The 61,833-nt window shown below is 36.9% G+C and overlaps 1 protein-coding gene across 1 annotated transcript; it reads left to right on the forward strand.

The window, feature by feature from the left end:
- The first annotated feature begins 30,373 nt into the window (after positions 1-30,373).
- LOC134853692 (L-asparaginase 1-like) lies at positions 30,374-52,517 on the forward strand. Its single transcript, XM_063869690.1, has 11 exons — positions 30,374-30,461; positions 31,418-31,749; positions 32,664-32,789; positions 38,493-38,622; positions 39,694-39,838; positions 40,107-40,237; positions 40,867-41,112; positions 41,664-41,869; positions 48,896-49,124; positions 50,403-50,605; positions 52,281-52,517. The coding sequence occupies exons 2-11, from the start codon at positions 31,477-31,479 to the stop codon at positions 52,515-52,517; spliced, it is 1,926 nt and encodes a 641-aa protein (XP_063725760.1). The 5' UTR covers positions 30,374-30,461; positions 31,418-31,476.
- Positions 52,518-61,833: the final 9,316 nt, after the last annotated feature.

The raw sequence follows: 61,833 nt of genomic DNA on the forward strand, positions 1-61,833 counted from the left end.
TGGATGTAAAATCTGGATTTTAACGATCATAATGGAGTAATATTTTAGCTCTAGAAAGTTCGATAGGTCGAAACATATCAACTTTTGGTCCAAAAATCCAATAACAAATTTTCAATTTTTCAAAAAACTGTCGGTCAATTAAGTCGATGAAGTCGAAACATATCAAGTATGATCGAGAAGTTCGAAATATATCTATGCTGGCTTACAAAAACAAAATTTACCAAATGGTCGACCGAGAAAGACGATAAAATCAAAACAAATTGAATTATGGTCAAAAAAATCAAAAGTATCTGAACTGGGTCGAACAACGTGGAACAATTTGTTGGGTCAAGAAAAATCAAATTTTGGTCGATAAAGTCGAGGCTTCATTCGAAAATCTCGAACCGGAGAATATAATCTTGACCTTTTCGTAGGTAGTAGCATCTTATTTTTAAACCATCGCCAGCGGAGCACGCATCTTGCAGGCTCTATCTGTGACAATACAACCCTGTGCAGACTATTAATTTTAGGTCGCTGAAATAAATTTAGCGCGTTGCGCGGTTAATAAGTCTGAGCTGAGAATCTGGATTTTAACCGATCATAATGGATCTGAGATGCATCAACTGAGTTTTGGAAAAGTTTTTGCCCTTATCTATGCGTCCAAAAGTCAATCTGTGGAGTCAAAACATCAATCGAGAACGTCGAACATTTTTTTTGGTCGAGAAATTTTTTGAGTCAAAAAGTCAAAAAAATTGGTCCCGAAAATCAAAACATACCGAAATTCAGTCGAAAAGCCAATATTTGGTCGAGAAAGTCGAGTCATACCGATTTGGCTTGAAAAAAACTCAGACATAAATCGAGCAAATCGAGCCAGGGAAAATAATTTCGACCAGTTTGCAGAAGATAGCTATTTAATTAGATACCATCGCTACCGAATCACGCATCTTGCATGCTCTATTCGTGACAATAAAACCCTGTCCAGACTATTAGTTTTTTGGCGTTGCGCGTTTAAAAAAGTCCTCGTTGGAAATCTGGATTTTAATCGATCATAATGGATCTGAGATGGATCAACTGAATTTCGAAAAAAACTTCTCAACTATGAAGTGTCGAAAAAAAACATTTAAAAAAATTCTCGCGCGAAAAAATTAAGAAAGTCGAAAAGTCCATTTTTGGTCCAGAAAGTTTCAATGGATGAAATTTTAATTTTTTATATACGGAAATAATTTTTTTGACTTTAAAAGGCGCGATATTGAAATGAGATTTTTTGGAGTGATACTTTTTTGCATGATTTGGCCAAGTAATTTTTGCTCGATACCGTACACTAAACACATCATACTAATGCGTTGCTGAAAGTATCAGAAAACTAGAATTTTTTTCAATCTTTAAATTCAATCATCAGACTCCAAAAATTCAACTTCTTCCTTTTTTCTTGCTACAGAAATGGAGAAACTCACAAACATGAAACTGAAAATCGTTTTTCGTCAATCCACTACCGGCTCTCAACGGGACAAGTCCCTATGAAATCCACCCGTTCGACCACGTGAAATAATTCTGTTTCTTCCATCTGTTCGACGTGACAAGTGACGACCGGAACGCTCATCTGTTCGACGAGACAAGTGACGACCGGAACGCTCATCTGTTCGATGTGACGCAACAACTCCGGGTCCCATGAGCGACACTAAGCGTCCGCTCCTTCCCATTCCCAGAAGTCCCCGCTTTTCCGATAGTCCCAATCGAGTCATGCTCAACAAAATGACAAAAACCATAGCCAGAGAAACGAATTTCATTTTTTAAATTTGCAGTTTTTTTTTCTCACGGAAAGTCAAATTTTAAGTTCGATACAACTGTATGGTTGAGCATTGAAAAATTTAATGAAATAATTTGGATGAAGATTTGTTAATATTTATATGGATGTTTTCAAACGATCTAAAGTCAAAATAAAAGGTTTTGTAGATTTTACATGAAGGCCAAGAAAAATGTAAAATTCTTAGCTTTTACTGTCTGACCTAAGATAAAGGTCTATATTTCTTATTATTCATCTACAAATACTTTCTTATGCCAATTGTTTCATAGAACTTTACATAAATCACACATTGAGAGCTCTTTTATTACGAATTTGGTCTTTTGAAACATCTAATTAAGGAAATTGAGCTACGCTTGGAAAAAATAACCTAATTATGAGCATCAGTCGATAGATAAATGGTTTGATGCTTGGCATAAAGTTAACTTTGTAATTTTGATTGACAGAATGCACAACATTATTAAAATTGCCAAAAAAAAGCTGTTTGATGAAATGTTTGTTATTCTGTTTCAAGCTAAACCATTCCAGAAAAATTTTGATGTTTAAAATCTCAGATAGACAATGTTTATTGCGTCCTTGGGAATTTTGTTTCAAACTGTTATTTAAGAAAAAAAATACTTCAAAAATCATCTGCGAAAATTGTACTCTCAGTGTTTTCTTCTTTGTCTTGTAAATATATTTTACTGCCTTGAGATATGCCGTCACTAGATATTTTTTCACTTTAAATTTGCATTTCACGAAAAGTTTTGAAATATATCGTGAAAATGAGAAAAAAAAGTGAATCACATTACGAGGCCAAACTGTGCATTTTGAAAGTCGTAAGCAGATTCCACAACAAGGACGCTCCCTTTGTTTTTCTTTTTTTCTTTCCCCGGGTTGAGCTCCATACACCAGAGCTCCATACAATTGAGCTCCATACAATTCCATGCATCAAGTATGTGGAAAAACGCTTGTCATACAATTTTCATACAATTCGAAAACTTAAAACAATCACCATTAAAAAAACTTTGCCAAAAACTAAAAGTTTGTTGCTTTTGTTATATCAATTGTGAAAGACGATGCATTGTAAATGCAAAGATGGTCCAACTTTTGGTGCTTTGAGTAACCAAAGTCTTTCTCGCTTGTGTTCGGCTGCAAACACATCCGAAAATTTTTCAGAAATAAATTTAGAAAGAAAGTAAAACTTTTTCATTTATGGAAAAATGTTTATCATAGAGATTTCATACAATTTTTTGTACGTATGGCCTTGTATGGAATTATATGAAAAGAAGTTTCTTATTTATGGTAATGGTATGATAAGAAGTTTCGGTCATCCCGGGTCATTTCCTTTAATCGTGCCGACAAAAACTTAACATGTATAAAGACTTGTCTCTGGAATCCAGGAACATACAGACGCAAAGTTGTGCGCCTATCCAGTGCACAGTTTGGCCTCCTAATGCAATTAGAAATTAAACTCTTGACATTTTGGCCAAGTTAAAAAAACTGATGAAAATCGATTGATATCTAATGAATTTAACGATGTACATGTTAATTTGTTCAACCAAACAAGAGAACTGTCTAATAAAATAGCCTTTTGGTTGAATTTTAGAGGAAAATTCTTGTTCAACCTTGAGTCTCCTTCATCACGTAACTATACCAATTTCCCCGCCCACAAAAGCATTCCTGATGAAAAACAAACAAATGTGTTTGAAGTACAATGATGATGTAATAGGACGAACTCTCTCTTGATTTCTAGCTTCAAATAAATCACTTCCGGCCAATTTCTATGCAATGTGAAGAAAAAGAGGAATAAAACCGGATTATAATTGCACACGCTTGATAAGGCTATTTAAAAGCTGCTCTATGATTTACAGGAGCCTTAATTTTTAGTTGGCGAGTCTGGGAATCTAATTGAACAAAAAGTGGTTAAAATTTCAGTTTGAATAGACAAATTTACAAGAAAACAATGAAAATTTTCAAAAAAAGTTTTTTTTCTAAAGATCAATTGCCACGTGCCATTTGAAAAGCTGAATAAAACTTGGATATTAAATTACGATTTTCTCAAACTGGACTCAGTCTAAAAAAATTTTTTGAGTCTGAAAAATTTCTATATTGTGCAATTTCTCTTACCTTTGATAGGTAAAACTTATCATTGTCCTATATGAAGATCAAGTTTCTACTTAAAAACAAATTTAAAAAATAAAATTTTGAGATTGAACCCCTTTCAAACTTTGTCGGTTTCAAAACCGACAAAGTTTGAAAGTTTGAAACAAATGAGGCTCACTTTGATGACTCAGTTTTGTCAGCTATTCAGTCGAAAATTGGTTTGCTTCTAACATATCTTCACATATCTGCAAATTTTTTCATCAGTTTCGTCTTCAAAGTTTTTGTCCATGGCGTTAGTAATCCCAAAATTACGAAAAATGAGAACAGATGAAAAAATTAAACGTTAGCTCATGGCTTCAAAACCCTTCAGATAACATAGGATTTTTTTGCCGACCATGGCACGTTAAAAAATCGAAATTGGCCTGGTAAAAAAAATCCGAGAACAAATCTTCCCCCAATTTTTTCGAAAATGCTCGATTTTTCTAGAGCATATCGTTGTTTGTTTTTTTTTTTTTGGGGGGGGGCTCATTCTCACCTCAAAATTAGTATATGGAAAATTTGAGGTTCAGTTAACTGAAAATAGATAACGGAACTTAGTGCCAAAAAGGAGGGAGCACTTTGTGGGTTGGGAACCGTTCTTCTAATTATAGTTTTGGCTCTAGGTAATAACCTGCAATTCCGATAACTTTTGGGAATCCGACAGCTTTTAGAACACTTCAGCAAACAATTCTTAATCTCAGCCTGGACAAAAAAGTTGACTTATGAATGGACTAAAACCCAAGCACAAATCTTCCCCCACTTTTTTCGAAAATGCTCAATTGTTCTAAAGCATATCGTTTTGAAAAGATGCCGTTTAAAAGAATGTCCCCTCTCCACCTCCCTTTGCTTAACCAACCAATTTGCCTCATTTATTTTTGGCATGTTTTCTATTCCGAAGTAGTTGGTCACCTACGCGCCAGGAGCAAAAAATTACATTTATACTATTACAATTATACTAAATTTTGTCACAGGCTTTCAAATAAAACTGTCTCAGGTCAACTTTAATGCTTTCATTCAGTATAAAAATGCAAACACACAAGCAATTTGTAGCAATTGCTTATGATGAGAGCTGTTTGATTAAAAAAACTAATAGCAAAGTCTAACAAAACTGCTCGTATCAGAACAAAGCTTTGAAGGTTTCGACTGTCTTCTAAGGTCTATGAAGCACGGAGCAGTAATAGCAAGAAAAAATTAAATGTAATAAAAATAAAAGTAACTTTTTTCGGGATTTGTTGTGAAAACTATACCCCCACACGCAATATAAAGTACGAAGTTATAAATTTTGGTCGTAATAACACATCAATTATGGCAATTGTTCTTTCAACCAATTTGGAAATAATTTTAATTTCTAGGCTTGTCCTAATTTGCTATCAGATAGCTCGTAAAAAGTTCAAATCACCTTTTCACTCGAATTTAAAATGAGAATGAATAGTTTAAAAATTTTGTTTTTCGTAAGTTTTGGACACGACCAGTAGAACTGTGCTCGAGATCACATAAAAGTTACTCTTTTGTTTTGAACTGATTTTAAACCCAATTTTTGTTTAATAACTATTCAATTTTTTCACCATATGAAAAATTTGAGATTTTTCTTTAATTTGGTAAGAAACGTTTTTTTTGACTTTTTGACTTTTTGATTTTACAAAACGGAAGGCGCTCCAGAGGAGCGTAGCGACCAGCAAAACCGGGTTAGCTATTGCCCCCTAAACCAAACGGCCATGCCTTAAAAATTCGAAGGACATGATATAAAATGTTTCACGGTACACTGAATCACATGAAAGAAGCTTTGATATCGATATCCTCTAAGCAAATTCAAATGACATCATGCATCTGCAACTAACAAGATATCCATTTTTGCAAAAAAAAAATTAAATTTTATATCTAATTTTTGAACCGAATTTTATAGTTATTAGCTTGGTTTTCTGACCACTTATATCTCATATTTCATTATTTTTAGAAACCTTTTCAAGCAAACCAAGAATTGCGCTTGAAATCGTTAGGACATTACTAGTTCCCAGTTAAAATTAGTCCGAAAAAAATTCAGGCTCAACCGGAATCGCTCTAAGTTTTAAATTTTGTATTTTATTGCTAAAATGTTAATTGAACGTATAAGCTAGTCCCCTAAAAGTTGCCAAACCTTGAAAAATTTATCGCTAATCCTTAAAGTTAACAGCAAAAGTTTGAGCCTGTAAATGAATCAGTTTTTCAATACGCAAAACCCTTGCAATTGAACAAAGTGATGAGACATTTAGAGCTTAAAGCTGTAATAAACCCTGTTTTTCGAAAGGAAAGTGCTTATTCTCACTCTCATTAATGGCTTCCAATAGTCATTGTATATATTGCCATAAATATTTTCTCACCCCGGAAAGCTATCAACAACATTTGCTGAAGAAGCACGCATTGCCAGTTTGGGATGACATCGAGACGACCTCTTCCGCTATCCCACCGGAAAGCGCGTTCAGAGGGAAATTGCCTCGATATGATCTCAAAGTTGGTGAAAAAAATGGATTTGCTTCAAGTCATGATGAAAAACAAGGAGGAAATAAATGCAAATACTGGAAAGGGTCAAAGCGGGTCCGAGCAAAGTGCAATTCCATGTGGAAGTTGGAATGATCAAATTCCCATTGTGCAAGACAGGGACTCTGGAAACTTCGAAAGGACCATGCTATTTCTAAACACTAAGGCCTTGGCAGTGTACTTCGAGGGAATGGCTGGGGATCAATAATTGGAATTGATTGAACATACGGTCAACCAAGTCAATTTGTACTCTTTTCATGGTGATGGATGGATTATCAACCGAATTTAAAAAAAAACCAAAAATCAGTTTCGGGGCCTTCTCGCCAATAAGAGAAGGATAGTTCCTCGAGCTACCTGATGCACTCAGCGTTGCTTCTACTCTGCTCTCAAATATCAACACTAATGTCGATGACCGTTGCTTTCTCTACTGATTTGTTGTCGCAAAACACTACGTGAATGATTCGGCCCTTTACCCTTCATCTAGACGGTGGCTGGAGAAAAACAAAGTTTCAATCTACAATCCCGACAAAGAAGTAATTGTGAAAATTATTGGGGAATACAAAGTGCCGATGGACCTGATAGATCTGTTTAAATTTTAAAGATGGAACAATTGTCAAACCAACGTTTTTCGGTATGCAAAGTCTTCTTGCCTTTTAAAAAATGCTAAAATCCCCTCATTAGTTTTCTTCACCCATTCAAACCTAATTTATATTTCACTCCAAACCTAAGTTTTTTTCTGTTCAGGTTAAACGATGGCGAATTGTTGCCCATAAGAGTATCGAGCAGATTCATTTTTGAGTTGATTGTGGACTTGTTGTTGCTGACAGATGGATCAAGTTATCTCTATGTATTGATAACTGAGCTCTAGAAACTGGTCAAGTACGTGCGGCCCAAAGTGCACCGATACCAATCTGAGGTTTGCCGCAGATGTTTCCACACATGCGCATCATTCGAAACTCTGAGAAGACATCAAGAACTGTGCCACCAAGATGAAGATGTCATCATAACAAGGCCCAAGCTGGAAAAAGATGACCACAAGTTCAAAAACTTAACAGCTCGTTGGTACGTTCCCATAGTAATCTACATCGATTTGGAGTTACTGCTCTTACCAGTTTATAAACCGCAACCTGATCCGCAAAAACCTAGCACGCATACAATTGAAGTAAATCAACCATGCGGCTGCGCCTTAGCTTTGATCGAATTTGGGAAAAAAGATATGTCAAAATTCGAGCTTAAAAGAAGAGCGAATGTGATAGAAGAGCTAGTTAGCTCCCTTGAATCACAAGCGAGACAAACTTACGTAGAAAAAATGAATTATTACATTTTCACCGGTATAACAGATCGGGAAGATTTTACGATTTGTTGGAGATGCGAGAAAAATTTTCCCGACAATGATTAGGTTGTACCTGATCATTGTCATTACATCAGCAAGTTCCTGGGTTGGGCACATTATGAGTAAAACGTCAGTAGAAAAACAACAAATTACGCTCCATTGGAAGCTCATAATTTAGTTACACTTTGAAATCAAAGCTCTGGCAAAAAGCGATTCAAAAAACACTTTTTCTGTAAAACCCGCATCTGAAGAAAAAAATATCCTCAACAATCTCAGTATGAATAAAAACGTACACGGACAAAAACGGAAAAATCAAAAAACGAAATATTGAGAGTCATCAATTCCTATAGCTTCATGCCAGCGCCGTTGCCATAACTTTTTGATGATTTGCCTAACGAAAAAAATTTCTGCAGAGAACTATTTTGAAAAACTTTGGCCACTCCCCTGAAAAAGTCAGTATTGTGAAACAGAAAAGGCATTTCCCCCAAAAAATAATTCAACTCATTCAAAGAATTCCGTGAATTTCGACTTCCCCCGGGAGCAATATGGAAAAATAGTCTAACAGGAGGGGATGTGAGAGTTTCAAGAAGCGAGTACAATCACGCCCCAACAATTTTCACCGAACTGAAGTGTGGTTCACCTGGTGATTACCAAGACTTCTACCTGACTACAGATATGCTATTACTTGCTTCCGTTTTCGAAGCTTTTCGTGAAGTTTGCTCTCAAACTTACGGACTGGAGTTTCGTCAAGGCAAGTAACCTTTCCAGGGACATCTTTCTAAAAGATTGTAAGCCCGACCTGAAACTTTTATCTGATGGTGAACATTTGGACCTTGTGCAGCGAATAATTTGAGGAGGCATGTCGTTGGTCTTTGCGCGCCGATTGTACAAAGCAAACAATGAAGACATCGACTTTTTTTTGCCCTTAGAACCATCAAGCCACATCCTCAAGACTGAAGCAAACAATTTGTACGGGGTGAAAATGAAACAATGCCCTTAGCTGAAAAAAGTTGAAAAAAGACTGGAAGACGCTCTGCTCACCAGCGAAACCTCAGAATGGGGCTAAATAAATGAAGTCAATCAGACCATACCCGAAGAGCTTCATGAGTTCTTTGCTGATTACCCTCTTGCCCCCTCTCGTGAAGAAGTGGACATTGGTGCAATGTGCAACGAGCAAGTCGACATGTTGGGAAAATCGGAAATCACCACACTGCCAAAAGTTACAAAGCTTCTCCAGACCTTGCATCTTAAACAAGGTCTTGTTTTGCATTACCTTACCCTTAAGTTGTACCACGAGCGGGAATGAAAATAACACTTTTCAGAAAATTTCTTCAGTTCCGCCAAAGTCACTGGATGCACTCATTGCAGACCTCAACAACCGCATACAAAAAACCGCGGTGAATCAAGGCCAGGAAAATTTTGCAAGTTAATTGTTATTTCAGCTTTCGGTCAGATAATGGAATCTAAATTTGGGAGAAAGAAGCTGGAGATTGTAAGGAATGACAGAGAAAAAAACAGCTCTGAGCACAATGAAGAGCGTTCAAATCATTGACGATCAATTAGCCACAATCAGCTTTTTGTGAACAAAATTATTATGGCACAAACCTATGATATTTGCTGCGACCATCCTAGAACTCGCCAAGAGATTCATGTTTCAATTTTTTATCAAAAAATTAAACCTAATCTAAACTTGGAACTACTATACTCCGACATGGATACTTTTATTTATGCCGAAAAAACTGTCGACTTTTATGAAGCTGATTTCAACGTTTCAAATTACCGTGAGGACCATTTCTTGTTCGACAACACCAAGTTGGGTTGAAGTTCAAAGAGGAGACTGGTGGGAAAACCGAAACTATATTCGGTCGTCTTAAATGGTAGGTAAAAAATTGCAACCTAATTCACCCTTCCACCCTATTCCTACCTTTTTGCAGAAAAAAAAACTTACCACCACCACCAACCTCCCTCCCTCCCCCCTTATCTTGTTTCAATAAACTATGGGCATTTAGTTGAATCAGGTAACATTTTACAATATTGCCTTAAGTTGATTTAACTGAAAACATATTTCTTCTCTTTTCCTTTTTTAACATAATTTAGAGCCTTCTGCTCTTTGGTAAAATGAAAGAACCTTTGCTTTGAATAAATTGAGTTGCTGAAGTGAAATTAAACTATCACCTGCCTTGCAGAAAAGAAAAAAAATTGCTTCTGTTTAAAAAGGCACTAAAAAGTTGAGTGCCAAAGGAAAAACAGAGTACACAGTGAGAACTGGTCCACCAAACCTTCAGGAACACGTGATTCACTGGAAAAACAAGGAGAGTGTACAACTATAATTTAGTTTCGAAAGGTCACACAATTATGACAGTGAAACAAAAACAAATTTGCATTATCACCATTCTACTCGAAACGTTTTTTCCATTTCGACGAGGTTTTGTCAGTTGCCTTGGGCCATAAAATGCCGGAGAAAATGCATTTCAAAAAGTTGTTTACATGGAGACCGAATGAAGCAACTCATACAACGAAGCTGAAAACAATTCGCCAGAATTTCAACTTCCGGATTGGAGAGTTTTACAGCGGCGCTACTCAAAAACAGAGCTACAAGAAGAAACGCTTCTAGTAGCCGAGTCCATGAACATCCCTCTGTAAATAACCCTTTTTTTACATCTGAAGTTTCAGAAGAAAAACCAACTTAAAAACAGCGCAAAGAAAACCGAAAAATTAAAAATTTATTTCTAAAACATATATTTTGAGATGATTTTTTTGCTCGTCCTTTTTATACTTCGGCTTAATCTTGTTTTGGTTTTTACCAATTTACCACTAATTAAATGTAGGTCTTGGGATCAATCACTGTTTTGACATAAATAGCTTCAGGCAAATCGCAAAACTAGTTGACGCAAATCAAGTGTTTGTTCAAACAAATAATTGAAATCTTTTGGTTCAGTTTTAATAACAAGTTTTTAATAGCATGACAAATCTTCGACGAAAAGAAAGTGAGCCAGGAAATGATATCCACATGAAACTAAGAAGAAAAAAAAGCTCAGGATTTAGGACGATTAACTTCAATTATGGCGGGAAAAGGGATCGCTTTAAAAAGAATTAGAAGGAGTTATTGTATCGGGTCCTGGTGGTTAAGATCAGCTTAAGAAGGTCCTATGGAGGGAGTTTTTTACGATAGGATTGGGAACCTACGTTCAATCACAAAACCTTAGGATAGGGGTCCTCCAAAAAATGGGGTCCTCCTTTACGCGAAGACCCCTTCCCCCTTAGGAAGGACCTCACTTAGGATGCGGGACACGATACAAAACTACTCCAACCACGCAACCGAAATACTATTTTCCATGACTTTTTTCGTGACAATCAAGCCTGTACAACTCTGAACTTTTGGCCTTTGATATAACATTGGCCCATTGTTTAAGAAAGTCGGGATAGTAATTTCTTAGGAAAAGATATCTTTGAGTTTCATTCGCGGGATCTTTTTGCTTTTTGTTGATACTGGAGTTTGCGATTTTAAATTTTTTAAGAAACATCTAGTTTCTCCTGGCATCTTTTGACGAAAATCTGTTTATTTGAGATCCTACACTAAATACTTCAAACTAATTGCTTATCGATAAAAAAAATTAGAAAACTAGAACATTTTTAAACTTTCAATTCAATCACCGGATTCAAAAAATCCAACTTTTCGTTTCTTGCTATGGAAATGAGTAGAATCAGAAATATGAAACTGAAAGTCATTTTTCGTCAACCAATCGAATTGCGGTTATCAACGGGACAAGTTCCTTTCGAATCCACCCGCTCGTCCACCTATCGCGTATCTACCCCCCGTTCGTCCACCTATCGCGTATCTGCCCCCCGTTCGTCGTGACACACTGATTTCGGGTCGCCGGAGGGAAAGCGAGTCTTCCCTTTCGCCGCTCCGCCCTCTTTGAATCTCCCATGATCCTAGTGTCGATAGCACCAGGCAGGAGAAAATAACACAAACCAAAGCCAAAGAATAAATTTTCATTGTGTTTTTCAAGATTTATGTTTTTTTTTTATCTTATGAAGAGTCAAAATTGAAGTTTAATGCAACCGATGAAGATTCTGACAGAATGATTTTAGTTAAAGTTTGTTGATATTTATATGGAAAATGCTCAAAGGAACCAAGTCAATCAAAAATATCTACTAGATTTACAGGAAGACCCAGAAAAACTGAAGGCTTTTGTTGTTTTTATCTTACTGTCTGTTTTAAATTAAAGTTCTTGATTTTCCTAAAAAGTTTTGCATCACAAGGTTTGCAGAAAAGCTTGTTTTAACTAATTTATGTCTGCTCCAATTGATAGATAAATATGCTTTATTGTCTGACACAAAAAAAAATCTTTTCTCATTTAAAACGAAAAAACAAGCATAGAAGAATTGTCATCATTTGCTTCGCTTTTGTTTGCCTTGAATGTTTTTATAAGAATTTTAGTTCAAAGCTTTCACGAAACTCGACTAATGCTTGAAATCAGGGAAGAAAAGGGATCTCGTGTTTTTTTTGTCTGCGTCTTTTTTCTGCTTCAATTATCTGTCGCAATTGCTCCCTAATTTTGAGAAAAATTGGGTTTAATAGATTGATGTGGCAAAATAAATTTACCCATAAAATCGATCATACAATACTCTGATTAGATAATCCGCAACACACTAAAGCAGTTTTTTTCTTGGAAGTCAAATGAATTTGTAAAATGTAGGGTCAAGTTTTGCTTTTAAAAAACAATCCGGAAAATGAATTATTATTTTAAGATGTGCATCCATCCCAATGTTTAAAAGCCTCCGAGAATAAGCATCAAGCTGATCAAGCGGATCAAACTTTTCAGTTGAGTCCTTAACCTATATAATCACTTCATCATAAATACACAATCTTACAAGATCTAGAAATAGCAAACAACAGTATGCCAAACCAAACTATTTAAAATGAAATAGTTGGGAAAAATTGATTTCAGTAATAATCACACTAAGTTACCAAAAAAGGCCTTACAAACTTCCTAGTTACAATCCACTCTAGAGTTACCTGATGAATGGTATGATATTACAAATCTATTTGGATTGACTAGATATGTTTGATGTCGTGATAAAAGAAATCGAACACACCAGCTGGCTAGCTCATTCAAATTTGAGCTCAAATTAGGAAATTAATATCATTCGGGCATAAACTCATTGAAGTATTGAAGTACTCCTTTGTTGATCTCATACGATTTTCAAAGTTTAAAACTTATATCTTGAATTAAAATTTCATAAAGTTAAAGTTTCAAAGTCAAAACACTTCTAGAAAACTAAAATTATAGTAAGATCGGAAATCTTAACGACTTGAGCATGGCTCCCATAAATGAGCAATTGATCTACAAACTCCTGGCAAGGTAAGCCATTTTATTCACGCTGCCGTCCAAAAGATGGACACTTTTCGACATTTTCAGAAAAGTGCACCCCAATTGACCCCAACAGGTTTTCACAGAGATAACTAAAACTGGGCAAAAAAGAAACGCTCGCGTTCTGATTTTTTAAGGTAGTTGCGGACCAATGATGGTATTTTTTCCGCATATTGGTCTCCTATTCGAAACATAATGATTACAATTGACTACCCGGGCCCAGTTGTGTAATTTGTGCTTCGACCGCGGCGGGTCAGCACAGGTCAGTATTAGCATGAAAATCCCTCGCCGAGAGGGTCCGTTAGTCTAACCCCAAATGGAGACAAAAGTCAAAATATAAAGCAGAGTCGGCTTAATTTAAAACAGTCGTACACGAAAAAACATCGACAAAAATAATTGTTTTTTTTCGGATTTTCAGCTTGCAAAACGGTGAAACAGATGTGAGAGAATTTATTTCTCTCCAATGTATATGAAAATTAAAAGCAGTTATCTAGAATCGCGTATATTTTGGTCATACACAAGTTCACCTCAGGAAGGTTTGCAAATGATGCCCGAGTCGAGAGTTTTCACCTAATTTGAAGCAAGATTTGAGCGGTTTGAGCGGTTTTTTTAGACAATTACGCTCAAAATCTTGCTTCAAAATGAGCGGTTTGAGCGGTTTTTGAACGGTTTATCTAAAAAAACCGCTCAAAAACCGCGTAAGATTTGAACGGTTTTGAGCGGTTTATCTAAAAAAACCGCTCAAAAACCGCGCAAGATTTAATAAAAAAATTCGACCACGTAGGGATTCGAACCCGCAACCTTCTGATTCGAAGTCGGACGCCTTATCCATAAGTCTATGCTGACTTGCTGTAAACTTAATATTCGCTGTATTTGTTCTACTGAATATAAGAACAATGAACTGCTTTTAGACGTTTCGTTCTACCATAAAAGCACCGGATTTGCTGCCAAGCATTTATTTGCTGCCTGGTTATTTGATTTATTTCTACATCCACATGCTTTTACGCTGAAAAACATGTTTTTTTTGTCTTTTTCCAGTATTTAGGAGAGCTCGTACAATCTTTTGCTCACACCCATAAAGCTTTAACCCTAGAAGCTAGAGGAAGGAGTTTTAAGCTTTAACCCTAGCTTTAGCCCTTCAGCGCGAGAGCTCTAGATGAGATTTAAACCATCTCAAACCGCCAGCTCAAAAATAAACCATCCAAACGGGAAGGCTTCACTAAAGTCAACGCCGAATGAGCGGCAGCTGGAACTGAAACTTAATAGACTATAATCAAGCCGCTGATTGGTTGTCCGTAATATAGTTGTTGTTACAGCTTTTTTTGTGGTTTAGCTCGCTGGTTTTTTGATCTGAATAAAATTGCAATTGATTTCGCGGGTCTTACGCGTTAAACGGCCCAAAATTAGGAAAATAGTAAGAAATATTATTTCAAATTGAAAACACGTAACCAACATACAATTACTCCAGTTATTACATATTGTACGAGCCAATCAGGATTAATCTCAGTATCAATCGAAATGGCTGACTTAGTTGCTCGAATTTGATTGGTTAAAATTAGCCAATCAGCATCGGTTTCAGTTTTAGTTTTCATTTTGCTTCAATTTTGATTTTTGGGCCGTTTAACGCATAAGACCCGATTTCGCAAATAAAATTGCACAAAAATGTCGCAAATCTCGCAAATTGAATTCCACAAAAAATCGCAATTTAAATTGCACAAAAGTAATTATGTTGAAACTTGAAGCAAGTTTGAATTCATCATTTTTTGTCTAAAGTCAATCCAATTTGGGAAAAACACTTCAAATTTCATTCGTTTTCAAAATGTTAAAACTTTCAAGTTTTATTCGTTTGGTCCCGGCCATTTAAATCAGCGGGTCTTAAGCAATAAATGGCCCAAAATCAGTTTTCTACATCGTAAGCTGGAAATTATGCGATCAAATTTGATTGGGTAATTTTAGCCAACCAAATTCAAGTTATACGGTCAGGCATTCCGATCAACTTTTCTAGCAGATAAAAATGTTCGCCGAAATTGCCGAAAAGGTGGAACTTTAAGCTAAATTATCAAACTTATTTTGAGTCACTTGCGAAACCTTGCCCAGACAAGCAAAATTCAGTAAAATGGCTCGACAAAACAAAATTCGGATCTACTTAACAATCTCCACCACTTTCAAGAAAGGGGGAGATTGTTAAGTAGATCAAACTGGTCGATTTTTCAACCAATCAGAATGCAGCAAAATTAGAATTCTCAAAAGAAAGCTCAGTGCTATTTTACTGTTTTTATTTATATGGGTGGAGATTCTTAAGTAGGTACTATAGGGGGGGATTGTTAAGTAGATCCCAAAATTCAGCTAATCATAACAATCTGCTTGAAATTTCAATTGAAATGGCAGAAAATCTAGATGGAACTTGAATGGCTAATTAGCCAATCAAATTCATTCACAATAATTTCAGTTCAACAGATGTAGAAATATTGAGTTTGGGCCGTTTAGTGCATAAGACCCAAATCAGCAGTAAAAAACGATTTGATTTTTTTTCCATTTTCTTGTCGATTATGCCTAATTCATTAACTTTCTACGCGTTTTTATACTTCTTTCATCACAACACGCGCAATAATTTTAAAGAAAAATGAGTCTGTTTTTTTGCTGGGAATATGGCCAGTGCTACTTGCACAGCAATCGTCTATCCTTGTTTGCTTATATCTTCTGCTAAAGAAACGAATTTGTTTTTTTTTCTTTTTCTTTATTTTGTCTTTTTTTCTTTTTTTTTGTTTCTTCCTTTGTTTCTTTCATCACGCAAACTTTAGTTTACACGGAAACTTATAAAGAGAAACAGTATGATTTTGACAATTCTATCTTAGAAATAGATGCAATTTTTAGTCCCCTCCCCCCCCAAAGCTTGGCTGATTTTGAAGAAGAATTGAAAAAGCATGGCGAATTGAGTGCATGTGCATTTGTACGTGTTTCCTTTCTTTTTTACCGCTTCTGGGTAAATAAGACGACCGGCATTTAGGACGATAAGACGACATTAAGAGTTATTAAAAGTAAAATGGGCAGTTCGTGTTTAAGCGGTTAAAATTTCTCGGAAATACAATGTGGAGAATTGCGTGGAGCGTCGTCTTTAAGTCCCATTAAAAACGGTTGTCGTCCTAACGGCTGTCGTCTTATTTGCCGGTCATCCCTTTTACCAGCTTGGCGTGAACAAACTTAATGCAGCTTAGCCGATCGAATCTTTCAGGGAATCTAAATCAGTTTCAGGGAGTCTAAACCGTTTCCTTTCCATTTTTTCTTACGTTAAAATTCCCTTGGCCGAACTATTAAACGGCCGAACATTTTTAAACACTCAACGTCAAATCAAGTGTTATAATCCCCTAAATTATGAAAGTATGAAATGAAAATTTTTATTATACAATTGGGACGCTGTAACTGGGAATTCCACTATTTTATTATGAGACTGGTAAAAACGAACCATTTTTTTCCTAATTGAGCCTCAAACTGACTTTTTTCTCCAATTTAGCCATTTTCTGAGCATGAATTTTTTGAAAAGGACGCTAAATAGCTAAATGCGTTTTTAATTGTCGTTAAGTTCGCGTTTTTTGCCAGTTTCTAGCTTGATTTAACGCTCGGGACATCAACCCGACATTTTAAAGGAAAATTAGTCAAGCTTTGAAAGAAAATTTTTCATTTTTATCTTTCATCATTTAGGGGGCATAACTGAAAAGACCCAGCTAGTATGACTTTCGGTTTTTTGGTCCTTCGGCGATGGTAGTTCTCCGATTTTTGTTTTTGATACCCCTTTTTTGTCAACAGACAGGCCTGAAGTAGAAATTCTTTCCGTACGGTTAAAGTGTCACTTTTGTGCTGCAAAGTCAAAGATCAATATTTCATTAACTATTTTTAGCATCGTGCTCATTCATTACTAAAATAATCTCATTTCAAACATACGGTTTTTTTCGCATTTTGTAGATTCTTTCCGGGAAGTCTTCTCCTCTATGCACGCTTCCACTCTACTTAACTGCAGCAGAGTTTCTCCCCTTGATACCGTGTAATAGCGGGGGACACTAAGACACGTTATGATCCACAATCCCGAAAGGGTTATGTTGGTGGTCAGACTAAATCGGCCGATCAAAGGATTACGCAACTTCCCCTTTGATTTGGGCTCTTTTCGGCTCTTTTCTCGCGCTTCTAGCTAGTTCAGCAAATCGTGGGCACAATGTAACTTCTCAATCGCAAAGGAAATAAAACAATTTGCAGTGCCCTTAATGAGCTAACTACTATTTAGCAACTTCTATTTTGAAGCCCGCGTCCCGTTCCGTTCAACCATTCGTCAATTTTTGGTTGACTCGGTTCAAAACTCGACTACTCAAGCAGAGCTGCTGGCTCGCACAACTAATTCAACCCGGTACTAATTTCGGGTTCCAGCGCAACTCGCTCACACAACTAGTTCAACCCGGTACTAAACTCGAGTTCCAATCAAATCGCTCGCTAGCAATAATTGTTCTCTACTCTGATCGAGAACCAACTACCCTTAGTAGTAGCTAACACTGTTTTCTTCTCTGACGACAACCAACTACCCTTAGTAGTAGCTAACACTGTTCTGACTCTTAGAGGATCTCCGGTACCCTCCAGTTCCTTATCTTTCTTTACACTTAGTTTTAGTTAAGTCACGCCATTCCCTATCAGTCCTGACATCCGCTTAAATCACTCGACCGCACATGTTTTAAGGCTATATCCCTCCCCTGTCACTTCTGCCACGTGCCAATTTCGGTTTCTTTTATCAATCTTTTCACGCTTATTAGATACCCGGTATGCGGTAGCTGTCACTATTTGACCCAGCAAACAATTGTCATACGATTCTAATCAACTAATTCTTGAACTCCGTGAACTTCAGCTCACGAGTTCAACTAACCTCTAAACCATGCTATGTTTACCCAGTGATCCTCCCAAGGTCTTTATTTTAATTATCACGTTAACGTTCCGACCTCCCAAGGGTAGGGAGAGACCCTTTTTTATGGGTAATTAAATAATTTCAAGCATCTAAACTTTCTATCTGTACTTTGGGCATAAAATCGGAAGTGGGGGTCTTAGGGGTCTGGGGTTCCAAACTCAAGCTTCCCTCAATTAGGCCTACAACATACTAGAATTTGAGTCTATTCCAACCGCTAGCTACCGAGTTCTCATAGGGCCATTTACACTTCCGGGAACCGTTATCACTTGGGGCAGGGGGATCTGAGGGTTATGGATTTTTGCATGTCCGGGTCAAATCATCTCTAGTATCCGTCCTATGAGTTTCATAAACCTAGCCACTGTAGTTCCCATTTGGGTGGGGGTTTGCAGTTTTTACTCCCTCCGCATTTTCTGCCATAGGAGGGACTATATCTTCGAAGATTGAACTAATTTGAACTTTAACCTTTGTTTGCTGTACTACTTAACTTGATGACGAACCAACCTTACGCTCAGGTTACTATAACATGTAAAACAGTAGAATCACCAATTCTACAGTCTTCCCTTCTAGTCTATTATTCACGTGAATAATGCTAATAACAATGATTAAGTCACCGTTTTTCTACTAAGACAAAATAACCAATCTAACACCTCAACCTCGACTCTTTGTCTTATATCTAATCCCTCTTTTAAAATCAATTCTAATCTTTCGCTTTTTCTGCTATACTATACCGCCTTGCACTACTCTTCATTTATAGTTCCGTATAGACCCGGTACCAGCGAACCACGGGCTTCAGTTTCCGTAGACTCTTACATAATCAATTTTTCAATGTTAGCACCAAGGGTTGCTTCCTTGAGTGAAGCAAATAAGAGTCGAAAAAAGATTTATAAGGCGTTGTGAAATGCCTCCACCATTATATTTAAACAGTAAAGTATTCCACCATAAATTTCACTCAGGTTCTATCCGTGCGACTGGTGGAGATATTTCTAAAGCAACTATATATATCGCGGATGAGATTAGTAAGTTAAAGAGGGAGAAAGAGTTTCAAGTTTTACTGACTGCAACCTGGCAACTTCACAATTCCGATCGCTCACCTCAAGCCTTCTTCTGTCATTTCCATCTGTCCACGAGGTGCCTGTAGTCCTGCTGCGGCACCGTCCAGTTTCCTCCTCCGTCTTCATCCGTCACCTGACCGTCGGTTGGTCGCCAGCACTGCTTGGGGACCTCGCTTTCAGATTTAACCCAGACCCGGTCAACTTCATCTTCGCCGAACGACTCCGCACATTTCCATCGATCAATTAAATTGTGGAAAAAGGCGGGCTTTGCATCTCTAGGCCACACTTCCCTTCCATCTTCCACCGTCAAGCCACTTTCGGTCATCGTTTAATCGGAATCGCTTGGATGACCTGAAGGAACTTTCTGATCTGCTACTCGCAAGCAGATTTTGACGTTCGTCCCATACTTTCGTAGACATTCTGTGTTCGCACCACGTTTCCGTCATCTCTTGGCAGGTTTCAGCCCAAGTAGTTTTTGTTTGGTCCAAGTTGTTGTCATCTGGCCTTTGCACCGTTGCAATCATCATCTGTCCTCCCGCAAAGGCAATGTCTCCACTTCTCAGAAAACCATCCTCGTCAAAACTCAAGTCATCATCGTCAGTCCCGTCTGAAGAGCTCTTCGTGTTGTTCTCATTCCCGCCCGGAGCAACCGTTACTTCTCTTCTCTCCCGTCCAACCATTGCGAGTACGCTTTGCGTGCCGTTTGCGTGTGACAGCAAGAATGTAATTGGGCAACTCAAATATGGAAAGAAACGGGGAAATAATCCAATTCCACGCATTGACTCCCCCACTTCAATCGTTTTTGCACTCATAACCTCGCCTAGTGCCACAGCATTGTCTTCACTATGCTCATCGACCGATTTCACATTGTGTTCCATCTCCGTCAGACAGACGCGTTCGATTGAGTTGTCGTCGGGTTCGCAATTCTCCAGATCACCTTCTCTCAAAGAGTCATGACTCATTCCCTTACACTGGTTCTCTTGACCCCTACTTTCGGAAACTTCAATGTCGACTCGCTCGGTGACGTCGTCAACCATCGCCGATTCGCCAGTTCCGATCTCAGTCATTTCTGTGCCAGATCCCGCACCCTCGTGATAAAACAGCACCGTGTCACAGGATTCTGTAGTCGCAGCTGCATTCACACATTCTCTGCCTGAATCCATTCCATGTCGGACCCGAAATCTTGGTCTCCCAGGACATCTGAATCTAACCTGAATTGAGCTACTGCACTTCGTTCCAGTTTTGGGAACTTCGTTCCTCATGTCGAAAACGAAATCTTCGTTCTGTTCATACCAAACGAGTCCAAGTGTTAGGTCAACATCCAGTCCATCGACCACCAAGACTTTGGTCCTTCTGTTAAACAGTCCCAGCTGCAGCACGATCGACGCTCTGCCAACTCCTTCCAAACTGACTCCTGTTTTTGTCTCGAGAATTTCCTCGGCCTGTCTCAGGGGCACCTCTGATCCAATCGACCGGTAGGCTTTGTAGCTTAACAGGGTCCATTTGGTGTCTGGATCCAGTTCCACTTTAGCAGCCCTGTTGTTGACGTAGCCAATCGTGAATGCTCTGATTGGCATCCAATGCCTGTCGTCCGTCTCCACGGGAGTTGATTCACTCTTTTCCTTCCTCGCTTTCTTGGGGGCCACAACTCGTGACTCCTTCACTTGCCGTCCCACCATCGGCTTGTCATCTCCATCTTTCCGATCTACTAACCGTTCTGAGGTTCCTCTGCGAGTTCAATTTTCTGTGGCCTTGGCCACGACTCCCATTCGAATGAAACCGCCGAACTTGGGTCGGAACTCGTGAAAAATTTCTTTGACTTCTCATCATAGAAACTTCCTAAACATTCATTCATCCATCGAGTACTCAGAACCATGTCCATCTCGTGGTTCTCCAAGAGTACTACTGGGAATGTCCTCTTCAGTCTCCCTAACTTGATTTCCACCAAAATTAATCCCAACACATCGACATCTCGGACATTTCCGTCACATCTTCCAATCACTCTTCCTTTGAACTGCAGTATAGCTTGCCGTGGCTGCAACGTCTGGTAAACGTCCAGTCGCATCAAACTGCCCGCAACCTTGTCGTCAAGTTCGGTATCCATATACACACCATTGGCGAACGCATTCACAAACCTCCTGCGAGTTTCAACGGATCTGGTTCTCCGCCCTGCATTCGATTCGACTTCCGTTGCGACCTCAATTTTACCCTCGCTAGTTACAGAACCGGAACATTGTGTCTCAGCGCGTGCAGTAAGCTCTGCTTCAACGTTACGTAGTCTTGATGTGATGCCATCTTTGCCAACATGTTCTGCCAAAACACCTTCGTGGATCGGCTCGGCTAGCTTGGTTTTTTCTTTTCCTTTGCTCGTTGCTCTTGGGACCTCGGGGTTTCTGCCCCCGTCAAGCACAACTTCGAGGTGATGTGGGATCATTTCTTCGCAATCTTAGGTGATAACCTCAACCGTTTCTTTCCTTCCAGTCCGTAGCACCCCTCTGGGACCCTCGAGGAGCAACCCGTGTCTTCCTCCCAATTGTTTGAGGCTCAGTACCACGTCGACTTCTATCTCAGTAGCCGCCACCACAACAACATCCAGCCGCTCGGTGAATGTCCCAATCTGCACATCCACTTCTGCCTGGCCCAAAACAACAACGTCACTAACCTGATCGTCCCAGCATTCGTGAATTTTCCCGTTGAACGCCTGAAGCTGAGGGGAAGATTCCAGGATCATGAAAGCACATAAATTCATCATGTGGACTGCAGTAGTATCTTCCAGCTCCATCCAAATCAGAAGATTGTCCACAAACCCATCGATCAAGTGCTGCTTTGGCTTAACCTCAATTGGCCCTTCAGCCGCTCCCAGCAGCATTCTACTGCCCGATGAATCATCGCTATCACTTCCTCCTGAACAAGTTATAGTCGTTAAATCGGCTTCGTTCATCGTGGTTTGATCGCTAACCATACTTGTATTCGGCTTCTTCGATTCTTCTGCATTCCACATCGATACCTTCTTTTTTTGCGCAATCGTTTCTTCGTCCAGCATGATCATTGATGTCTTTGGTAGTTTCTCAAAAACTACTGGCGTAGGCTCCATTAGATTGCTCTCGTGACACAGCGCTCTTTTTTCATGGCTCACGAATAGTTTGTGACACTCCGCAAGTCCCTGAGCACACAGGACTACATCCGAATCGAGAACTCGGTTACTGACAATGATCAACATGAAGGTTCCCTCAAAGCTATCGAATCCGACTCTTGTTCTGATGTATCCGTGGGCCTCGACCTTTCGTTCTTTTCAATTAAATGTTCCTTTCAACTTTCCATTGAATATCCGGAAAGCGTCTTCGCACCCGAGTGGTTCAAACAAACCTTCGGATATCAAGTTGCAATCTGTCATATTGTCAATCTCAATGTCCACTATTTCATCACACACACAGCCCCGAACGAAAGTTCGTCCTTTGTTAGCCCATTCCGATCGGGGGGCAAAATCGTCTCCTCCAATTTTTCCTGTAGGCACTCTGTGATAGTCAGAGGGAGCCATAATTTGCCTCATTCTGCTTTCATCCAAGGGAGGACCAATCTCTTCCAGCAAAAGCACTGAACTATCGCCTGCATGAATACAGCGCCGTTGATAGTCCACCCTAATTTCTGATTTTATTTTCAGCGTGCTGAGACTGATCAACATGGGTCTGAACAAGTTTTCCACAACTGCTATTTTCTCGTTTATTGATCCTATCTCCAACTTCTTGATTGTCCAGCCATAGATGACAACACCGTCATGCCTTGGACCGCAGTAGTTCCTCAGTTCCTTCCTCGGATGCATCATTCTAAAATCGACGTAGTTGATCCAATTCGAACAACCCGCACTCACTAGTTTGGTTCCCAGTGGAAACAGATCATCTATTCTCGCTTTGAATAACACTTCGGTTGCATCTTGATTGTCTCGATCCATTTTCTTTTTCGTTGTTCAGTCTATTCGTCCAACAATCGTTGTTGCCGAATCCAAAGATTGTTATTCGCTCGATTAAGAAAGCCCACCCAGGAGCGCCAATGTAGATTTTTTCCAGGGAGTCTTCTCCTCTAAGCACGATTCCACTCTACTTAACTGCGCAGAGTTTCTCCCCTTAATAACGTGTAATAGCGGGGGACACTAAGACACGTTATGATCCACAATCCCGAAAGGGTTATGTTGGTGGTCAGACTAAATCGGTTTACGCAACTTCCTCCTTGATTTAGGCTCCTTTCGGCTCTCTTCTCGCGCTTCTAGCTAGTTGAGCAAATCGTGAGCACAATGAGTAAATTCTCAATCGCAAAGGAAATAAAACAATTTACAGTGCCCTTAATGAGCTAACTACTATTTAGCAACTTCTATTTTGAAGCCCGCGTCCCGTTCCGTTCAACCATTCGTCAATTTTTGGTTGACTCGGTTCAAAACTCGACTACTCAAGCAGAGCTGCTCGCTCGCACAACTAATTCAACCCGGTACTAATTTCGGGTTCCAGCGCAACTCGCTCACACAACTAGTTCAACCCGGTACTAAACTCGAGTTCCAATCAAATCGCTCGCTAGCAATAATTGTTCTCTACTCTGATCGAGAACCAACTACCCTTAGTAGTAGCTAACACTGTTCTCTTCTCTGACGACAACCAACTACCCTTAGTAGTAGCTAACACTGTTCTTACTCTTAAAGGATCTCCGGTACCCTCCAATTCCTTATCTTTCTTTACACTTAGTTTTAGTTAAGTCACGCCATTCACTATCATTCCTGACATCCGCTTAAATCACCTGACCACACATGTTTTGAGGCTATTTCGCTCCCCTGTCACTTCTGCCACTTGCCAATTTCGGTTTCTTTCATCAATCTTTTCACGCTTATTAGATACCCGGTATGCGGTAGCTGTCACATTTTGACCAAGCAAACAAATGTCATACGATTCTAATCAACTAATTCTTGAACTCTGTGAACTTCAGCTCTCGAGTTCAACTAACCTCTAAACCATGCTAGATTTACCCAGTGATCCTCCCAAGGTCTTTATTTTAATTATCACGTTAACGTTCCGACCTCCCAAGGAAAGGGGGAGACCCATTTTATGGGTAGCTAACTAATTTCAAGCATCTAATTTTTCTATCTGTACTCTATTCGAATCCCGACCTTCTAGTTATCAGTGGAACGTAGTTCGTCTTTTAGGGGTCAAATTAAACCAAAAAGTCATCTCCGGAAAGCCAAATAAATTTCCCATCCCTTCATACTATTTAGGAAACTTAATTCTCATGTTACGGTCCTAATACTATCCATTTCTTCTGGGACTACTTTTCTTTAGTCTAGTTGAATTGCTTTTAATAGATCACTCGCCAAGCTAAACTGAACTCAATGTTTACCAAGTCCACTTTAAATTAAAATCTCTACTCCAAAGTTGCAATGTAAAACTGTATTTCTATCGGCTTCTGCTGTAATTCCCAATATATAACTTTTCCCCCCATTTTTGATCAAGGTGACCCATTTTCATTTCCAGGGTTGGGCTGGCAAATACGCCACTTTCCGGTGTTAATATTGGGCTTTCCATGCAATTTTGGGGTCAAAAAGCCCAAAGTTCAACTTAAGGTCACCCAGGGTTCAACCGGGGTCAAATTTCTATATTGGGATCAGAATCCCTTGGGGGTCCTAACTACCAAGTTTCATTCATATCCCAATAATACTTCACAAGTTATGTCATTTCAAATGTCCATTATCACTTTTTCCGGGAAAAGGCTATGAACACCAGAAGGAGTCAACGAAGGGGTTTCACACACAAGGGGTCTTTTTTTGGGGTGCATATCTTATGTCCCTTGCCGCATTAAAATCGATATGCCCTCGCTCATTATTTCGTGTAAATTGCCTATTTCCGGTCTAAGGGGGTTTTTCTCCAAGTGCCGGATTTAGTTCAACTTATAATACAAGATGCATCTTGCCACTACCTATCATCCCTCCAAGTTTCAGCTCCCTGCATTCATTGGAGGCCGAGAAACGACTTCCGGAAGTTACGGGTGGGTTTGTTTACTTTGGTAATAAAACCGGAAGTGGGGGTCTTATGGGTCTGGGGTTCCAAACTCAAGCTTCCCTCAACTAGGTCCACAACATACTAGAATTTGAGTCTATTCCAACCGCTAGTTACCGAGTTCTCATAGGGCCATTTACACTTCCGGTAACCGTTATCACTTGGGGCCGGGGGATCCGAGGGTTATGGATTTTTGGATGTCCGGGTCAAATCATCTCTAGTATCCGTCCTATGAGTTTCATAAACCTAGCCACTTTAGTTCCCATTTGGGGGGCTGCAGTTTTTACTCCCTTCGCATTTTCTGCCATAGGAGGGACTATATCTTCGAAGATTGAACTATTTTGAACTTTACCCTTTGTTTGCTGTACTATTTAACTTGATGACGAACCAACCCTACGCTCAGGTTACTATAGCATGTAATACAGTAGAATCACCAATTCTACACATTTAGACTTGATAAACTTGATATAAACATAATTTTTCAAAACTAGCGGTCATTAAAAAATTCTTACTGAAGCCAAAACTATTATCAAGATAATTACACACTAAAATAGCGTCAACTAATTTTGTTTGGGGAGCTTATTTGTGTTACTGTTGGTGGGGCAGCGGATGCCTCGCGGAAAATCTGACCGAGCGGCGTTTTTCACAAGAACTGCCAGGTAAGTTTCTCGGATTTATTTTACTTTACATTTTCAGGGGTTGCGTTCATAGTTTTTGCATTTTATTGCTTTTGTAGAAAACCAATACGAATAAATTTCAGTAATTGTAAGCGTTGTACTTCGCAATATCACCACTTTTATGGTATCTACTAAAAAAAATTTGGCACCCCGAAACTGAAAGAAGTAAATTTGAAATTAGCACTAGAGCGTTCTTTTAAAATTCGAAATTGGCTCTATTCTGATTTTGCGAAAATTCGACTTACTTAATCTACTTTACAATCACCCCTTTCTCGAAAGGGGGATAATTGTTACCCCAACCCCCTTTGTCGAAAGGTGGGTAATTGTTACCCCACCCCCTTTCTCGAAAGGGGGATAATTATTACCCCACCCCCTTCTCAAAAGGGAGATATTTGTTACCCAAACCCCCTTTCTCGAAAGGGGGATAATTGTTACCCCACCCCCCTTTCTCGAAAGGGGGATAATTGTTACCCCAACCCTCTTTCTCGAAAGGGGTATAATTGTTACCCCACGCCCCTTTCTCGAAAAGGGGATAATTGTTACCCCACCCCCCTTTCTCGAAAGGGGGATAATTGTTACCCCACCCCCTTTCTCGAAAGGGGGATAATTGTAACCCCGCCCCCCTTTCTCGAAATGTGGATAATTGTTACACCAAACCCCTTTCTCGTAAGGGGGATAATTGTTACCCAACCCCCCTTTCTCGAAAGGGGAATAATTGTTACCCCATCCCCCATTCTCAAAAGGGGGATAATTGTTACCCCTCTCCCTTTCTCGAAAAGGGGATAATTGTTACCCCACCCCCTTTCTCGAAAGGTGGATAATTGTTACCCCACCCCCTTTCTCGAAAGGGGGACAATTGTTACCCCAACCCTCTTTCTCAAAAGGGGTATAATTGTTACCCCACCCCCTTTCTCGAAAGGGGGATAATTGTTACCCCAACCCCTTTCTCGAAAGGGGGATAATTGTAACCCCAACCCCCTTTCTCGAAAGGGGGATAATTGTAACCCCGCCCCCCTTTCTCGAAAGGTGGATAATTGTTACACCAAACCCCTTTCTCGTAAGGGGGATAATTGTTACCCAACCCCCCTTTCTCGAAAGGGGAATAATTGTTACCCCATCCCCCATTCTCAAAAGGGGGATAATTGTTACCCCTCTCCCTTTCTCGAAAAGGGGATAATTGTTACCCCACCCCCTTTCTCGAAAGGTGGATAATTGTTACCCCACCCCCTTTCTCGAAAGGGGGATAATTGTTACCCCAATCCCCTTTCTCGAAAGGGGGATAATTGTTACCCCAATCCCCAATCTCGAAAGGGGAATAATTGTTACCCCAACCCCCATTCTCGAAAGGGGGATAATTGTTACCCCACCCCCTTTCCCGAAAGGGGATAATTGTTACCCCAACCCCTTTCTCGAAAGGGGGATAATTGTAACCCCAACCCCCTTTCTCGAAAGGGGGATAATTGTAACCCCGCCCCCCTTTCTCGAAAGGTGGATAATTGTTACACCAAACCCCTTTCTCGTAAGGGGGATAATTGTTACCCAACCCCCCTTTCTCGAAAGGGGAATAATTGTTACCCCATCCCCCATTCTCAAAAGGGGGATAATTGTTACCCCTCTCCCTTTCTCGAAAAGGGGATAATTGTTACACCACCCCCCTTTCTCGAAATGGGGATAATTGTTACCGCACTCCCCTTTCTCGAAAGGGGGATAATTGTTACCTCACCCCCCTTTTCTCGAAAGGGGGATAATTGGGCTCTTTTTCCTCCCCCCCCCACCTGCAAATTTTTACATTTGAAGTTACTGTTCACATTGTTCCATTGTCATGAAAATTGACATGTAAACTAATTAGGCTATGATAATCATATTTGGTCTCCATAATTAATCTTCTAAAACCACTCGTTAGACCATAAAAAAATATTTGAGTGAGGTGGGGGGAAAAGGAAAAAGAGCCGATAATTGTTACCGCACCCCCTTTCTCGAAAGGGGGATAATTGTTACCCCACCCCCTTTCTCGAAAGGGGGATAATTGTTATAAGCAGATCCAATTATATGTAATGGTTCAAAAGCTCGGAAAATTTGGGACCATGACACGAATCATAGAGCCAAACTCTGAGCAAAAGTTCAAAATTTACCAAAATTATACGTAAAAAAAACATAGGTTATGAGACGTAAATGTAAATGATCATTTTTTGATTACATGGATTTTCAGAAACAAAGTATTTTCTGCAAGAAAATGCGCGGGTTCATTTGATCAGCAATTTTGAAAAACGAACCATGTTTTTTTGAAGATTTTAAGGACTCGAAATGTTTCTTCAGGGACCTATCTAAATTTTAAGGACCCAACTATCATACTTGTGCCGGCTTGTTTTTCTGCACAAGTTGTTCGCGCGGTTTTTAAACATTCCAGTGGGTGACGTCCCATTCGTACCAACGGTCATTTGTACCAAAATGAAAAATCGGTCCCATTTGTACCAAAATTATTCAATTCGATTTCTGATTGGTCGAATTGTGAGCCAACAAATTGTTACGCTAATTTTTTGCTGTTCAAACTGAAGAAAACTAACAGCCGAATAGTGACCGCCGCAGTCGCGCCAACATGTTGCGAGCTTGCCAACAGAGGGTAGGACTCTATACGAAAATTAGAGCCGGTTATCGCCGCGAAGCCGCGACGGGCGCGTAGCGCGCCCACCGGCGACCTTAAACCGGGTCTAGGACAACAAGCCGACGGTACTTCAAGCCGAAGGGACTTGAAGCCGAAATTAAAACTTTACAGGCACCTCAAAATACAGTTTTATCATCTGTAAAAGGTTGCTTTTCAAAAGTTTTGGCAAGTTTAGTCCATGATAAGCGTTTTTCATGACAATGCACCATTTGTGATTGGCATCCGTTTATAACATCAGCCAGTTTTTGAAATGCAATAATTACATACATGAAAAACGCCTTCAACCATGTTTTACTTTCCAACTTTTGAAACATCCTTTGAAGGCTTAAATTTTATGAAAACGCCGATAACTAGTAAAGAAAGATCATGAAATTCAGAAATTCTTCAAAAAAGTTTTCAAATTTCACGACTTAATAAAGAACTATTCGGCTTGAAGTCCCTAATTTTAGAATTCGTCTTGAAGTCCCGTCAGCTTGATGTCTGGCACCCATTCACAAGTACCAAAATGATAAATCAGTCCCATTTGTACAAAAAGAAAAAATCATTCGCGTTAGTACCAAAAATATTCAATTGGCCTAAGACTATTAAGCCGACTACTTTAAGCTCTTGGTTTAAGGGGGTGCCGGACATCAAGCCAACGGGACTTCAAGCCGAACTGTAAAATTAGGGACTTCAAGCCGAATAGTTCTTTATTAAGTCGTGAAATATGATTAATTTGAAAACTTTTTTGAAGAAGTTCTGAATTTCATGATCTTTCTTTACTAGTTATCGGCGTTTTCATAAAATTTAAGCCTTCAAAGGATGTTTCGGAAAGATGGAAAGTAAAAAATGGTTGAATGCGTTTTTCATGTTTATAATTTATGCATTTCAAAAACTGGCTGATGTTATAAACGATATGATGTTTAGTAAAAGCTCTATTGCACCAGCCGTACGTTACGGTTCAGTTGGTGATTTTGTCTGGTGAATACATTGAGCAGAAGTCTTCAACTGCAGAACGATTTCTTATAAAAACACTTTCAGTTTTCTTTAAAAATTATCCGCCAGTAGCGGATTTTGGGGATGGGTTTGGGGCAGACGCATTTCTGCAGGGATTTGAGCCTCTGACTACCCGAAAAACCCAAATTTTGGCTGGCTGACAATGGAATTTGGGTCTGCTTTTGGCTGAGCCTGCTAAATTTTCTGTTCTTCGAAATTCTCAAACATGGTATCTTCACCGAAAAAAAACATTTGTTTTAAGATGTAATTTTGACGAAGGCAAATAAAGCAGAGCCAAAAATTGTAACCACGCAAGAAAAACCAAAATTATTCTTTTGAAACTAAAATTAATGAAAACTACTTCATTATAATAATTCATCATAATTTTTTATAGGATCATTAAAAATTATGAATGAGCAAATTAAATTCTATTTTCGTTCAGTCAAAAACTTTCGGCTCACAATGGTTTCAGTTTGTTGGTATTCTTGGTTTTTGCTTTGTCAATCCAGCCAATGAGACTACTTACAACTGGGAGGTGGAGCAACAAGCAGAATAATCTAAGAGCAGAAAATCAGAAAAATAATACTGATTAATACGGGCAAATTGATAAAAACAATTATCAAAATCTTCAATACATACCAAGAAAAACTATAAAATAATCATGAATTGATTAACTTCATCATGATTTTTTCACTGATTTTTTTTTATTATATTGACTATTATTATACTTGATTTACCGATCAGCTTATAAAAGATAATATTTTTCTGTTTTTCTGCTACTGGACTCATTACGCTCTTAGACCATTCTGCTTATCGACTGGCCACCTTACAACTGTCTGTGCGACTGTTTTGTTGCATATCCGAGTGAACATTATGTAAAAAGTTGTTGAAAATTACATAACAGACGTATTTTGTTCACAGTTATTCAAGCAGCAATTCACAAATGAACACGTTTTCGTTCTAAATTTATTGAAACCAAAATCCAAAAAAAGGTGCGTATTCATAGGTTCCAAAATAAAAAATGAGTCCCATAGGTTCTAAATTAAAAAATCAGTCCCATAGGTTCCAAAATTAAAAAAAGCAGTCGCAATAACGACTGATACAAACATCTCTAGCCGTTCTCTTGAAAAATCTGCAGTAAGTTAAAAACATCTTGGAAAAAATATATATTGAATATAAAAATACAAAAATTAGTTAGTATAAAAAACAAATTATTATTATATATAAATCGTTTCTTCATACGAGCTTCATCACCTAAAACATAACAGCAAGTCATAAATTAACTAACATCATCAAAAACTGAAACTACATCTTTTCGATTAAATTTTTAATTAAATTAACGAGGCTTATCCTTGGATCAAATAGAACAATTTTGTTCTCCCCTTCACAAATTATCAAGTGTTTAACGACCTCAAACGTCGATTCACTATCCAACCTTTTCTCAAGACCCAGTACTAACAGAAATTTTTTTAAAAAATAACCAATCAAATTAAGATAAACAGTGAAGAAATTCGGTTATTCATCCTTCACTTGATTTCCCCCCTCTTAGTTGACCCAGGATAAACTTATATTTAGTAAGTTTAAAATAGTACCTAACGAACTACTTGCGTTCTAATTATACCTGAACCTTGTGGATCGGTTTACTAATCTCCAACCCTTGAACACAATCATTACCCCTAAGTAAGATTAAGCAAGTTAACACCTTAGCTTATACTAGCCACGAGAAAGTAAAAATCAATCTCACGAATCGATGTATACTCTCATCTCCAACCCTACAATACACAACCCAATTTAAGCTAACCACAAAAATTCGTAAGAACTAACAGTTTAAGACATTAAAAATCACTAATCCCAAAATTGCATCCTTCATCCTAAACCTTATGTCAAGAGACAATTTAGGAAATAAACAAATAATTATACTACACAATTGTATAATTAACGACGAAAGATACGACCTTGTAGTCACACCACATAGACAAACAACAGGATACATAAGAACAAAACGACATGGATCCCAGTTTCGAGGCACATGATCGGCCGCTATATGACATCCAGATTGACGAGGAGCTGCAGAGGCCTTCGTTTCGAGATCCTGTTCACCATCGCGTGCTGGTTATTTACACTGGAGGCACGATAGGAATGTGCGAGGAGCGTCGTGGTGTGGGGCTGGCTCCGCAGCCGAACTTCCTCGGCAAGACTATCAGTGAGTTGCCGATGATTCACGACAAGAACTTCGCAGATCTGAGATCACTCGTCAGCCCGCCATTGCTCACAGCACAGGTGCATTTTTGGGTGCTAGGTTAATAAGACGACAGGCCATTAAGACGACAAGAAATTAGGACGAAAAGACATTAAATGATAAATAAGCGTTAGTACGTTTAAAATGAGCAGTTCTAATTTGAGCGGTTTAAATTTCTTCAAAATACAACGTGGAAAATTACAAATTACGTGAAGCGTCGTCCTAAAGTCGTATCAAAAACGGTTGTTGCCTTTAAAAATTGAGATGAATGTGACAAAATCTTCTCTTTGTTATTGTGTTCCATTCAAATTATGGAAAGTATTAACGAGTCCAACTCTGGTACAAGTATGATAGTTCGGTGCAGGGGCTGATCTAAGATTTTTTTCTAGGGTGGGGGGGGGGGGGGGTTTCGAATTTTCAAAAAAAAAAAAATTTTAATTTTGGTCAACCTTTTTAGACTAATAAAGACCCCAGTGTGACCGAATTGAATTTTCTGCCAATTTTGGGCTTTTTGCAAAATTTGGGCTTTTTTGGAAATATTTGACCGAAAAAAAACATGGTTTTTTTTGGCGCGCGCTTCACTTAAAAAATTCAAAATTAAAATATATTGGCGCTATTAGAAAAGTTTTAGTACTGGTCGGCCAAAAATTGCTGTCATAAAAATACCAAAGGGGTACACTTTTTTGGTGAGAGGGGCGAATCCCTGATGGGGGCGTCGGCCCCTCCCATGTAAATCCTCCCCTGGTTCGGTGCCCAGAAAAAGCAAGTACTAAAGATGGGTCCAACCGTTTTATGGAAACCTCAAACGCAAAAAAGCAATTTCAAATTCAATCCGAAAGTTTTCTAAGCGCATTTAATTTATCTTTAGGGAACCCATCAATCATATTTGTACCCTAACTTTCAGATCGAACATGCTTATCATGAGCATGCAATATTTACAACTCGTCTGTTCTAGGTGACTGGATTGGCTAGCATGGGCAATGGCACTCTGTTCGTGATGCCCGAATCACAACAGGGAATTCGGGTGGAGTTCGAGATACTCGAGTACCAGCCACTCCTCGACAGTAGCAACATGACACAGGTACAGCAATAGACTTTCAACACAATACCTGTTATCTGTTCCAGTTTTGAGGGCGTTTTCGAAACTTTAATTTGACTTTTTTAGGGTAGTTTTATTTATTTATCGAGAACCTTTTTGTCAGAATTTTCAGCTGTTACTGAAGGGTTTAGAAAAAAAAACGCGCGTTTTTTTTGCGCGCTTGCCAAGTAGAGTCTTATGTCTTGACGCGACGAAGACTCTTTTTAAAATTATTCATTTAGTCAATCTAAGTAGATAATTTAATTTTTGATCCTATTAGCGATATGAAGTGGTCTTTGAAAATAGAACAGTCACTCCCTCAATTTCTTGACCACCAAAAATTAACAGGAAAAAGAACTTGCTGTTGTAGCTGTAGTTGACGGAGTGCGGTCTGTATTTAGACAACCGCGTATTCATACTCGCTAGTATTTAGACAAATACTGCATGAACCAATCAGAATCGAGATAAGACATAAATAATCCAAATTAAATCATAATTATTTATTAATTTCTTTCTAGTCTCGATTCTGATTGGTTAAAACAGTATTTGTCTAAATACTGACGTGTCTGAATACGCGGTTGTCTAAATACTGCTACGTAACCGTAGTTGACATCTCCAGAGGCAGCGCTTTTTTCTTCAAGGCTGATTGTAGCGTCGTTTCGTCTATTTCAGACTTTGAGCTTCTCCCCCTCTATTGCAGTAACTACGCCGTCAAACGGGGATGTGTGTTTAAAGCGGTGCTATGTTGTCTGAATAAATTTTCTTCCGTCTAAGTGGTCGCAAGGAATGGAAAAAGCAACTCATAGTCGAGGTTACCAGCCAAGGTTGAGCCGATAACGGCCATCAGGAGCAAGTTCAACTGATGTGCTTGATTGCTGATCCAATCTTAAAAAGAAGATTTATCTGAGTTGAGTGAGTTGAGCCACAGAGAGATATTAGTGAGTATAGGGCTTGGGACAATTAAAGAGGTGGTTGGTGTACCAAGGGGGTTCTTCAGCACTTTGGTCTTTCATTGAGTACACTTGGGTCAAGTCTCTTAAGGTAGAAATTGAGTAACAGTGAATAGCCGGAGCGTAATTGAGCGAGGCTGGACCTGGCCTTTCGACTTCATAAGAAATCAGTGAGAGAGATTAGAACGGGTTTTCTTCTGGGTTTTTGTTTCCTCATCGATACACTTGTTGCTTTTGACGAAGTTAGGTAAGTAGTTCGTATTGTAATTCTTTATTGCAATACTTTAGGTCAATTGGCGCTGATTTGTACCTATAAAAGGTTCTTGCAAATGATTTACATTCTGGTGAAACTGCAAAGCACTCGTTGGAGGTATCCGAACTCAATTCTCTACGTAAATGGTTGTGGGGATGTTAAAGTTGATAATTCGAACGTGTTCTTGGAATACAATTCTTTTCTTTGTTAAGAGGGGCCGATTGTTGCGATTTATCAACTGTTGTGAATTTTCTCCATTGAAATTACATAATTTTCAAATAGGACTTTGACGTTTCACTAAGCGATCATTGCTGGTTGATTGCTTAGTAATCTATCCTAAGTTATAAGTCTCACCTTGATTCGTCAATTTTCTTGACAATAGTTATAGTTTAAAAATTTAGTTAGAAAAAAAGGAAAAATTTATATAATCAATAGAAAAGAGAAAGAGTTTATATAATGAATAGTTGAGTATAAATGATTTAAACAATTAATGAACAACTGTCTTTAGTTCCAATGGGGATGGGGTCAATACCTAGTTTTTACGTTTAACCTAGCACTTCGTTTGCCTGTAGTCCGCGTCTAGATTGCTGATTGATTTGCTCACCTAATGCTTCTCTGAGTATTGGAGCATCAGTTCGTTTAGATCCATGCTGCTGCTTTTATTTTTCGAGAACTTATAAAATTCTAAAATCATATCTTAATAAATTTCTAAAATGAAAAGAAACAAAAGAAAGAAATAAAATTATTCCGGAAAATGTTAACTCGACTGAGCGAGCTACAATGAGAGTGGAATAAAAAAATTGTGAAGATCTTAGACAGGTCTAATATTAATGCAAGAATGCTTCAAAGTACCTTTGTCTAATTCGAATCTTCATAGAATTTGTTTCATCGGATATCTTTCATCTTCGAGGTGTTTGGAAAGTTTTCAGTTGTGTCATCTTTGAAGTTTTTAATATTAAAAAACCGTTATTCATTCCGTCTCTGATTTGCAGGTGTTTTATTTTTTTGTGTCTTTGTTAGGCTCCAAAGACCGGGTGCTTTTCGCTCTAATGTTTGCTTTTCAAAGCAGAGCATTTTAACCGGTCAGTTTGTTTGGCGACATACTTTTTCTTTGATATCCGTCAAAATAGTCTGTGGAAAAATATTGACTATTTTTAAAGGCATTCAGCTTTGAAAGAATAAAAAAACGGACTAGTTTTTAGAGGCTTGACAAGTTAAAAAAGGAAAGGAGTCCACTCTAATCTAATGTAAACAGATAAAACAATAGTCTTTTCTTTAATGTCCGTGTAGTATTTGCAATACTACAACTCACCCCTTTTTTAGTTAGACAGTTGTTCAATCCTTACATCTACATTGGTGTCGAATTATTTTTAAATATCATGAAACAGCGTTAAGTTGAATAATAGAAAAAGACATTATACTTTAAGATGAAATCAAATGGTTAAAAAATAAAGTAAAATAGTTTGATTGATTCGTTTCATTTCAATTAATTTTAGAGCTTTTCCTTCATCCTTCTTGTCATTTATGTCATAGACGATTTCATCCAATTGCCACTCGCTGTCTTGATTTCGGTAGTACTCGTCCTTTTTGAATCGAGGTTGCAATTGTGTAGCGAGTTGATAGATGGGGTTTCACTTGTCAAAACTGCAGTGACAACACTCTTAGCTTCCTTTTTCTCTGATTGATATTTTGTGTATTTAAACTGAGAGTTCACAGTTCATCACTAGTTCAATTTCAGTTGTCAAACATCCTGTCACAGTTCTTTTTTGTGGTTATTATAGAAGATGAATATTTGAAACTTTCGTGTCATACACAAGCTTCGTATGGTTGATTTTTGTGCCCTTACTCAAATCAAATATAAGTATGCTTTGTGTTGTACGCAAACCCACCAAAAACAAAAAAAGAAAGACGATCATGTTGTTCATTAACCACAGGAACAAAAAATAAAAATGCAGTTTGAAACTCTGAGTTAGGCTCAGATATTAAAGTTTTGTAGTTAAAGCAAAAATGAAAATTTGGGCATTAATTAACCCCTAATCTTAAATGTATGTCCACCTGGGGTCATCCACAGGCTTACTATAGGGTTTTTAACAAAATAAACAGCTATAAAATTTTGGTTGTGATTTGCTAGATGCAAATATGAACAAATAGAAAAATCTTAAAGTTGTAAGGCAAGAATAAACAAATATTATAATTAATTTGACAACATTTTTGTCTTAACCAGAAAACTTCATTTCATTTTTCGATAAAATATGAAAAAGATTTGAAAAAGAATCAAATTGAAATGAAATATCGATGAAATGGAAAACTAAAGAACAATTACAAAATGGTATATTATTCATTAAGATAAATATAATAATTTTTCTTCTGTTTAATTCCCTGCACCAATCCATGTTCAAATATCCTGAACTTAATGATGTAAAAAGTTAACGTTAACAATCTTAATAATGATGCGGTCCAATTTTCAAATTGTTGCTCCTAAAAAAACATGTTGTATTGAAGGGTTTAAATGCCTGCGTGTTGTGGATTCTAAACTACCGAATTAGTAACTTTGCCAAAATTTTGAGGAGCGAATCATTAGAGTCTCAAAGGTTGCATACATTCACCAACAATTATTTGCGTTGGTTGAAAGAATATGGTACCATAGGTTTTAAAAGGCTACATGAAGCCACCAACATATGCTGGCATAAATCTGCGGCGGGTCGGGTCGGAAAACTATGTTCGCACATTTTAATATCATGAATGTTGGTAAGAACGTACTCAATATGTTGAAAAAGAAAGAGATAATGTTTCCTTTATTGATGAACTTTTCTAGTTTGCATTTTGTAACTTGAAAACTACAAGGCTAATAATTAATGTCATTGGTCCCTACTTGGCCCTAAGAGAAATACGATGCTGCTTAATTATCTTCGCAGAGTAAGTTTGATACAATTTTACATTGGCTAGTTCTTTCATCAAAGGTTTCACTCTAATAATTCTCCTTATTTTACGTAGGGTAATTTTACATTCGTTTAAGTGTAATACTGAATTTTTAGTTAATAAAACCGCCTGAAAAAGAAATTATTATAGACTCGTAAAACTGTAATTATACTAAACTCCTAGCCTTTTGCAATTTGTTATGCAAATATGATGAATTCAAAGAAAAATTTTGTCTCAGCCATTGGGTTCCGATCCTTCTATCTTTCTTTGATTTTGAGGGTGGTCCAAAATTGTTAGCGTACTTGACTGTTTTCGATCTCGGTTAAGACTTTATTCCGTGTCTACGCATTTTGGTATACCTTTTTGGGTGTCATACAAGACCGCTATTCATTGTTAAATATTTTGTGTTGTATAATTTCTTTCAATACAAACGAATGTTGTTCTGTGTAAAAGTTCTGTAAGCTTTATACTTTTTGTAATTGCTTGAAAATAAATTACCAGTAGAAGCACGAAAAAAAGCTTGATTAGTGACAAACTTAAAAAAATATATTAAAAACTCGTGATCGTATTTTTTTGTAAGGTTAAATTAAATTTACTGCTCAGTACACAAAATGTTAGGCAAACTGCACAAACCTTCAAGCGTTATAACAGCTTCTAAAGAAAACTTCACATTCATAAATGTTTTGAAGCAGGAATAAAGGATTTTATTTTATTTCTAGGTTCTCAAATGTTTTGCCTATTACACCTTTGTAAAGAACTACTTTTGATTCTCCGGAGTTTTTTTAGTACGATTGGCCTTGACGTTTTTTCATTCCTACAATAAATACTATACGCATTAATGCCTTTTTGTTGTAAGGACTTATCAATTCTGAACGATGTTCCTACTTTGAAAACTATTCCTGGGGGAGAAATTGAAATAACACATTGATGATTTTGATGCAATATTCATAGTTTTATCAAGAAATAAATTTATATAAAAGCTTAGATATGGATAACTGTTTTTTCCTAGAATGAACGCCGCGGACAGTTGACTACATGCTAAAAATTTTCGGAAAGTGTAAACGGCTTACCTCTAATTAATACTCTTACTGGCATAATCATTCAAGGGTGAAAACAGCGGCAAACAAAATTAGAGAATTTCTTCTGTGTGATAAATAAATTGTTCTGATCAGTAAAATGTTTTTTTTTGTTGTTTTTTAGATTTGGAGGCCAAAAAATGCTAGATCGACAGAAAAATCGCCGAAAAACCCAGATCACTTTTTTTCTGACGGGTTTGAGCAGCGTGGATTAGCGGCAGCCACTGATTCACTTATACTTCCTATCACTGGCGCTTATTAGCTTTCGCTTTGAGCCGTTTTTTTGTTCGTGGTGTCGGCGGATGGCGATTGCAAAGATTTTGGATGGCGTTTGCTGAAAAGCTGCTTAGGCTCCTGAAAAAAATTTATGGTGAAATTACCGAAAATTAATATAAAATAGGGACGCCTTGGGTGGTCATGGGTCGAATCCCCGAGGAGAAAGGCGTCCTTCGCAGATCAACACTACCCCTAAATCGGCTTCCTTTTCTATCATATTGTGATTTGGCAGGAAAACTGGTGCCAGATGGCAAGAGACATCAGGAAATACTACGACAAGTTCGATGGATTCATCATCCTCCACGGAACAGACACCATGGCTTACACTGCGTCTGCACTGTCCATGATGTGTGACCACCTCGGTCAGTAATGAAACCATACCAGTCGATCAAGGGAAGTTATCTTGCAAGATCTTCCAAGAGTCTTGCAAGATTCTTTTAAAGAGGATGCAGCTTTTTAAAACATCTTGCAAGATTGTTGCAAGATCTTGCAACATAGCCTCCTTTAAAGATAACCTTTTTTGCAAGATTTTTAAAGAAATGATTTTTTGGGCAAGAACAGCTTTACACGCGAAGACAACCAAGTAGCGTTCGTGAAAGAAGGAAGCAATCTTAGCTACGCATACATACACACACAGCCCGCTTAGCGCCCAACGCCCCCCCCCCCCCCCAGAAAGCTTCGTTTTTTACTTACTCTGTGATAGGCGGCTATCTTCAATTTTTGATTGACAACTTATTCCTTAATCTCTCAAAATAGGAAAAACAAAATTTATATCAAATGAGATTATGAATATAAAGACATACATCCAAGCAAAAAACAAAAGCAAAAAGCACCAGATGAAAGTTAGTTTTTTTACTAAGTTTTTTCACACAATTACCTTTTTTTAATGAATTTTCAGGTTAAGCTCAAAAAAATTAAGAGAAATTGATCAATTTGTTTTTATTGGAAACACAAATAAATTTGAAAATTATTTTCTGAGTTTGGGAAAGTTTGAATCACTGCAAAACAGAACACAAGCGATTCATCGAGAGCTTACTCTACACAATTTTTAACGATTCAAACCAAAAATTTTGAAAAAAGTTAATTTTTTTAGGTCAACTCGAAAAAATTTTGCGTTTTTGTTCTAGAATTAATTTGTATTGATCATACACCTAGTTTCTGTTATTTTTTGTTTTTAAACAGAATTTTTGGGATGGTTATCTTGCAAGATAACCTCCCTTCATTGACTAGGGTAATGTGTACACAACTACTGGGCTTGTTAAGCTTAAGTCCTCTTTTAGAGCCAAATGATATTGAATTTGCCGACCTGATAATACGAAATGAGAGCCGCAAATAAAAAATATGTAATTTTTTTCTAATATGTATGACGTTGGTCTTAATCTTGATTGCTGTTTTTATTTGGGTTATTTGATTGACTGTTTATTTTTGTATAGGCAAGCCGATAGTGTTGACGGGGTCCCAGGTGCCTATTTTTGAGAACCGGAGTGACGCGAGGGAGAACTTGATGGGAGCTCTTTTCTGTGCAGGACACTACTCCATTCCAGAAGTATCAATCTTCTTCAAAAATAAACTCTACAGGTGAGAGACGAGAAAACAATCTAAACGTGTTGTTGTTCTCTTGCAGTTTTGTCAGATGGAGGCTGATAATTAAAGCATTTATTTCTTGATTTTTGACCTGATTTTGTTGAAAAAGTTATGGTGGCGATTTTGCTGGTTTGCATTTTTTTAAGAAAAAAACCTTGATTTTTCCAAATTTGTTCGAAAATGAATTTTTATTGCAATTAACGAAACGCGTTAAAGAAAGGCTAGAAATCATTCTTAACAACCCAGAAAGTATTGTGTTAAGGGGAAACCGTGTGTCGAAGGTTGACTGTTCTTCTTACCATGCGTTTCACTCTCCAAATATGCAGCCATTGGCAGACATAGACATGTATGTGAACATCCGCTGGGACATTATCTACAGGGCCCGAGATCCCAGTAAGTACCGTAGATTCATACCCTTGCAATATTAATTTCCCTTAATTTAGACATGTTTTTATCTCGTTATATGTTTCATCTAGTTATATTTTTTATTATCTTGTTACTAATGGCTATCTTGATTTTTTACTCTATCCTGTTAATTTGATTTATTGGCAAGTTCATTTTACAAGTTAATTTATTACTATGACAGTTAAGTTATTGTTAGCCAAGATATTGTTCAAAGACTGGGAAGGCAAAGGCTGTTTTTTTTTCGCGCGATTTTAGGTATTCAAAAAACATTATTAGGGGGTCGAGTGTTGTATCATATTAAAACAGTTTCAGTCGTGAATCAGAACTTTTTTTAGAAATATTTAAACTATTTTTGCCTAATTCCTAATGTTTTATGTCAATCTGTTCCCTCTACCCGAAAAGGGCGATAATTGTAAATGTTGAAAGTTTTCTAATTTGTTGTTTATTTTCTGAGCCAACATTTTCTGAAACAATACAGATGAAAAAAACGGAGCAAAAAAAACAGTTTTTGAGAATTTTTTAGAAAGTTTTGTTCAAATAATTGCGTTTTTCTGTCGCGTGCCGCCTTCAAAATTTGTAAATTGTGAAACCTACGAATTCTATTTGTTGTTCTGCAGGGGAATTTTCCATCCAGGCCAAGATGGAGCCGAACGTGACCATGTTGCGCTTCTACCCAGGCATGACAGTCAAACTCATCTCCAACTTCCTCCGTCCCCCCGTGCGGGGGGTGGTGTTGCAGACATTCGGAAGTGGGAATGGACCAGATGCAAATAAGGATATTCTGAAGGCATTCAAGGAGGCGTCAGACAAGGAGGTTTTGATCATAAACTGCACTCAATGCTACAAGGGCGGGGTCTCGCCAGGTTAAAAAAAATAACGAGAACTAAAGTTCAATTATATTCGTCCATGTATGTTTTGCAAGCAAAAATATCTTCTCTGCTAGTTTTAAGCGCAAAAAAGATAATTTTATGAAATGATTTCAACGTCCGAAAGAGTTTTTGAAAGTGAAAAAAGGTAGTCATATTAATGTATTTCCCGATGGGAGTGTAGCTGAAAACGCTTAGATGAATTACGTGGCGACTTGATCGATCAACTCAACAAGAATGTTCAATAACAAAAACCAATTTTTCAAGTTAAGAAACGCTGCTGCTATTATTGGTATAATTTACCGACTTCTATTTTTTGCCGACAAATTACCCGGATAATTTTTTTATCGGCAACCTTGCGCTGAAAAATAGTTCTATTCGCACCCCAAAATTTGCAATTTTTTGTCTAAAATCATCCAAATCAACTTAAATTTCGATTTTAATATCTCCGTAATGAGTGTGAGGCGAAATTTTAAATTTAAGTTAGGGTGAATTATTTGACGAGGAGCGAAACATGCAACATTCAATTCTTATGTATATTTTTGCAGGATATGCAGCTGGCGTAGCGCTGGAGGAAAGTGGAGTGGTGCTTGGGGGAGACATGACCCCGGAAGCAGCTCTGACTAAGCTGGGCTATGTACTGGCTAAAGATGACCTGTCCATTGATGAGAAGAGGGAGTTGATGAGGCAGAATCTGAGAGGAGAGTTGAGTGTGGAGAATGTTGCTAGGGGAGAAATTTCACTGCGTAACAAGGTATGTGGATGTTGCAACCAACTTACACACATTCGTACGCACAACTCTATTCAATGAAAATGTCATCATCATAAAACTTAGTTGTGCGATAGCATGTTGTGTTGATTGACAAATCGGTTTGAGTTGAAGTCCTCCCCTGTCCTGCACAGTGCAAGGTCAAACTGTGCACTGGATAGGCGGTTTGAGGTGGTTGGTATGTGGAAAGTAGGATGTTAGCTTGCCTCTAGAAACCTGTCAAGAATCTTTCTTGCGTCTAGAATGCGAAAGGTTAGCTGAATGTATTCCTTCACGAAATTTTACTAGGTGTGCATTCCGAGAACTGCTGGGGTGTAGGGTGTTAGGGTGATGTGTTACAATAGGTGGTTATTTTGAACATAGTGCATGTATTAAATTTGAGAACTGAAATAGTATACAGTCATTTCATTTTCAAATCAAATGTCCATGCTATTAAGATATTCTTTGTAAATACATTACTGTACCAGATGAAATCTTATTGAAACTGGCACCGATTATTAATAATTACAGTTATTATTAACTTGAACCTGTCAGATATTGTAATATATCACCCTGTTGGGATCTTAGATTCAATTAACAAGAAAATAATATTAAAATAAGTAGTTTAAATAGTTTAAAATATTGCATCACTGTCGTCAGTAATGACACGCTCATCAATAATTAGACTGCAGGGGATTTCATTAATAGTAATGAACGTATTGAATCTTCTTATATTAGTAGGTGGTTTTGTGTAGTTTTTTTCTGTCTGTTTTTCTGTCAGGAAAAAACTCTTAAAAGTTGCATTACAAGGCCAAACTGTGCACTGGATAGGCGCACGCACAACTTAGTGTATGTAAGTCTCTGCAATCCAGAGTCAAGTCTTTGAAAATGTTAGAACTTTGTAGGACCGATCAAAGAAAACAAAAGACAAAACGAGCGTCCTTGCTGCGGAATCCGCGTACAGTTCACAAAACACATAGTTTGCCTTCGTAATGTTTTCACGCTCAAGTTTGACTTTTTGCCGTTTGACTTTTGATTTTTTTTAGTTCACTTCGTTTCCCTTGCTAAAAGGAAGGCAAACTCCACTATCGAAAGGCTGAATTTTAAAGATCACCAGAAACGTGATTAACTTCCTATTTCGATTATAGAATTTAATTATCAGGTTGCCCAGCAAAATAAAACTTATCAATTGAGCCGGTTTTCTCACATCGGGTTAATTTTATCAAAAAGGGTCAAGCATAAATTGTCCGTGAAATTCAAAGAGCTTTAAAAGGGCATATTATTTTTTTTTCGAATTCGCAGCTTGAAAGTTTTTTTAGAAGTCCTTATTTTCGCTTTCCTTGCGTTCCTTACTCTTTTCCAGTTGTCAATTGGCTATGTTTTTTTTAGAAAAAAATCCTTAAATGGTCTAATAACTACAGATGTGCATTCATACTTATTATTGACTTTACGACTGCACTTAGGTGTAAATACACTTTTGGAGTTCAATTAAAATTGTTTTGCTAAAAATTAGGTAAATTGCACTTTCAAGTACGAAAGTGAAAAAGGCGCAAAAAACGTGAATGACTTCTAATTTCGAAAGTGGTTTAGTTTCTGGTTTTTTTAGCAGATTTTGTTTTGAATTGAAGTTTTTTTCAAAAAAGCAAGTCGGCATTTTCCTTTTTCCTTGCGTTCAAGAAAATTTATTCGGATGTTTTTTCAAAATATACGCACTCAGGTCAAACACATGAGAAAATTTGCTCATCTTTTTTTTGCAGTATTTGGATCACTAAACCTGCATCAATGCACCTTTGTAAGGATTCTGAGCAGGATAATATCACTGCCTACGTTAAACGGTAGAAAAAAGAATGATCATTTCGAGCTCAATTTTGCAAAATACTGGTTTTCGAAGACTCATAACTTGACCAAAAATAGTCACAAGTGAAGTTTTTATTACATTTTTGAACTCAGTCTTTTAATATATTTCAGACTGTATTGAATTTTCGTCAAAGTTTGCTAGTTGAAATTGCGATATTTGTCTGGAAAACAAACACACCCGATCATAAATACTCTGTTATGTTTTTTTTTTCAAAAAATTCCGCTCAAAAACTTCTTATATTTTGTTACGCCTTGGTGGCATTTTTTAACGTTCTGTTAGGAAGTTTTGCACTAAGCAGAATGGTCCAGTAGAAGAAAGACCTCTTATTAGCCGAATCTAAAATTCGCAGACTGTCTGACACCCTCTCTATGAAGTGTGTCCCATTATTATTACTGCTACCTCTACGAAGCGTTTTATATCGAAATCCACACCGTTTTTTTTTGTCGTGTGATGTTAAAATTTTTGCACAGATTTGCTATTTGTAGCTTTCTTGGGCTTGTTCTTCCTATCTTCTTCCTATCTTCTTCCTATCTTCTTCTGGACCGGATTTTGCTCTGCTGACTATGTTCACAAATTTCAATGTGAACTTACTTTGTGATATAGTGCGCAGCCTTTTTGTGCCTAAAATTTTTTCTAGTTTATTGCCAGAGCTTGACATTTTTTCTACATGAAGTTGAAGCTCAGCTGGAAGCATTTTGGAGCTCTTGCTTCTAAAGAATAAATGCCAATGACTGAAAAAAACAATGAGCGTGTTGCTTTTTAGTTCTCTAGCATATGAACAATCTGGCAACCTATTAAGAGTCATGTATAGGTCTTGATGGTTTTTCAGGAAAATGTCTTAAAATTTGTTCACTCTCAATTTTTATTTTTGGCGGCTTGACTTTTTGTTTATTCTCAAGGGAAGGAAATTTCACTATCGAACAGCTAATAAGCAAAGGTTACAAAAACGTGATCGACTTCTAGTTAGGAAAGTGGAATTTCATTATCGAATTTCCCAGCGAAACATTTTTTTTCTTATTGATCCAGTTTTCTCAAACTGTCTGTTTGTTATGTTGTTTCAATTAAGTCAGTTTTGATCTGCGCCCATGTCTTGCGGCAAGCAAATTTTCTGCTTTCAAGCGCAAGCTACTAGATTGATTGCCATACGCTAGAACTGAAAATCAAAGCCCTCGTGCTACTATATGATGTCTAATTTTATTTTTAGGGAGCTAATAAGTCAAGTTGAACGAAAATTTGGGCTTCGAGTCTTTTTTTTGTTAACCCATAAAGTAGCTTATTTCAAACCTTTTTCTTAATTTAAGGCGAAACAACATTATTCAGCGCATAATAGTTATTCAAAATCCTTGAAATTTCTTCAATGGTTTGTCATAAAAGGTTTGTACTAGTTCGTGTGTCATTTCATTCGCTTTTGGTTAGTATAAAATTTGGGCTGTAAAAATTTCTAATAAAGAAATACTTGTTTTTGCTCCGACTTTTGAAGAAGAGACGAATTAATTGTGCTCGGGCTGGTTTTTTTTCGCCAGACAAATTTCAACTTGTGGTCATTTATCGTAAAATTATGGGGTTTAAAGATTGCCAATGTGGCCTATTTGGTTAGGCTGAGTTTTAATCCGTTTTAGAAATCGTTCCAAATTGGATTGATGCATGCTCTTTCTCTATTTAATACCTTCTTTTATGCAAAATATATGACTTTGTACTGTATGACTTTTACATACTGTGTGGGCTGGATAATTTTCAAAACAAAGATCAAAAAAACTGTATGAGTTTTTTCTGTCTTTTTTTTTTGAAAATTTCATCATTTATTTTCTTTTAAATACTCCATGGAAATTAAAACGCCGTCAGAACATTCGAGCAGTCTTGTTTGCTTCTAAGGCAGTTTAAAAGCTTGGTTTTTGAGGCTAGATTTACCCGTTACCAGTATCTAAAATCTAGTATCTGAGAACCAAAACGAAAAAGTGGGTTTTGTCAAAAAATCTTGGATTGGGTACGTCTGTAAAGTTATTTTGCTCTATCGCCTTAATTAATCTATCGCTTAAATCAAAGCAATATTTTCCATGCTTATCGTTTTAGTAATTTTTTGGTACTCATCAAATTCTGGTATGCTTTTTTGTCCTGTGATGTATTAACAACTGGATTGGTTTGCACTTTGCAGCAGCAACCGCCCCCTTTGGTTCGGCTGATAGCCAAAAACTGTGCCTCTAAAGTGAAGGCGAATAAAACAAGCCTAAAAAACTTAACATTACAAAAAACATCTAGTTAATTCAAACTGGTTCTGGGCTTGATTATTTCTTTCCCTAAAAAATTGACCTTTTCAATTAACCTATTTTGGCAGACCTTTTTAATTAACAAAGCTTAGCTCTTTTAAGAGTAATAAACGTAGTGAACGATCTTATATAGGTTTTGCTGGTTTTTTTCAGGAAAAAAGTCTTTAAAATTTGATAACGCTCAATTTTAATTTTTTCGCGGTCTTTGAATTGTGATTTCTTTTCATTAAATTTCTTCTCTTTTTCTTATATTATAAGGAAAACTCCGCTATCAAACAGCAAAATTGTAAATGTCACGAAAAACGTGATCGACCTCTAAGTTCGAAAATGGAAATTAGTTATCAGATTTCCCAGCGAAATTGAAGTTTTACCTATTGATACAGTTTTCTCAAATTGGATTAATTTTAACAAAAAACTGTACATCATAAATTGTTCTACAAATCCAAAGAGCTTAAAGCCAAGGGCCATTTATTTTTGTCTTCGAATTTCAAAAATTTTTCTCAGTTTCCTTCCGTTCCTTACTTTTTTTCCAACTGTCAGTTGGCTATGTTTATTTAGTTAAAATTAACCTACGGTTTGGGAGAAAAATATTTTAAAAGCCATTTTTTGTTGTTTTTTTTTGATAGGATTTTTCAATTCAAAAATTGGAACAGCATGGAATGTAAACGTAAATTTTGTTTGGAATTATTGTTTCCTTATTATAATGTGAAATGTTAATTTTTACATTTGAAAAGGTTTTTGTCATTTTTAAGTGTCAATGAAAGTGGCTGGCGAAGAGAAATTTTTAGGGCATAACAATCTTTTTTGTTAAAAATTGTTCACGCTCAAATAAGTTTTTTCGCGGTTTGACTTTGATTTATTTCAATAGTCAGTTCACTTCTTTTGTGAAGGCTTACTCCTCTATCGAACAGGAAAAATTTCACGACCTCGAACTGCAATAAAAGACTTGTTAAGAAGATTTTATTTTTGAAAAAAAAAAGGTTTTTATTTTTAGATTTCCTAGCATAAAAAGAGAATCTACTGATCTAGTTTTTGAATTAACTTTTTTTCGGTTTCTTGGGTTAATTGACACTTTTTCAACTGTCTGTTAGCTATTTCTTCTTTATTCCAGTAACATTTTTGATGCAATGGTTTATTATGTAACAAAGAGTATATTCTCTACTTTTTAAAAATGTGCCAGAATGATATTTTGTCAACTCGAAATCAAATTTTACACAACAACACGAGTTTGAATTTCCCGGTCCGAGTAGCTCGACGTCTGCGTTGACCGAACGATGTTACCTTTTTGACGCTCCCTGCGATGCCGTACAAAGTCTTCGGTCAAACAGTGTGTCGAATCATGTCGGACTAAAGTCGAATGATGAGCCCGAATCATTGGTCTACAAAAGCATCAATTTCATTTAAATCGTTTTTATTCAAGTTTCGTTTTATTGCGACGCGAATCAACCCAAGAAAAGAAAAAAAATCAGATCTCAAGTTTAAGCTGACATAGATCTTATTGTTCCGACTTTGGCTTAAAATTTCTTCCAAATTTAATTGATGCATTCTATTTGGTCTGTTCAATTCTTTGCTATATGCAAAATATATAGTTTGTTTTTTTAAATAACATTGGGGGATGATTGTTAGAAAATATCTCATGATTTTTTGGAAATTTTCATTTCTTTTCAAAAGCGAACACTACTCATTAGACCTTAAAAAGCTGCCGAACATTTAGGGCTTCGCTGTAATACGAGAAGTTTTGTTGTTAAGACTTTCGAAAAAGGATGGATTATTTGTGCACCGTGTTTTTTCTTCAGAAAAACTTCTACTTTTTAACTATCCATTTTTGAACTGAGTTTTTTTTTTTCATACCCTCTGAGATTTTCGATGTCCTAGCTCTTTTTTTATAAAGTTTTTTGTGATATTTGTTAAGTTTTTGTGGTTTCAGAGTGACCAGTTTGTCTAGTTTACGACAATTAATGCACCTTATGAATTTTTATCAATTTCCGAGTTTCCTAGATTTAAAGGGGCAGTCGGATCATTTAGGGCTTTGCATTGATACGAGTAGTCTTGAATTACACTTGCTGCAAAATTTTGTTTTCGATGTTTTGCTGTTTTAATTCAAATTAAATATCATGCTCGAATAAGAAAATTAAGGGGAGTATGTAGTATGTAGCTTTAGATACACCTTGACATCAAAAAATACTATTCGATTATTTGACTTTTAAAACAAACAAGTCGGAGCATTAAGTTATTTTTATCTCCTTATCTTGATGCTTATACCATATGTCAATTGACGAAAAATTTTCTAATGACGTAAAAATGCGTTCAACTTGTAGAGACTTATTTGGTAATAAACCTTTTCGAAGTATTCAACGAACGTGATAAGTTAACACAGGTCTCTGTGGTTCTGAAGTCATTCGAATGGTTAACAGTAATCGATGAAAAATGCAATATCTCAAGTGATACGGCCATTACATCTGCATGAATACGACTGATTCTAAAGTAAAAACTAAAACCTTCGAACACTTTCATGTCAAGGATCTTCGGTAACAGACCCAGTAGCGGATTTACTGGGGGGGGGAGGGGGGGTGGGGTTTGGGCTCTTTACTCGAAGGTTCGCCCCTTTGCTACTTTTTTTTGCGACATCAATTTTCGGCTGTCGGACCTTAAATATTTTATGTTCTCTAAAGGCACCAATACATACATTTGCTTCGGAACGGAAGTGCGCGCCAAAAAACACGATTTATTGTCAAAACTTTGCCAAAATGCCCAAAAGCGGCTCAGAAAAATGTGGTTTTCATAGACCTGAAAATTCACACCTCCCTCGAAAGAAATCTTAGATCTGCGGCAGCTGAAATGACCATCAATTGATTTTATTAGCCAATAGAATTTTCTTAATAATTTAAAAAATGATTTTTCTGCCTGCAGGGTTTTCTGAACAAACTGGCAAATGCCCTGCAGTTGACCTCGGCACCTGAGTTAATCGAACTGAACAATGCAATCATGCCGAGTCTGCTGTGTGCTGCGGCTGCGAATGAAGACGGAGGCACGACTTTGAGGACTCTGTTGTCGAGCTGTGAGGGAAAGAGGAAAGTCTCTTGTGCTGATTATGACAGAAGAACCCCGCTGCATGTTGCATGTTCGGCAGGTAACGAAGGTAAGCTTGATAAGATGGAGAAATGTAAGATTAAAAATTGTTTTAAATAAGTGTTGCCCGTTTCATATTCTAGTCTGAATTTGTCAAGTTGTCATTTAATCCAAACGATAGAGAAGAAGTTTATCTAGAGGGTTGAATTTTAAAGAAAATTTCCGAGCGGATTTTTGATGTGTAGTAGAACCTCATTTGGCTGAAAAAGGCTGAAACTCATTTGGCCTGGAAATTTTGTCAATTTATAGATTTCCCTATTACCTTTTTAAGCGTTGATTCGACTCTTTTTTTCCCTGGTTGCGTGATTTTTCTTTTAAGCTTCTGTCTCGCTCGTAATTTCTACTTCGTAAATAGGTTCTGTCGGTTCTAATAGCGTCGGTTTGTCTCGCATTCTTCTGTTGGCTCAAATTTGTTTCTGTCACAGAAGGCAGCCATTTACGAAAATGGATTAATAAATAACTGCCTTTTACTTGGTTATTAATCGTCAATTAAGGTTGTGAAGACACTTTTAGTATACGGGTTGTGTTGATTTTTTTCTCGTATTGAGAAATTACGCTCTCCGATTAAAAAGGAGGAAATGGTGCGAAAAAAAGTGTGAACCTTTAGTTTGGAAAGTAGATTTTAATTTCAAGATTTTCCATTGAAATAAAAGTTTACATATAGATCCAAATTTCTGAAATTAGTTTAATTTATGGGTGATATGTTACAATAGGTGGTAGCTTGTTCATCGAAGATTTTTGAAATTCAAAGAGCGTCTCATTCAATATGTGAACTTCGGAACTTGAAGTTTTTTCAAGAACAAGTCAGTCTTGCCTTCATTGACATTTATCCTACTCTGTGTTGGCTATGTTTAAACAACGGGTGAAAAACTGGGTAATTAAATAACCAGAGAAATTAGTTTTTAAATAATCAGTGACCTTGGTTATTAAAAGAGCAGGTTTACGGGAGTGGTGGACGCCCACCTTGGATTCGACCCCCTGCCGACCCAAAGGGTCCCCCTTTGGTACTTCTTAAGAAATCTATTTTTGGCTGACAGACCTAATTTTTTTAAAGCGCCTGTGGCGCAAATACATGCTAATTTTGACGCGGTTTTTTAGTCAAATTTTTCCAAAACAGGCCTAAAAACGACTTTTTTAGCCTGTGTTTTCAAAATTTTGCTTGCTGCGCTAATTTTTTTCTCATTGATTTGATCTGCTAGTGTTCTGAGAAAAAAGTTTACGCCCCCCTTCGAGAAAATCCAAGATCCACCCCTGTTATCAAATATCACGTGATGTTGTCTCATTTCAGCGTGTGCTCGCTACCTGGTGAAGCATGGAGCGAGTGTGCATCTGAAGGACATGCATGGAGACACTCCCCTGACTTGTGCTGTGAAGAGCAAGAGTGTGGCCATAGTGGCCATACTGGTCCAGGCAGGTGCACACTTTCCATACACGGAGAGCACTAAAGTGGCAAATGGTATCAGCATGGCCGCTTATTACGACGACATACAGGTCAATAAATCTAGTTTATCTCAAATTGTTGGCAATATCGGTGACCTTGCGCGACATACAGACAACTAACAGGTCGATACGTCTAGTTAAACTCAAACTGTTCGTCAAATAGTGTTTGTAATGAACTAAGCGTCCGTGGATGAGTGGTTAGTGCGTAAGAGGCAAATCATCTAGGTCGCAGTAAGTCGTAGGTTTGAGTCCGAGACGTCGCCGAATTTTGACTAATTCGAGGCTTATATTTACCTTTTCTTATTACAATTTGTAGAACTCTGGAGCTACTTTTCGTCGTGTTCTCGCTAGTTTTTGCAAAGATCAGGTTCGCCTCTGTGTTAGTTATTTGTCTACAGATTCCTCAACTTTTTTTGATTTAAAAGACTTCTCATGACAACGTTTAAATAGTTTTTCAGCACTGAAATTGAAGTGTGGGGTATAAGTGGAGAAGAGCCCATTTTTTCTAATTGGGTTAGTTTTATGAAATAGTCGATGATAAAAGATCATGGAAATTCAGCGAGCATTAACGTGATATATTTTATCGGCAATTCAAACGTTGAAAAGTTCTCGGTCTTTTTTGAGTTTCGCTGAGTTCGTTTACACTTTTTCAAAGGTCTGTTGGCTATGTTTTGTACATTTCAATGAAAATCCATCTAAATTCGCTGATCGAACAAAATGAACCGACCTTGTGTTGTTAGTTAGTGGACTCTATTGCTTGTCTTTTGTTATAAATCACATGCAAACTCGGAATTCGAACAAGTTGTTTCTGAAATATATCTCAATTTTTCAGTTACTAATAAGAAGAACTGATTTGATTTTGCAGCTGTTGTTGCCAAAAATTTGACGAAAGGTGCTAGCTTATCATTTCATTTTGAAAAAAAGGCAAAACTTGGAAAAAAAATTCTTAAGAATCGATGAACGTTGCTCAGACTCCTTTATAGGTCCTGATGATTTTCTTTTCGTTGTTTTTCAAGAAAAATCTGTTCAGGCTCAATTACTTTTTGGCGATTTGACTTTTTTTTGTCACTTGGTTCCTTTTGCTTGACTGAAGGCAAACTCCACTATCGAATGAACGTGACCGACCTCTAGTTTCGAAAGTGAATTTTATCTTTCAGATTTCGCAGTGGAATATAATATTTATCTTTTGATTCATTTTTTTTTTCAAATTGTAATAGTTTTTATCAAAAATGTGTTAATCATTAATTGTTCTTGAAATTGAAAAAGCTTTAAAGCTTTACATTTGGTCTTTGAAATTGAAAAGTGGATGTTTATTCAAAAAAAACAAGTCAGTCTTTTTCTTTCATTGCGTTCAATGTCTTTTTTCCAGCTGTCGGCTGGCCATGTTTCGATATTTTTGCATAAAATAACTGTGGTTTGGTCATCTGTAAGTTGCACAGAACCACCGGCTTCGCGTATTGGTCCGTTTTTTCTTTTCGATTACAAAGTCTTAGATACTGTAAATATTTCAATGACACTGGACAACTGAACTTCATGTTGAAGTTTTATGATGAGTTATTTTATTAGAAGTTGAAAACTTGTTGACAAGAAATCCAGTGTATGTTTTTTCGGTGCCCTTGAGTTCATTCACACTTTGCCAACTGTCTGTTGACTATGTTTTGAATATTTTATCTTTGCTCTAATATTCAATCAAATATGACTTGATGAATTAATTTTTTTGTTTCAGTTACTGGAGGCCTATGCCGAGGCGGGTGCTGATTTCTCACAGCCAGACGTGCACGGAAACTACGCTTTGCATGTAGCGTGCACAAACGGGAACCACAAGTCAATTGCACTGATGCTGCGACGTGGAGCTGATCCTAACTGCCGAAACCAACTCACAAACGAGACCGCCTTCGAAATTTCGACCCGACTTAACGATGAAATAGCTTTACATGCTCTAGCAAGATGGAACCAGATCTAAACTATTTTTTATTATTGGTTATAAATTAGGTATTTTATCACTATAAAATATTTAATACTAACCAATCACGATCCATCTAACTAACAACCCACTTATTTGTAAGTGCTGAAATTAATTGTAATTTCAGCACCAGAGAGATTTGAATTTAACTTAGAACTTAGTTGCCTCTCCAAGAAAGAGACCTACTCGCAATAAAACAAAATACTCTAGATCTATTGAGACTAATTGAGACTAGCAGATATAAGAGTAAGATTAAGATCGGTATTAGACTAAGAAGTTGCACGAATCTATCCGGCCGAAAATAAGATAGCGTGACGAGCAGACGGTGTTCCCCGTTCTGAAACTAATCTATGAGTTAACCATAAGAACTTAACTCAAAGAAGCAGTTCTAACTTTCACGGCTCAAAATCAAATTCGTTTTCTGAATCAAGCAGCGCTTCCAATTTTCACGACTCGAGGTCAAACTCAATTTCTCGACCAAGCTCAAGAAGAGCTTCAAGCTTTGAAATGTCAGGTTTGGCCGAAGAAAACAAAAGTTGCAAATTCACAAATTAAACGGAGGCAAGTCCAAATAGTAATTTCAGTGGAAGTAGAAACGAATATGTGAACTTAGGCGACAACACAGTTGTGTCAAATTTTGCAGATTCTTCTGTCACAAATGATTTTGACCAATCAGTATTACGCGATTCATCTGAAAAAGAACCTCATGAAGATTCTTCGATCTCGAACAGCAACTGCTGAATTATGATTGTGTTTGTCAGTTTTTTGTGTACTTGTATTTAGTAAATTCTGTAATATCTTTAGTTAGATTGAACATTATATTTATTCAGAAATTTAGAATTGTTGAAGTATTGTAATTTGGAAAGTGATCGACTAAGTTTCGAGAGAAGTGTCATAGATTGAGTATCCGATGATTTTCTCCTGCCGTTGTCTGTAACACTACGCGCGAAGTCCAGATGAAGGGTGGCCAGTCAATAAGCAGAATGGTCTAAGAGCAGAATGGGTCTAAGAGCAGAATGGGTCTAAGAGCAGAATGGGTCTAAGAGCAGAATGGGTCTAAGAGCAGAAAATTATTAATTCTTCTTATTGCTCCGCCTCCGGATGAAGATATTACATGAACAAAGTCAAGCCGTTTTCTTTAAGATGTTCACTGGAGTTAGAATCAGGGCGTGTTATCATGGGTTTTGAAAAGGGTCGAAATATCTACATCTAGATGTTTCGTATATGTTTTTAGTTGTCAAAAAAGTGTATCACTGGCCAAATAAATATTCAGCTAGATTTTAAAAAAACGAAAGCAACAAGGATAGCGGGTTGCTGTACAAGTAGCACAGAAAGATCCGACTATAAATTACATTGGGATGTTTTTTGCTGCTTCGATTATGAGCAGATCTGAACGAAAGCCTAGAAAATAGGTGTATTCATTACTAAAAGTGCAATACGCATGTTTGACAACAGTTTTCATCCAAAAATTAATCAAAATATATAAAATCTATTATACATTTAAATTCGGGCTTCACTATCTCGCCATCCTAAAGCTTTTTCAACGTATTATTTTTGCATGTTTAAGCTATATCGTATATTGCAATTCGTTAGAATTTTTTTTCGATTTTCAAATTTGATTTTAGTGGTTGTTTTACCTTAAAATAAATTAAGCAGCCCAATATTGAAGTAGGGGTTGCAAATTTGGCCTCCAAATTTGAATGCCCGAATCTTTTTAGTTAACGAGATAAGACGATTTTTGGGATTTTTTCAAAAATTATCAGAAATTTCAAATAGCAAAAGAATCTTGAAGTTCCCAACCCGGTAGTTTGGTGCTGTCAGATTACTCTCAAAGATTGCGAACCTGGCCTCTTCTAAGTATGACTGCTCAGTTCTTTGTAGTTTTCGAGATCTGACGTTTTTTGTGAATTTTTCAAAATTTTCAGAAAGTTTAATTTAATTATTTTTCAGAATTTGAAATTCCCAATGCTATAGTTCGGGGTTGTCAGGGTAATCTAAAGAGTTGCACACCTTGCCACATGCGACTGCTAAACGCGACTGCTCAAATACTTTTAGTTTCCGAGATGTGACGTTTTTGATTTATTTAAAATTTGTCAAAGAACTTATCCACAAAGAAATTCAAAAAATTTGAAACTACTAACTTGATGAAGATACAACCTTATTGTCAGCAAACACCCAGGCTTCTCAAATCTTGCCTCTTAATTTGAAATCTCAAATCCTTTTAGTTTCCGAGATAAGACATTATTTTTCAATTTTTTTTTCGGTAAATTAGGTTTAGAAAAATAAAAAATGTTTGATTCCTAATCCTACAGTAGGGTGGTCTCAGAGACTATCAGTGGTTGCAAATCTGGCCTGCAAATTTCTCCAGAGGCCCATTAAGTTTTCGAGATGACCCTTTTAAAATGGTAATAAAAAATTAAAAAGTTCGAAAGTACCAACAATGTAATTGGGTGCAGTCAGAGTACACTAAAAGTTTGCAGATGTTGTTTTCAATATATGCGATTTTTTATGAGTTGTGAAAAAATTTCGGAACACCGAAGGTGCGTTAAACGCTATTCCACATAAATTTCCCAAATTTTGTCTTTTGGGCATTTTTGTTGTTTTCGAAAGGACGCGTAAAAAAGTTTCGGAAGCAATTTATTTTCGTGGAGTTAAACTATGTTTTTAGCTCTTAATTCAGCATAAAAATCAAACTCGCTCACTTTATTCACTCGAAATTATGACAAAAACCAAAGACTTTAAACCATTTTTTTTTCTACACTGAGGGTTATTATCAGGACCACAACGGCATTAGTTTGATATGTCACTTGAAATCTTGCAACAATTGTTTGTGTAATCTGTAAAAAAGAACAACGGGAAACAACTTGTAAAACGATGAAATCCAAATACAAAGTTCCTCAATGGACAAATGGGTTCTGCTATTCTTCTACTTCAGAGCGGTTTGGTTTTGAGTTAATTCATATGATCAAATCTATCATTTTTCTACGAGTTTAAAGATAATGTAAAATTTTGTTGATTTGATTTTGTTTCGACTTTCGAAGCTGCCGGAAAAATTCTGGTCGGTTTAAATATTTCTCAAAAATTGTTTCGATTTTTCAAGCATCCACTTAGACAAGCATTTTTTGCCTCAGAGGAGTTATATTGATTCCTTAGCTCAAAATTGAAAATTAATTTGACGACTAGTGTTCATTTTAATGGAGTGCCACTTTGTGCGCTTTTTACCAATTTTTTTTGAAGAGTAGAGTAATTGTCAATAAATCCAAACCAGTGTTGGCTCAGCATGAATTTTAAACAACGAGTAATTGGGTGAGATAAAGATCACTTATATTTGCTGAGGCATCTGGGAGTAAGATATACAGAAACGATAGAAATTTTTGAAAAAAATTTGTCATTTGCTCATCAAAGCTTGCCATTTGTTCATCAAAGTTTTTAAGATATTAGAAAGGACAGTGGAAACATGCAGCATTTGAAAAAGGAATCAATGTCGCGAATGAACTTTTATCTATGAGTATAATTCCGTAAATATTTTTTTTTGCAAACCAGTTCCCGATTGAATAACATTGCATTGAAGAAAATCCATTTAGAGCCATTTTGTTTCCCTACTTCCTTAAAAGGTTAAAGCAGAAAATTTCGCTTTTTGGCTGTTTTGAGTCCAAGTGAAATTGAGTTACAAGATAAAATTGGGTTAATAAGTAATGGTGAAGCAATTAATATGATAAATTTAATCAAAATCGAAAAAAAACATAAGCAAGTTTTCTGATACTTTTTTTATCCATATTGCGAGAAGATTTTATTCAAACAGGAATTGGTTTTAACAATATATCATATTAAACAATTTGGTAACAACTTTTCACTATTGACAAAAAATAAGGATTTTTGCCAAAACTGACATTTTAAAGATATGAAAATATAGAAGTCAGAATTGCCTATTATACCTAATTAACTTACTTTACCAGAACCGCACAAAATTAAGCCAAACAACAAAATATTTGATTATAACTCAAAGTTTAAGCAGAAGACATATAAACAAAACTTAGAAGCCAAAATTTTATAATTTATAAAAATTAACAAACTCTGGCGCCGCTTGCTAAAAGAGTGTGATTCGACGCAATCAGACGAACGAAATTTTTCCAGCCAGAGGAACTTATCAAAAAAAGAGACCTCGCATGGTTAAGTGAGGACTTTAGACCCGCGCCATCAGAATGTTTGGACAAAATACCAAAAAAAAATTACCAGTCCTGGCGGCAGCGCTTGTTCTTGGCTAATATAAAAGCTTCAGAAAAACTCGCCGCATCGTAAACTAACTAAGCAGTACCCAGAAGAAGTTCAAAAGTGACCATAGGATGTTTAAAATTCAATTATCAGAACTGATTTTGATCATACTTTTGCGGTTTTTTGTGCTAGGTTGCCTATTTTAATTTTTCATGATTTTCACGATATTCACGACATCACTTTTTGAAATTTGAAGTATAATTTCTGTGTGAAATGCAAACGTAGCAAACATGAGACACTGAACAGACGAAGAAAACAAACGCCTCGAAAATATTAAAAATAAAACAATATATAGACTGTGAAAACGTTTTTTTTGTGAAACTTTACGACAAAATTTCATGCGCAAAACCGTTTTTTTTGTCTACAAGAACCAAATTGTTATTTTGACCTTTTTATTTGAAAAAAAAACATTTGATGTTTGTGAAAATGGAAACTTTGCGTGCATCAACTGTCCTTGAAAACTCCAAAATAAAGTACCTGTAGCTTAGCAGGTTTTAATCGTAGGTGTTTTTGTTTTGTTTCTTGCCCACAAAACATCAATGTTTTTAACTTTTATTTGACTCTCTAATATAAAGATTTTGGAAAACTTCTAAATGAACGAAAATTTTTGAGTAGCGATTTTAAATCGACCATTAAAACTCGTTTTTAGACAATTTAAAAGTTAAAATTTTATAAAACTTTCTAAAACTTTCCTTCTCAGACATTTATCATAAATACATACTGGTTCATCAAGTTTTCAGCCAGAGAAAGAAATTCACAAGGACAGAAACTTCAACCATAAAGAGTTTTAATGAGATGGTTTTTGTTTGTTTGGCTATGAGCGGATCTGATTTAAAGACTAAAAAATACGTGTCTTCTTCATTAGCAAGTGTACATCACGCAGCATAAAAGTCCGTGCTCAAGATAACAGGTGAAGCAACATTTTCGTGCCCCAATTGAATGACCCCGTGTTTCTTTTTCCAAAATAAGGCGTTTTCTAAATCATGTGTTTTTGAGTTCCTAACAACCAACAAAATTCGTCTTTGTGCGCTGATTGTGATAGCTGACTATCTTAAATTAATCAGTCATCGGATAGATAATAGGCCTTTGATACAATCAATCACGTCGTCTCCGCCTATGTCGCGGGGAATTGATTCTTGGTCGCGCTGTCTCTGCGATGATCTGGAAAGTTGTGCCCTCTCTGCCTTGGTCTGAAAAATCGCGCCGTCTCCGCCTTGTTCCGGAAAGTCGCGCCGTCTTCGCCTTCGTCGCGATGAACTGATTCTTGGTCGCGCCATCTCCGCCTCGATCTAGAAAGTCGTGCCGTCTCAGCCTTGTTCTGGAAATTTGCGCCGTGTCCACCTTGGTCTGGGCCGTCTCCACTCTGATGGCTAAAGTCGCGCCGTCTAGGCCTTTGTGTGAAAAGTCGTGCCGTCTCCGCCTTAGTCTGGAAAGTCGTGCTGTCTCCAAGTTGGTCTGGAAAGTCGCGCCGTCTCCATCTCGATCTGGAAAGTCTGAAAATGGCTAAGTTTGGTCGCGCCGGTCAGGCCGTTTCCTGAGACGCAGGGTCGCATCGTATCCGCATCGGTCGCGAAAGCTGCGCCTGAGTTTTTTGGTCGCGAAAGTCTGGAAATGACAACTTTTGGTCGCGACAGTCTGGACATACCAAATATGAGCCTCGATATTTTGTTCTTGCCAGCTCCGTCTCGGTCGCGAAAGTCGTGATAAATCATCATGGTCGCGCAAGTCTGGAAATGCTTGGTTTTGGTCGCCAAAGTCAGGACAGGTCTAACTTTGGTCTGGAAGTCTGTACATGCCAAAATTTTGTCGCGAAGTTCTGGAAATGAGTCTGGGACCTGGACCCGGGTTATTGTTCACATTTACAGAGAATGTAGGCACACAGCATCTGTGACATACCTTCAGATCTCTAACAGAGCTAACTTTTCAAAAAATCCTCTTTTTAATCATGTGGTTTGAACTTCGTACAACCAGATCTTTTCTTCATTCTGAGGCAACTGAGTATGTTATAAAAACAGTGATTGGATAAGAGGCCTTTGATACCAAGGGTTATTGACCATTCTTTCAAAAAGTGCACAAAAACATCTCGACCTCTTTTTTATATCTCTTACAAAGCTATTTTCAAAATAGATACTGATTAAATGAATCAAAGTATAAATAATCGACACAAAAATAATGATTCGGTTTTAAAAATTAATCGAACCATGTATATACTAGGGTTCAAATTGCAGCTTTTTTTCTGCTTTACATGTGCAAATTTTCTCGAAACCTCAAAAAAATATATTTGGTTAATTATTTTTGTTTCCTAGTAATACTTCCTTATCACAGTCAGGAGAAGTTTTTTGCAATAATCAAAATTGATATTAAAAGGGTTCCTTTTCTTACAATTTAGCACTAATTGCAGCCGAATGTCGCAAAAATCTTTTCCAAGGCCCAAACGTGTCAAAAAATAAAGAATTGTGGACAACATCTTTCGGTCTCGCAAAACCTTCATCTTTTATATTCCTACAATGACTTTCAGAGCCATCATCAAAGCTGTGTGCTGAGTCTCGATTGAAATTCGATTCCCAGAGATAATTGTTGACAATAATTTTGCAAAAAATGGTTAAAACACCTGTGAAACACTAATGAGAAGACAAACAAACGATTTGAAGATGTTTAAGTGTGAAAAATTTTACCGTGAAAACTTTTGTTCTAAGCACCTACGACACATTTTCGTGCACATCATTAATAGTTTTTGTCTACAAGAACCGAGCTTTTATTTTACTTTCCTTTTTCTAAAAAACAAACAATTTTGAGGTTTAAGAGAACAGAATTCTTCCATGCATCAACGGTCTTAACACTATCAAAATAAACTATCCGTAGCCTGGCATGTTTAAATCGCCGATGAAAGTAGTAAATGTTGGGTCTGATCAGGAGGGTTGCCTCATGACCCCATGTTTTAAGATACTTTATAGACATCAAGTCATTAGACTATGTATCAAATTAGCGAAAAGCAGTCCAGGTAAAAAAACATAGGCTATTTGTTTTGTCAAGTCATAAGATAGCAAATTTAGGATAGTAAGTTGGTAAATGTCATTTCGTGAGATTTTCAGCGCCAGATTTTACCATCTTTTAGGATGCCAATTATAAAGGTAGGGTGAAAAGTTCCCAAATGTATTTAGAACCTTTTTCTATTAGGCTACGACGTTTCATGATAAATTTCAGATGACAAGTTTTGACAACCTTCGTCTTGACCAATCATCCATAACTAATCGTCCATTCTACTTAAAATGGTTGACGTCAGGTTGGCTGGGAAAGAGAATAGTTTCTCAAAATAATTATTGCTTTCCGCTGATTGTCCTGAAAAATTTAACAGTTCCTTACTTTTGATTGATTTTGTTTTCCACTTCATCTCGTAAGCCCCAGTGTTTCTGGGAAAATAAACAGCTGCTACTAACTACTTTTAGGACTTACTTTACTTTTTCCCTATCATTATCTCACCATTAAATGACAGATGCGTATCAGCCTTTCCCCACGGAGTTAATGAAGAGTAAAAATACATTCTTGCGAGTATAAATCTTCAAATTATAATAAAATTTTTAAAACGTCCACTCAAAATTCCACAAGTTTTCAATTAGAAACTGAGATAAAAATAAGCAAAAAACTATATAAAAATCCGCCTAACAAATTTTTTTTATCAAATTCTCAGTTTTGTGGAAATTTGCTACGATTAATTTCAACTCTTCCTTATCTCTTTAACTGTAATCTTTCACAAATCCTTGAAAATCAATGCAGTTTTGTTGCATTTACTTTATCCAGGTGCAAGTTTACACTGACCAGGATATATTATCATAAATACTTTTGTGCCTCGTAATTTTTATGTCAGTTTTTTTATCTTGCTCAGTGTAAAACTTAAAAAATTTATGCAAATTACAAAGTAAATTTATAATTCTCATAAATTTATCTTTTCTATCATCTTTTCATCTAAATGAAGGAATACATAATTCATAATCCATCAGAATTTTCATCTTGTTCCACCAGATGGCCAGTTCCTAAGGTTTTTTGGTAATTAAATAAGGATTTGAGAGAGTTAAATGACAAAAGATAAAGGAAGACTTTACTACATAGTATTTTTATTCTAATAAAATAGCAAAATGTACATTACAAATAGAAAACTGCACATTCTAGTAAAACTATTTTTGAACTCAATATAGGCATATCACTAATTTTATTAAAATTTCTCTGGTAGAACATAAAATGAAGAAACGCTGAATAAGTTAATTAAAATCCACACAAACTACATTTTTTTATCAAGAGTTTTTCATTAAAATAGAGCAAGTAAACCCTTTTTTACACAAAGAATCAGCAAAGTTTTATGTTTTTTTTTCTAATCGAGCAACCATTACTTAATTATTTCATATATCCTTGCTTGGAGCTGAGTAAATAATTGCAAATTTTTTCTGATAATTGAGGGACTTTGTCAGCTGAATAAGATCCAATGAATAAGATCCAAAGAACGGGAGTTCTTTCAAAAAACTGCTCCAATAAAAACTTATCTTTTTTTAGCTGTTAGTTGATTTACAACCAAAAACAAACGACATTGATCATACGAGAGTTCAATTAAGAAACACAAAAATTAAGTTAATGGCTTTCGTGCATTCAGTTATTGAATTGTCAAAAACCCATACACATGTCTTAAAAATTGTTTCGAACACTGCTGTAAAACTTAGGTTGGCAAGTTTTCTTTTTTTCAACAAAGTAGCATTTTTTTTCTGTTTTATCTTGAGGTATAGATCTGAAAAAAGTGGTTAATGTCAACACAACAGCTGAAAGGATCAGAAAAAGCTTGCAAATTGTCTAAAAATTTCTGAGCGATTAAGCATTTTAGCGACTGTTTTGAGTTTATCAATTTTAATTTTTGATAATCTTTCTCCCAAGACAATCTCTTCCGTTACTTGCTCCGAGAAGAATGGAAAAAAAATTATTAGTCTGAACCTTTCTCCGTTAAATTCTGGCTGATGCAACTGCTCAGCTGCATCCTGTAGTGAAGTTAAGTAAAAACACT

This window comes from Symsagittifera roscoffensis, chromosome 8, assembly GCF_963678635.1.
Source record: "Symsagittifera roscoffensis chromosome 8, txSymRosc1.1, whole genome shotgun sequence".
Classification (NCBI taxonomy): Eukaryota; Metazoa; Xenacoelomorpha; order Acoela; family Convolutidae; genus Symsagittifera; species Symsagittifera roscoffensis.

Bases quoted from the DNA above. Each gene is read 5' to 3' on its own strand.
- LOC134853692 (XM_063869690.1), top strand. From the start codon at position 31,477: ATGGATCCCAGTTTCGAGGCACATGATCGGCCGCTATATGACATCCAG. The intron at 32,790-38,492 runs GTACAGCAATAG...GTGATTTGGCAG, and splicing joins ACAGTAGCAACATGACACAG to GAAAACTGGTGCCAGATGGC. The intron at 41,870-48,895 runs GTATGTGGATGT...TTCTGCCTGCAG, and splicing joins AAATTTCACTGCGTAACAAG to GGTTTTCTGAACAAACTGGC.